Below are 60,948 nucleotides of genomic sequence, written 5' to 3' on the forward strand. Positions count from 1 at the left end.
GGGAAGTCAGGTGGAGGCCAGTCAGGTGGCGCTCCATCTAGGTTCTATGCCTTTCCGGTTAGACCAGATGTAGTGGCCTCAGATGCCGTGATCATAGGTATTATTTCTGTCTGTGGTAGGGATGCTTCAGTACTATTCAATCTGGGGTCTACTTATTCATATGTTTCATCTCTGTTTGCTCATTTCTTGTGTGTTCCTCGTGAGTCCTTGGGTACTCTTGTTTATGTGTCCACTCTAGTGGGCGATTTTGTTGTTGTGGATCTGGTCTATTGGTCCTGTATTGTCACTTTCTGTGGTTATGAGACTAGATCAGATCTTTTGTTGCTTGATATGACCGACTTTTAGGTCATCCTGGGCATGGATTGGTTGTCCCCATATCACACCATCCTTGATTGCCATGCCAAGACTGTTACCTTGGCGATACCAGAGCTTCCTAGATTGGAGTGGAAAGGTTCGTCTGTTAGTGCATCTAGCCGGGTTATTTCTTTTCTGAAGGCTCGACATATGGCCGAGAAGGGTTGTTTGGCTTATCTAGCTCATGTTTGGGATACTACTGCAGAGACTCCGGCGATTGATTTAGTGCCCGTGGTCCGGGAGTTTTCTGTTGTGTTTCCTTTCGATCTTCCAGGCACGCCACCAGATCGTGATATCAATTTCTGTATTGATTTGGCTCCAGTACCCAGCCTATCTCTATCCCAACGTAATGCATGGCTCCGAAAGAGTTGAAGGAGTTGAAAGAACAACTTGAGGAGTTGCTAGCAAAGGTGTTCGTCAAACCGAATGTGTTGTCTTAGGGTGCACCGGTGTTATTTGTGAAGATGAAAGATGGGACTATGCGGATGTGCATTGATTACCGCCAGTTGAACAAATTTACCATTAAGAACAAGTAACAGTTGCCGCGTATTAATGATTTATTTGACCAGTTGCACGGTGCCAGGGTGTTCTCTAAGATCAACTTGAGATCAGGGTACCATCAGTTTAAGATTCGGGATTCGGATGTTCTAAAGATGAATTTTCGGACTAGATATGGCCATTATGCATTTCTAGTAATGTCCTTTGGTTTGACCAATGCCCCGGCGGCATTTATAGATTTGATGAATCGGGTGTTCAGGCCATATATTGATTCGTTTGCCATTGTCTTCATTGATGACATTTTGATCTACTCACGTAGCATGGAGGAGCACGAGCAGCATTTGAGAGTAGTGCTTCAGACCTTGCGAGAACAGAAGTTATATGCTAAGCTCTCCACGTATGAGTTCTGGTTGGATTTGGTGGCATTCTTGGGGCATAATGTATTAGGCGAGAGTATTAAGGTAGATCCCAAGAAGATCGAGGCAGTTCAGAGTTGGTCTCATCCTAGCACGGCGACTGAGATTAGGAGCTTCTTGGGGTTAGCACATTATTATTGCTAGTTTGTGGAGGGCTTCTCATCTATTGCAGCACCTTTGACTAGATTGACCCAGAAGGGTGCTCCATTCCGATTGTCCGATGAGTGTGAGATGAGCTTTCAGAAGCTCAAGACTGCATTGACTTCAACATCGGTGTTAGTGTTTCCTTCCGGTTTCAGGATGTATATTGTGTATTGCGCCACTTCACGCATTGGTTTGGGTTGTGTATTGATGCAGGGGGGAGAGTTATTGTATATGCTTCACGACAGTTGAAGCCCCACGAGAAGAATTACCATGTTCATGATTTGGAGTTGGCCACGATTGTTCATGCTCTTAAGATCTAGAGGCGTTATCTTTATGGGGTGTCCTGTGAGGTTTACATCGATCATCGCAGCTTGCAGCATTTGTTCAAACAGAGGGATTTCAATTTAAGGCAGCGCATGTGGCTTGAGTTACTAAATGAATATGATTTTACCATCCTTTATCATCCAAGAAAGGCAAATGTGGTTTCGGATGCCTTGAGTAGAAAGGCGGAGAGTATGGGTAGTTTGGCATTCATTTTAGCAAAGGAGAAGCCATTAGCTTTGGACATTCAGTCCTTGGCTAACAGACTTGTGAGATTGGATATTTCAGAGCCCAGCCAAGTTCTTGCATGCGTCATCGCCCAGTCTTCACTATTTGAGCAGATCAAGGCTTGACAGTACGACAATCCGTATTTATTGGTTCTCAGAGAGACAGTACTATGGGGTGGTGCCAAGGAGGTTACTATCGGTGAGGATGGTGTTCTGCAACTCCAGGGTCATCTATGTGTCCCTAATGTTGATGGATTGAGGGAAATGATTCTAGAGGAGGCACACACTTCTCGGTATTCTATTCACCCAGGTGCTACGAAGATGTATCGCGACCTTAGGCAGCATTATTGGTGGCGGTAGATGAAGAAGGGCATAGTCGAGTATGTGGTGAGAAGTTTAAATTGCCAGCAGGTTATGTACGAGCATCAGAGGCCAGGTGACCTACTCCAGCAGATGGTTATACCTGAGTGAAAATGGGAGCGCATTACCATGGATGTCGTAGTTGGGTTTCTGTGAACCTTGGGGAAGTTTAATGCAGTTTGGGTCATTGTCGATAGGTTGTGTACACTTCATTCCGGTTGTTACCACGTATTCTTTAAAGAGATTGGCTCAGATTTACATTTAGAAGATTGTTTGGTTGCATGGTATGCCTGTTTCCATCATATCCGATAGAGGCCCCCAGTTTACTTTGCATTTCTGGAGGGTCGTATAGCGTGAGTTTGGGGACCCGGGTAGAGCTCACCACACCCTTTCATCCGCAGACCAACGGACAGTCGGAGCGGACGGTTCAGATCCTGGAGAACATGCTCAGAGCATGTGCGATTGACTTCGGAGGGTAGTGGGGATCGATTCTTGCCTTTGGCCGAGTTTTCTTAAACAACAGTTATAATTCCAGCATCGAGATGGCTCCATTTGAGGCTTTATATGGTCAGCGATGTTGCTCGCCCATCGGATTGTTTGAGCCCGATGAGGCTAAGTTATATGGCAATGATTTAGTGAACGATGCCTTGGAAAAGGTAAAGGTTATTTAGGAGCGACTTCACACAATACAGTTCAGACAGAAGAGTTACGCGGATCAAAAGGCTCTTGATTTATCATTTATGGTGGGCGAGAAGGTTCTCTTGAAAGTTTCACTGATGATGGGAATTATGAGGTTCGGGAAGAAGGGCAAGTTGAGCCCAAGGTTCATAGGTCCATTTGAGGTATTGAGACGAGTTGGGGAGGTTGCTTATGAGCTTGCTTTTCCTCCCAGTCTATCTGTAGTTCATCCTATTTTTCACGTGTCTATGCTCCGGAGGTATCATGTCGACAGGTCGCATGTGTTAGACTTCAGCACGATTCAGCTAGATGAGAGCCTGGGTTTTGAGGAGGAGCCAGTTGCCATTATTGACTGGCAGGTTCGCCAGTTGATATCCAAGAAGATTTATGTGGTAAAGGTTCGGTGGAGGGGTCAACCAGTTGAGGAGGTGACTTGGGAGATCGAGGAGGACATACAGAGCAGATATCCACATTTATTCGGCACTCCAGGTACAATTTTAGATCCGTTCGAGGACGAACGTTTATTTAAGAGGTGGAGAATGTAACGACCCGACCAGTCGTTTTGCTTTCTAGATCTTTTTTCCCCTAAATAAGATTCCCCGTATGTGCTTTTACTATTTTATGACTTGCGGGGATGGTTAGTTTGGGTTTGGAAGGGTTCGGGTTGAAATCGGAACACTTAGTTCCTTAATATTGGCTTAAAAAGGTTAAGTTTGACTTGAGTATATATTTTTAGTAAATGACCTCGGAACCAGGATTTGATGGTCCCAATAGGTTCGTATGATGATTTTGGACTTGGGCGTGCGTTCGTATCGGGTTTTGGGTGACCCGAGAGCGTTTCGGCGCTTAAAGTTGAAAGTTGGTTTATTGAAGGTTTTAAAGTTCTTTAAATTTGGTTTGGAGTAGGTTTTGGTGTTATCGAGGTCCGTTTGGGATTCCGAGCCCGTGGATAGCTCCGTATGGTGATTTAAGATTAGCACGCAAAATTTGGTGTCATTCCCAGTAATTTAAGTATGATTCGGCGCGTTCGGAGTAAGTTGGAAGAATTTGAAATTCATAAGTTGAATCTATTTGGTTTTGGGTTGTGATCTCTAGTTCTGATGTTGTTTTCCGCGTTACGAGAGTCCGAGCGAGACTGTTTTATATTTACAAACTTGTTGGTATGTTTGGTCAAGGCCTCGGGGGCCCTGTATAGGATTCGGAAGGTCGACGTGGCTTGTTTTCTCTTTGGATAGGAGCTACTGGTGCCTGTCATATGGTGCGTTCGCACCTGCGGTGGAATGGCCGTAGAAGCGGAAAGAGGAGGGGTCAGCGGGCTCTGTAGAAGCGAAGCATTTTCCGCAGAAGCGAATTTGCTTCTGTGGTGGAGGGGTCCACAGATGCTGAGGGGGCAACCTGGTCATGGTCGTAGATGCGCGAGGCGAGCCGCAGAAGTGGGCTCGCAAATGCGGGACTTGGCCACAGATGCGATGGGCAAGTGGTCGAGCGTGTTCCACAGAAGCGGAGGTCCTCTCGTAGGTGCGGAAATACCGTTGGGTAGAAGGGTTGCATTTCAGTCGAGATTTAGTCTCATTTCTTCATTTCTCTCACTTGTTGGTCGCATTTTGATCTCTTTGAAGAGGGATTTTCACCTACCTATTGAAGGTAGTAATTCCTACTCAATGTAAGTTAAATACATAGATTATGGGTAGATTTTAACATGTAAAATTCTTAAAATTTTGGAAAACCTAGGTTTTGATAAAAATAGAATTTAACCACAAAAAATGATTATGAAATGGGATGAAAATTATATATCCGGGCACGTGGGCTCGGGGTGAATTTTAGGAATCTTTCAATTTGGGTTGGGTAATTACCCTAATAGATAGATTATGAACTTTCGAACATGTATTGATTAATTTATATAACATTTGACTAGTTTCGGATTGTTTGGCACCAAGTTGAGGCTTTAGAGTAAATATGAAGCCGGAAAGTAAGCTTTGAGATGAGGTAAGTCTCTTGTCTAACCTTGTGAGAGGAAATTTACCCCATAGTTGATTTAAATTACTATATTTGTTTCTAATTGTAGGGGCTACGTACGCACGAGGTGACGAGAGTCCGTGCGTAGCTACTAATTATTCTTATGTCCGGATAGTTTAGGACTCAAATCATGAATTACTTGTAATGCGTGCACCCTATTTATTAATTAAAGTGCCTAAATTATATTGGACTTGATAGAGGAAATTGTAAAAGACCGACTTCCACTTACCCGAGTTTTTGCAGGTTACTCGACCGTTATTAAAAATTGTGTTTCTTTGTACATTAACCTTGTATTAGCTTTTAAATTGGTTGTTCATAAAGTATCCTCTATTCTTGTAGAGCGGGTCGAGCGCCTCGGCAGTAGAATAGATGAATCTATGGTTCATGCCGCTCGACCCTCAGCAGTGTACACATTATTCTAGATCGGGTCGTATGACCTCGGCATAATCGTGTGTGATAATACTCGGAGCTTAATTATATTTGATATTATTTTAAGGCCTGAGAGGTTAAAATTATATATGACAGAAACTAACTTGGGATTTACCATTTGTGAAAGAATTATTTATTTCCTGCTTGTTATTGAGATATTATTATTTACATAAACCATGCTCATTTAGAATTTTTTTTAACTTTATTGTTAGCACATAGTAAGTGTCGATGTCGACCCCTCGTTACTACTACTTCGAGGTTAGACTAGATACTTAATGGGTACATGTTGTTTATGTACTCACGCTACACTTCTGCACTAATCGTGCACGATATGAGGCAGGTGCATCTGGCGGTCATATCGGCGCATCCCCGTTACCCCGAGGCCTAGTGGTGATCCTCTTCCTGAGTCGTCCTACAGCATCTAGAGTCTCTCTTTTGCACTTATTTTTTGTCTATTTTTATTTCAAACAGTAGTTAGAGTTTTGTATAATCTACTAGTTGCTCATACACTTGTGACACCAGGTCTAGGCATACATACTAGTAGACTTTATTGTTATGGAGTACTTATATCACTATGATTTTCACTCAGTTGTCTTTGTTTAATTTATTAAATTTACTACTCCTTAATTTCTTAATAAATAGAATTTAATTACGTGGACACTTATTAAAAAGAGAAATAACATGGATTAGTTCATCGTTGGCTTGTCTAGCAGTGACATTGGGTGCTATCACGACCTATAGGGGAAATTGGGTCGTGACAAAAAGGATTCTAACCAATGAAGTGTTTATTCTACTACTAGTTCAGGACTTATGATGGATTCTTGTATTCTCGCGTAGCGGCATGATAGGTGCAGTGAGCGGCATGGGACTTTGAAAGTTGAGGATCAAGGTTGTGGTTCAGTGTTGACAAGAATGTCACGAGCTCGGATTAGGAGGGGAGAATTCAGATGTTCAGAGTAAGCTGGCATTTTCTTTAGTGTCACTTGAGAACGGCATTCTGTGTAAGAGGCTTTGTGTATTGATGTACGGATTCTTGACTTGCTTTACATAATTAGTACAGTTGGCGATATGGATGTGCGAACTTTTCTACCGGGGCGGAAGGTCGTGGGAGCATACCCCACGGGGATATTTGTATTAGTGTGACATGTTAGTCACTTGATTATTAAAGATTGAAACCAAGTATGGATATTTTTGGTACTATCGTTAATGTGAGAGTTTATGCCTAGAAGGCGCTCTATACCTTAGGTTATGAACTGTGGGAGTTTGGTCCGGAGTGGACGGCTGCTCGTGTGTGTCATGAATGGGGCCATTATGTATCCTTGGATGGTTATTGGCCCAGTATGGTATGATCAGAATTGATTTGAGGTTCGTTGGTGGGTATAATATGAGTGTGTGCTTTACGTCAGGTCGGATGTGTTCGTTCGTCATAACATTTCTTACGGAGGAGTCGTCGGGCATTGGATGTTATTCTTGTCGTCAGCTATTTAGTGTAATCTCTATTGGGACATATGGGTTGTGTGACGGCTTGATTATTCGCACATGTGTTGAGGTCCCGTGTAGCTTGTGGTGTTATATGAGCAGGATGGCTCTCGAGATGCAGGTCATTTATCGCACCTTAGTTGTGCTTGGGTTTCATAGCGTATGGGACTAGCTATCTCCCCAGGACTTGTATTATGCATCTGGCATGATTATGGTTGATATTCGGGCATTTCATAAGTACAAGCATTACAGATTGATGTGTGTTTTCTTCTTGATTGTTATGAGTGGATCGGGTGGCACGCCGCTATGGGTATATTGTTTGGATCGGGTGGCGTGCTGCCACGGACATGTTGTGTTGATCAGATTGTACGCCGCAACATTGTCATGTTTGTATCGGGTTGCACGTCGCAACAGTGTCATATTGGATCGGGTTGCACGCCGCAACAGTGAGATGTTGAGCCTAGTTCCTTACACTTATTTTGTGTGCCTTGTTTTTCATCCCTGAGGTAGGTTCATAGCATCTATCCGGCCGTTTTATTCGTTACGCGGGCGGGGTAGTTCTTTTCTAGAGTTTGTTCTTCTTTATGTGTCATATTTAAGTTGTAGCTTGTTGGTGCACCGATGGCATCATATGAAATCCTAGGCAGTGTGTGAGATGGCTTATTACCTGAGCAGCTTGTACTGGGTGAGACGAGGTTATTGGGCCTGGGATCAGTACGATCGAGTTATGTAGGGTATATTAAAGAGCAAATATCGTTATTCAATTCAGAAGGAGGTAATGGTTCTTTTCAGGAGGAGATACTCCATGATTTGTTGATTCGGCAAGTGGTTATTAGTTTCTACACATCTCATCCGTCGTGGCAGTATTGCCAGAGTTGGATCAGGGCTTATATGTGTTATGAGGTGTATTTCAGGCACCGGGTTCGTGGAATTATAGCTATTGTGGTCAGAGGATGTTATTATGGTCAAGCGAATTATGTGGTGCATGGTGTGATTTCATTGGAGGATCATGGTCATGCTGGGTACAGTGGCTGGTGATTGATGCAGTGTTCGTATGTTAGAATCGGGTCTCGTGGAAAATTTTGGATGTTGGAATTTGGTTCTAAAGCTTGTTAGCAAAGGTTATAGGGAGGATCTTTGGTCTGTCTCGAGCTAATGTGCTCAAGTGGGTTGTGGTGGCACGAGTAAGTACACGAGGTGTTAAACAGTGATTTTTGGACAACTCCGGAGCAGTCCTTAACACGTTCGAGGACAAACATATGTTTAAGTGGGGGAGAATGTAACGACCCGACCGGTCGTTTTAAGATCTATCACGTCATTCGGAAGATTGAGGCATCAAGTAGCTTCACTTCAGGTATTATAACTTGTACGTGCGGTCGAAATTGAATTTCAGAAAGTTCGGAGTTGACTTGTAAAGAAAATTCTAATTTCGGAAGCTTTAAGTTGGAAGAATTGACTAAGGTTTGAATTTTGAGTAAAGGACCTCGGAATCGGGATTTGAAGGTTTCAATAGGTTCGTATGGTGATTTTGGACTTAAGCGTATATTCGGGTTGAGTATCGGGTCGCCCGGGAGCATTACGGCGCTTATTGTGGAAAGTTGGCATTTTGAAGGTTTTAGAATTTCCTAAGTTTGGCTTGAAGTGGATTTTTATGTTATCGATATCCGTTTGGGGTTTCGAGCCCTAGAAGAGGTTCGTATCATGATTTGTGACTTGTACGAAAAATTTGAAGTCATTCCGGATTGATTTATTACGTTTCGACGCAAATTATAGAAGTTGGAAGATTTGAAAACTCATAATTCGATTCGAGATGTGATTCGTAATTTCAATGTGGTTTGACATGGTTTGAATCATCGACTAAGTTCATATCATATTTTAGGACGTATTGCTATATTTTGTTGAGGTCCAGCGGGCCTCGGGTAAATTTCGGATGGTTAACGGATCAGATTTTGGACTTAAGGAAGCTGGGAAATTCTGGTTGCTGGTGCAACCCCTTCTGTGGAAGTTTCATCGCAAAAGTGAGGCAGTGGATCGCAGAAGCGACTGGATGTGAACTGGGCAGAGGTCGCAGTTGTGAAGCAATTCCTGCACCTGCGTGATCGTAGATGCGACCACTAGAGTGCAGGAGCGGACAGAGGCAGCTGGGCATGGCTTCGCAGAAGCGATTGTTTTGTCGCAGAACCGACATCACAGATGCGAAATGCCTTTTACTGGTGCGATGGGCTGCTGGCCAGGGACTTTCATAGAAGCAAGTTTTGTCTCGCAAAAGCAAGACCGAAGACTAGGGGTGGGCGTTCGGTAGTTCGGTACGGTATTTAATAAATACGGTTCAGTATTTTGGTATTCAGTATATCAATGTGCATACCAAATACCGTACCAAAATAGTTCGATACGGTTCGGTATTTTCTTATTTTGTTCGGTACAGTTTCAGTACGGTTTCGGTATCATACCAAAGTCTTTCAAATGTCCCAAGATTATGCTATGCCTATTGCCTAATGTCTCTTTTGACTTCTGCTGAGAATTCAACCACTCAAAGGCAAACTTAGAAAATATAATCTCGATAATTACATAGAGTAAAAAACAATTCCTGGAGTGCAGTGACCTATATTTAACAATTGCAATATTGGATCCTGAAAAAAAAATGTGAACATTGCAAAAAGACAGCATGAGATTTATGCTCTGAGATGATATTGTTCTTTTGTCAGTAGCCTAAGAGAATCTGGCAAAGCTTTTAAAAGCAATGTAGTGTTAGAAAAATCTAGCGACTCGAGCTAAAACCCCCAAAACAATTTTTTTTTAAATGCTCAAAAACTGATTATTGTCAACAAAAGAAACTTCATAAAATATAACAAGTTGAAAATAACATAAAATCAGAAGAATGAAGAATGAAGAAGTTGTGAACCTATTGAAGACTTGAAGATTGAAGAATAAAGGTCAACAATGAGCAAACAAATAGTCGCCGAGGAGAGGAGTCGCCGTTGCCGAGGTCGTGAAGTCGTCGTCACCATCTCTGCTATTGTAGTCGTGAATTACAACAACAGTTAAGCAATGTTTTTGAGAGAAATTAGGGTTACAAAATAGAAAAGGGAAGGGGTAAGCAGAAGCTAAGTTTTGTCATCTGCTCTCTAAGTCTCTAAGGCCTAAGGGATTAGGGGTGTTGGGCTTAGGTTTATTCTTTATTGGGCTGGAAAATAGAAATAAAGGTGAGCTTGGACTTAATATATTTCGGTATTTCGGTATACTGAAATATCAAAAAATCAATACCGAGTACCGAACCAAAATACTAAAATACCAAAAAATCTATACCGAATATGCATATTAATTATCTTAAATACAGCTGAGACTAAAGATTTTAAAGTTGAAAACTTCCAAGTTAGATTTCTTATTTTGGGGAAAGAATTGAAGAATACTTAATAACTCTGAGAAATCCATGTCCTCTCGCGTTGCAAGTACTTCCGCGAGCGAGGTAAATTTCTTTATTCTCATGGGAGCGGGTCGTTCGCCTTGGCAATATAATAGATGCATCTATGGTTCATGTCGTTCGACCTTTGAGTATTTATTACACCATACTTGCTCTTATATTTGTTTACGCTTTATTTTATTAATTTTTTCACCTCTTATTTACTTAATAAATAAAAGTCAACTATTTCAAAATTATTAAAAAGAATAAACACATGGTTAGTTCACCATTGGCTTGCCTAGCAGTGACTTTGGGCGCCATCACGGCCTATAGGAGAAATTGGGTCGTGACAATATCGATTCGATCCAGGAGGTAAAGTATCCTGAATGGTTAGCCAACATAGCTGTAGTACCTAAAAAGAATAACAAATTTAGGATATGTGTAGACTAAGGCTGGCATGTGGGCCTGTCCAAACGGTCCCAGTCCCGGGCCGGTCCCAAATTAAACGGTCCCGAGCCAAATGGTCTTTTTGTAGGAACCGGCCCCGGGACCGGGCCCACGAACTCATGGTCCAGGTCTAAACGGTCCCGGCCCGCGGGCTAAGTGGGCTAAGTGGGCCCAACAGATTTTCTTTTTTAAAAAAAAATAAATAGAAATTAGAGACAAAAAGATGTTAAAAAACATATCTAAGGCAATGCCTTGTAAATTTAATTATAGAATGGTGGCCTAAATTTTTTAATTCAAATTTAAAGTCTAAAGACAAAAATATTGTAAAGAGATATTGAAAGCAATGTCTTGTAATTGTTTTATAGCATTAAAACAATATGGCAATATCTTTCTTAGTCTTCCTTCCCCCTATGGAATGAGCACAACAAGGTGCTAATACCACCATTGAGAAGAAAAAGAAAGTAATCAAGATGTGCCAAAATACAAGTTACATAATACATACTAATTTTTGTTCATACAAGTTACATGGTATCTCTTACAAACTTCATAAATCCATCAAGGTCTGGAGGAATTTCCGTTGGTGGCAGTAGAAAAGTAGCTTGGTCATTGCCACTTCCGGGCGAAGCAGCATCCTCCGCAAGTTCAGTTAGCATTTCTTCGTAAGCTTCGTCTTCCTCTGGTTGTGATTCAGCAAGTCCAAAATTTCTTCTTTCCGAATGGATCCAATCTCTGAAAAGTACTGATTTTTCCAAGCTCTCCCTCATAGACGCTCTTTAATCACCGAGTTGAAGTCTTGCTTGGCTGAAAGCGCTCTCTGATGCCACTGTTGAAGCTTGAATAATTAAAATGTCTCGGGCCATCCTTGAAAGAACCGGAAAGTATTTTTCTTTGTCCTTCCACTATTCCAAAAGATTAAAGGAGCCGTCGGGATTCATTTCCTCAATTCCCTGCGACAAATAAACTTTAAGCTCATTTAGTTGTTAAAAATCACTACTACTAGAACCTTGAGAACCCCTAAACCCCGCCCAAGCATTAAGTACTCTTACTCCCGCAGTTCCTTTAGATGATTGAGAATCAGAAGAAGAAGAAGAAGTTAGAACATTTGGTCTAGCATGATTTAATGCAACTTGATAAGCATTAAAAATAGTTTGAGAATTTATTCTAATTGAGGCTATTGCTTCGGGAAGTTGAGACAACTCCTCATCTTCAAGTACTAAACCATTATAAACAATTTCATACCAAAATTGAGGATCTCCTAATTTCATACAAGGATTTTACAAAGCAGCTACACCATAAATAGGGGGAATAAGGAAAAAATATTTTTTAAACTTTTTCTCATAGAATCAATAACAAGTTTATAAATTTCCCCACCCTCTGAAAAATGAGCAAATAAATTTGCAAGTTCTGCAATATAAACTAAACAATTAGAAATAGTAGGATAATATTGCCCAGAAAATTCATTTGTAGCAATATGAAATTTTTCTAAAAAATCTAAAAGCATTTTAACATTAGCTCAATCCCCATTCGTAAGGTGCTCATTATCATCACTTACATGTGTATTAAACATTGAGTTTATGGGGTTTCTATATTCATATGTAACAGCCAAACTTTCATACATGTAATTCCATCTAGTTGGACAAGGTTTAGGAACCTTTCTTTCTCTTAGGCCAAATTCATCGCTCTTTTAAAATATTCTCTAAGTCTACTTCTGCGGTTTGAATAAAAAAGCCAGTTAAGAGCCATTTTAACCTTTTCAATTTTAATATTTAAAATTCTCATACCATCACCCACAATTAAATGGTAAATATGACAAATACATCTAACATGAAAAATATCACTAGTAGCATTATCCATTGAAACTGACATTATTTTATCACTAATGCAAAAATATCTACAAATATTTGTAACTGTGCTAGCAATAAACTACCCTGTGTGACGTGAATTAATTATTCTATAAGCAATAATGTGTTTTTGCATTATCCAATCCTCATCAATCCAATGACTGGTAACAGTAAGGTAATCACAGTCGTTACCACTTCTACCAATATCAGTTGTAATAGCAACACGGTAATTTATATGAGTAAATAAATAGCGCAAACATATTCATGTTTATATTTATAAATATCGGTCTTTACAGTTGTGCGATGAAAACCTTTATAAGTAGGATTAAAATAATTTCTAATATAATTCACAAAGTTAGGGTCAGAAGGAAAACTATAGGGTAAGCACATAACAGTTACCATTTTTGCCAATTCTTCCCTATCTTTTTTGGATCATAATATAAAATACCACCGGTAACATAGTTAATTTCTGATTGAAATTGATTTGAATCGGTACTAGGGTCAGCCTGACTAGGAGTAGGCACACTTTTCCCCTCGGCCAAAGCTTTCAGACAAAGATATCTCACTCTATCTTGAGGGTGTTTCAATATGTGTCTAGCCAAAGTTCCTGTCCCCAACCCCTCCCCCTCGCCTGCGCGATCCAAAATATTTAAAATCTAACTCCGTGCCACAAGTTTTACACATAGCCTTATTTTCTGGAATTAGTTGAGTAAAAAAAGGTCAAACAGGAGATGTTTTCGTTCGTTTGGTAGGTTGTCTAGAAAAAGTAGGAGTAGTAACAGGAGTATCACATGGGGCATCATTTGGATTAGCAGGGTTATCACTAGTTGGGTTAACATCAGAAGCAGGACTAGTGGGTGTATCATCATCCGGTTGAGTTTCATCAAAATCTATTTCCTCGTCATCATTTTCATCAATAGTTGGATTAGAATAAAAAGCATTCATTAATTCATGGTCCAACTGTTCACCAGCTCTAATATTATGGCAAAATTGACTCTCAGTAAATTGTAATAAACTATTATCGCTATCAAGAATAACAGATGTAGGACGGATATGGGGTTTGGTTCGGGGAGCCTGTGGCAGTGGAGGAGGAACAGATTGAGCACAAGATTCGCCACTCTTGGATTTTTCCTTATTTTTACCAAATATATTTTTGAAAGGAAGCTATCTTAATTAATCAAGTAATAGAAAGTAAATAAAACAAACAAAACTATAATTTTAAAACTTAAGAGTTGGAACGAGTTTACCGAATTGACGAACAACTTGTTGAATATTGATTATCGTTGAAGACTTGAAGACTTCAATTCACCAACTTCATAATTTTTTTACAAATTGTAACAATAAAATAAGCAATAGTAGCAATTATAGAAGAAAATTAGAGAGAGATTGTGATAGATTGATGATTTTGTAAGAAAAATGAAAGAATAAGGGGGTATTTATAGTTGAAAGTAGGGAAAATGTTTGGGGTTAAAACAAAGTTGGGGGGTTAAATGGCTATTTTATAAATAGCCAATGGCTATTTTGTGACAGCCCCCAACGGCTAGATTTTAAATTACAGATTGTTTTTTATTTTTGTTTTGAAATTTGACCGTTTGGACCGTTTGGCCCACCAGGGACCGGTCCAGTCCCGGTCCCAAACGGTCCCAGTCCCAGCGGCCCCAATTGTAGAACCGGCCCAAAAGCCTAGACCAGGCCCACGAATACCGGTCCTGACCAAGTTGGCTCGTTTGGCACACGGTCCCGGTCCCGGACCGTCCCACTTGCCACCCTTAGTGTAGACTATAAGGATTTAAACAAGGCATGCCCTAAAGACTCAAGGCCGTTTCCACCCATTGATAAAATGATTGATGCTACGGCCGGGAACTATCTAATGAGCTTACTTGATTCTTACTCTGGGTATAATCAGATAAAGATGAACCTGCAGGATCAAGAAAATACTTCTTTCATAACAAACGTTGGCACATATTGCTATAATGTGATGTCTTTAGGGCTTAAAATGCTGGAGCCACTTATCAGAGGCTCGTTGATAAGATGTTTGAGAATCAGATAGGCAAATTGATGGAATTATATATTGATGGAATGTTACTTAAGTCTTTAAATGTAGAAGATCATCTTAAACATCTCCAAGAAACTTTCAACATTCTGAGGAAGTACAACATGAAACTCAACCCGGAGAAGTGTGCCTTTGGGGTTGGCTCCGGAAAATTCTTGGGGTTTCTAGTCTCGCAGAGAGGGATCGAGGTAAATCTTGATAAAATCAAAGCCATCCAGGACATCTTTAAAGGAATTACAAAGATTGGATGATAGGTTGGCGGATCTTAGCAGGCTCATCTCGAGGTCCTCGGAAAAATACCACACTTCTTTTCACTTCTAAAAATGAAGAACGACTTTGTGTGGACTCTGGAATGCCAACAGGCCTTGAAAGACCTAAAAAGGTACCTGTCTAGCCCTCTGTTACTACCAAAACCGGAGGAAGGAGAGAAGTTGTTAATTTATCTAGCGGTATCAAAAGTAGCGGTAAGTTTCGTTTTGGTCCGAGAAGAAAAAGGTACGTAATTTTCTATTTATTACGTTAGAAAAATATAATCAGGAGTGGAGACTTGTTATCTGCACCTCGAAAAGATGACTTAGCTCTGTAGTTGCCTCTCGAAAGATTAGGCCTTTTTTTCAGTGTCACCCAATAGCCGTTGTGATAACTTTTCGCTTAAGGAATGTCCTTCACAAGGCTGAGTTGTCAGGCCATTTGACTAAGTGGACAGTCGAAGTTAGCGAATTCGGCATTGAATATAAGCCGAGCACTGCAATTAAGTCACAAGTTTTGGCCGATTTCAGTCCGGGATTAATGCCTATGGCTGCCAAGGTACCATTGTTGGTATCGGGGACGACATCAGGAGTTTGAACCTTGTTTACGGATGGAGCCTCCAACGTAAAATGGTCCAGTCTCGGGGTAGTTTTGATCATGCCCTCGGGGGAGACCTAAGACATGCTATTAGTATTGTTCGTTAACTAACAATGAATTTGAGTATGAGGCTTTGTTTGCAGGACTTGAACTGGCTCGGGGACTGGGTTCCGAGGGCATCGAGATAAAGTTCGATTACTAGTTTGTGATTGTAACGACCCGACAGGTTGTTTTGAGAATTTAATCCTCGTTCGATGGCATAAGGCACTGAGCAGCTTCGTATTATGTGTATTGACTTGCGTGCATGGTTGAATTTAAGTACCAGATGATTCGGAGTGATTTGGGATGCTTAGTCCCTAAAACGGAAGTTTAAGCTGTAGGATTTTGACCGTAGTCGGAACTGTGTGAAGATGACTCCAGAATGGAGTTTTGTCCGTTCTGTTAGCTCCGTTGGGTATTTTGGACCTAGGGACGTGTCCAGATTGTGTTTTGGAGGTCTGTAGCTCATTTAGGGTTGAAATGGCGAAAGTCAAATTTTTAGAGATTTTGACCCATAGTAGACTTTTTGATATCAGGGTCAAAATCTGATTCTGGAATTTGGAGTAGGTTCGTAATGTTAAATATGACTTGTGTGCAAAATTTAGGGTCAATCGGACGCAGTTTGATAGGTTTCGGCGTCGGTTATAGAAATTTGAAGTTCCAAGTTCATTAAGTTTGAATTGGAGGGTGATTCGTATTTTTAGCATTGTTTGATGTTATTTGAGGGCTCGACTAAGTTTGTATGGTGTTCTAGGACTGGTTGGTATGTTTGGTTGAGGTCCCGGGGGCCTCGGGTGAGTTTCAGATGCTTAACAGATCCAAATGTGGACTTGTGTAATTGCTGAAGCTTTCAAGCTTTTGGTGTAATCGCACCTGCAGTGGGTGGCCGCAGGTGCGCACTCGCACGTGTGGAAGGGAGCTCACAGATGTGGCCCTGGTCTGGGTAACCAGTGGTCGCAGATGCAACAAAAGGGGCGCATAAGTGGAGCCGCTCCTGCGGCGAAGGGATCACAGAAGCGGAAGGCAAGCTGAGTGAGGATTCCGCAAAAGCAGACAAGAATCCGCAGGCGCGCACTCGCAAGTGCAGCCTTATGCTCTCAGAAGCAGACCAGAGGACTTAAGTCATTTCCGCACCTGCGATGGAATTTCCGCAGGTGCAACGTCGCAGGTGCAACTTGAAGCCCGCAGAAGCGGAAATCGCTGGGCAGAAAAGGGCTAAGTGTGAGGTTTATTTCATCCTCCAATGTTGGACCTAGAGAGCTCGGATTGAGGCAAAATTTCGAGGGATTTTCATAGGAAGCTTGTGGGTAATGATTCTTAACTCTTTTGTGGTTTTATCTCATTAATTTATAGTTGAATTAATCATTTAATTAAGGAATTTGGTTGGGAAATTGAGAAAATAAGTTGGAAAGTTCTTCAAATAAATTTTTGAGTTTTGATTTGGATTTTGATATCAGATTTGGATAATTTTGGTATGAGTGAACTCGTGGTTGATTGGGTGTTCGTATTTTATGACTTTTACCCGATTCCGAGACATGGGCCCGGGTCGACTTTTTGGGCCGAATTTTTTATTCTTTGCTAAAGTCATAGATTTATTATTTAAATTAGTTTCTCGTAATTTTATTTATGATATGTAATTGTGTTTGGCTAGATTTGGGCCATTTAGAGTCAGATAATCGAGGAAAAGGCATTCTTATTGATTGATTGAGCTTGGTTCGAGGTAAGTATCTTGCCTAACTTCATGTGGGGGAACTACCCCTTAGGATTTGAGTCTTCTATGCTAATTGTAGTCCGTGTACGCGAGGTGACGAGTACGTGCTTGGACTTATTTGTGAAAAGTTGGCCTTTTAGGGTTCTTAGGTCCTTGTATTCAGTAATTATGCAGTTGTTATGTTATGAATACGTCTCTTAAGTACTAGTTTCACCTCTACCAGCTTTAATTAGAATTAATTACTTCATGATCCACCCTTGATGCTTATTTGAGTCATCTGTGCCTTAACTGAAATTGTTATCTCTTCTATTGCCATGTTATCTTTCCCCAAACTGCTTATCTTTATTTGAAGTTATAATTATCTCTTTTTTAATTGTTCATCCTTAATTGAGGCTATGATTATCTTTCTGTTGCTTATCCCTAATTGGATTTGTTATATCTCTTTCTTAATTGCCAACCTTAAAAGAAGTTAGATATCCTATATTTTAGTTGACTTGTCCTTATTTGGAATTATTCCCCTTGTGTTAGCTCCCTCATTGTCGAACTGTACATCGTGGACCGTTGTTACATAATATTTCCTTTCTTGTTGAGCTATTCTTATTATGACTAGCATTCTTTATTGTGGCCACTCCTTGTGGATTAATTCCTCCATCCCTTTAAGTTCTGGAATTTCTGAGTTGATTTATTTGTTGTACCCTTGTATTAGTATTATTGTTGTTGTTGCACTTGTTGTTCTTGCATATTTACTTTTGGGACTACGAGGCGGTACCTCGGGAGATCCCATGTTGAGCATTTACTTTTGGTACTACGAGATGGTATCTCAGGAGTGTCCTTTGTTGACATATTGTTGTTATGGGGTTGCACGAGGTTTCTGCCGTGCTATTGTTACTATTGATATTTGCACATGCGACGTGACAAGGCGGGATATATATATATATATATATATATATATATATATATATATATATGTGTGTATATATATATGTGGGTTGTGCATGTGGAGAGACAAGGTGGGAACATTATTATGCACGTGTGGCGAGACAAGGAAGGCATTTACTTTACTATTACACACATGGCGAGACAAGGTAGTCTATGTCAGGGATTGATTTATGATGATTTGTGATGGCCTGGGGGCATTCTTGTTGTTGATATTTGTATAGTGGTACACTTATCTGTGTGAGCTTTATTTTGTAAAAGTTGTGAGAAAATATTCTATGTGCAGTTCGTTCTTTTCCTTATGCTCATTAGCAGGTATGAACTATGTTAGGACACTTGCACAAGCATACACGTAGTTAAGCACTCTTATCGGATAAGAGGTTTTCTTGATATTGTTGAGTATAGATGCACACCCTTGTTTACTTGCCTTCTTTGTGAGAATGGCTCTATTTGGCACATGAGTCGTCAGTGCGGTTATGAAGTGTAAGGAGGGCACAGGATGCCAAATGTTAGGGTTCAGTTATTGAGACCCGTGAATTGTGATTAGCCCGAGGTTCGATACCTCGTGGAGTTTGTTAACTAAAACCTGATGTGAAGGCGGTCGTTATTGCTGAGTTATTATTTGTGCTTGATGTATCTGTGATTTCGGATTTAGGTTGTGTTTACGTTCACCCTTCTGTGTAATTATTATGGTATTCCGCTAATACTTGTTGTTGTTCTTTCCTATTGCAATTAATGTATTGTTAGTCATATCGCGTAGTCTTTATGTAGATATTATACTCTGTTGTTTCTACACTTATACTTTGTTCAGGTCATTTAGTCCAGTAGGTGTCTTGACTATTCCTCGTCACTACTCCACTGAGGTTAGTCTTGATACTTGTTGTGTACCTCCCTGGTGTACTCATACTACACTTCTGTACATTTTTGTGTAGATCCAAGTATTTCGAAGTCAGTTGATCATTAGCTAGTTATGCGGATTGTTGTTGTGGAGACTCAAGGTAAACCTGTTGCTGCATTCGCAGGCTTCGGAGTCACCTTCTGATTTGTATTCATATTGTTACTTTATTTCAAACAGTTGTATTTAGAAGAATTGTAGCAAACTCTGTAGAGATTATGACTTGTACTATCAGGTTTTGGGAATTGTACATTTTATAGAGGAATCCATTTCAAAAGTTGTTAGATGTTATTTATTATTGTTATTATTCAGTAAATGTTAGGGTTACCTAGTCCCTAAGACTAGGTGCCATCACGGTACCCAACGGAGGGAAAATTGGGTCGTGATAGTGGTCGACCAAGTGTATGAGATTTTCGACACAAAGTTAGAGTGTGTGCAATAGTACTTGAACAAGGTTCAAGCATTACTTCCACGATTTAGAGAATGGTCAATCATCTATATTCCAAGGGAAGAAAATATGGAAGCACATGCATTGACTAATTTAGGGTCTCCCACGGAGATGAAAGGATCTGATTTTCGGTACTGTCGTCCAATTACTATATTCGGTGTTGGATGTTGACGACTACTATGAAGTAAATTCAACCAACTTAATTTAGGAGTGGAGAAACAAGTTCATTGAATATCTCAAACATGGTAAATCAATGAAGACCCAAAGGCGTCACGGGTACTGCTGACCAAAGCAGCTTGCTACAATCTCGTAGATGGACAGTTATACAGGATATCATTCCAAGGACCACTAGCTCGGTGTCTAGGGGCATCTGAGGTAGACTACATGATGAGATAAGTCCATGAAGGAGTCTGCAAAAATCGTTCTGGTGTAGACTCGTTTGTCCTAAAGTTGATCAGGGAAGATTATTATTGGCCCTGGATGGAACAAGATGCAAACATATTCATACAAAAGTGCGACAAATGTCAACGTCATGCACAGTTAGTGCATCAACAAGTAGAACTTTTGCATTCGATGGTGTCTCCTTGGCCATTCATGAAATGGGGGATGGACATAGTTTGTCCTTTACCTTTTAGTTTTAACTGATTATTTCACTAAATGGGTTGAAGCAGGTCCTTACTAAACGATCGGAGAACGCATAGTGGTTGACTTCATATGGGACCACATAATCTGTCGTTTGGCATTCCGAAGGAGATTGCTTGTGACAACAGGCCGCGGTTCATAGGTTCAAATGTTACAAAGTTCTTGGAAGTTTTAAATATCAAACAGATCACTTCTTCGTCGTACCACCCGATCGCTAACAGGCATGTGGAATAAACCAACCAGGTAATTATTCAAAACCTTAAAAATAAGTTAGAAGATGCTAAGGGCAAGTGGCCAGATGAGCTACCAGGGGTGCTGTGGGCATACCGAACCGCAGTAAAGTCAAGCACGGGAGAAACATCTTTTTCTCTCATATATGACTCGAAGGATCTTATACTGATGGAAGAAGGGGAGCAGACTTTGCGGTTTTCCTAAGCGAACAACGGATCAAATAATGAAGCATTACAGGTGAATCTAGACTTTCTTGAAGAACACCGGGACATGTCATACATGAGGATGGTGGCCCCAAATCATAAGATAGAAAGGTATTACAATCTCATGGTGAGTCTCTGTTAATTTAAAGTTTGAGATTTGCTTATGAGGAAAGTCACTCAAAGCACTCTGAAAGTTTATGTCGGGAAGTTGAGACCACCGTGGGAAGGGCCTTATCAGGTTTTAGCTATCACCTGTAAAGAATCATATGAATTGAAAAATCAAGATGGAGTCAAATTGTCTAGCAATTGGAATGTGACTTACCTCAAAAGGTATTACTGCTGAAGATTCCTGCCAATACCGAAAGTGTCTGCTGCACTCTTTTTTACGTCGACCAGTTTTTGTCCTGATCGAGTTTTTCTGGCAAGGTATACTACGATGGGAGGATCGTCGACAAAGGAAATACCTTTAAATATCAAGGCACTAAAGTTCTCGCACCAATAGGACCAAAAAATACGAGCTCACGTGGTAAACAACTTGTGGATGGTTAAATAATCTTTGGCTCGATGGCAAACCTCGCCTTCCACTATTCAAAAAGATTATTTAACCATTCACAAGTTGTCTCCACCGATGAAGCAGCAATATGAATACAATACTTCTGGTGTTTGAGTTCTCATATTTAGCATTCAAACACTCGGGGGAATGGATGATACGACATCAAGAGTGCCACGAACACCGGGGACTGTAAGAATCGGGATCAATATCTTATCTGGACCAGGGACTACATGATCAGCCCCGTAGAAATAACTTGTACAAGTCGCCCACATACATTGACAGATTTATTTACTTAATCAACCGAATGTTTATGTGAATGTAATCTTAAAGATAAAAGGGAATAAATCAAAGTCTTTTTTCATACTTGTTTTATTTCTTGTCCAAATGATAAGTTAATTTATTTTGTCATTTGAGAGTTAACAAAAACGTTAAATGCTTGTGCCGTAATGAACAGGAGACGTCCTCTTCAAGAGAACGTAAACATAAAGGCCCTCTCTTATGAAACTCTCAGAGTCACTACTTGGAATAATTATTATGGTGTCCCAAGTCACCGGTTTATTTTAAAATCCCAAATCGAGGAAATTACTCTATTTATGGTCCGCGAACACCAGAAAACCAGGTAAGGAATTCTGTTAACCCGAGTGAAGGTGTGAGGCACTCCTGAGTTTTGTAGTTTTAGCACGGTCACTCAACTATTAATAATTGGCCTAATTATCTGAATTATTACATGTTTAGAACCTATTGTGCATTTTTAACTTTCTAACCACTTTTAATAGAGTGTTAATTGCTTTTATGATTTATGGAATTTATTTAAATAAGTCGCGATGTCGCACACTTATCGTTTTTGTACCATTGTGAATCGCTCCATGTGAAAGCACCCGCGATCCACAACATGTTGACTTTTATTATTATTGGAAGTTATGGTCTAGTCACATGAAACTCACACTCGAATTAGGGATTACGTATCATGACTATGCCACGAGAACCATACCCATAGCCACGATGATTTATTAATTGAGCCTAAAGCGAACTACAATGTTCATAAATTATTTTAACTGCCTAAGGTTTGAAGTTACTTGTGGAGGTCTCAGTTATGAATGTATTGATATACAAGAAAATATGAACAACATCAAAATGAAAGTACAACTCTAGCATTTGCTTATCTTGAAGTTAACCGCTTGTCCAAATACCAGAAGGAAAAATCAGCACTCCTTCTGATTTGTATTCATATTGTTACTTTATTTCAAACAGTTGTATTTAGAAGAATTGTAGAAAATCTATAGAGCTTATGACTTATACTACCAGGTTTTGGGAATTGTACATTTTATAGAGGAATCCATTTCAAAAGTTGTTAGATGTTATTTATTATTGTTATTATTCAGTAAATGTTAGGGTTACCTAGTCCCTAAGACTAGGTTCCACAACGGTACCCAACGGAGGGAAAATTGGGTCGTGATAGTGGTCGACCAAGTGTATGAGATTTTCGACACAAAGTTAGAGCGTATGCAATAGTACTTGAACAAGGTTCAAGCATTACTTCCACGATTTAGAGAATGGTCAATCATCTATATTCCAAGGGAAGAAAATATGGAAGCACATGCATTGACTAATTTGGGGTCGCCCACACAGATGAAAGGATCTGATTTTCGGTACGGTCGTCCAATTACTATATTCGGTGTTGGATGTTGACGACTATTGTGAAGTAAATTCGACCAACTTAATTTATGGCTGGAGAAACGAGTTCATTGAATATCTCAAACATGGTAAATCAATGAAGACCCAAAGGCGTCACGGGTACTACTGACCAAAGCAGCTTGCTACAACCTCGTAGATGGACAGTTATACAGGATATCATTCCAAGGACCACTAGCTCGGTGTCTAGGGGCATCTGAGGTAGACTACATGATGAGATAAGTCCACGAAGGAGTCTGCAAAAATCATTCCGGTGCAGACTCTTTTGTTCTAAAGTTGATCAGGGAAGATTATTATTGGCCTCGGATGGAACAAGATGCAAAAATATTCATACAAAAGTGCGACAAATGTCAGCGTCATGCACAATTAGTGCATCAACCAGTAGATCTTTTGCATTCGATGGTGTCTCCATGGCCATTCATGAAATGGGGGATGGACATAGTTTGTCCTTTACCTTTTAGTTTTAACTGATTATTTCACTAAATGGGTTAAAGCAGGTCCTTACTAAACGATCGGAGAGCGCACATTAGTTGACTTCATATAGGACCACATAATCTGTCGTTTGGCATTCCGAAGGAGATTTCTTGTGAAAACGGGCCGTAGTTCATAGTTTCAAATGTTACAAAGTTCTTGGAAGGGTTAAGATCAAACAGATCAATTCTTCGTCGTACCACCCGATCTCTAACAGGCATGTGGAATAAACCAACAAGGTAATTATTCAAAACCTTAAAAAGAAGTTAGAAGATGCTAAGGGCAAGTGGCCAGATGGGCTACCAGGGGTGCTGTGGGCATACCGGACCATAGTAAAGTCAAGCATGGGAGAAACATCTTTTTCTCTCATATATGACTCGAAGGATCTAATACCGGTGGAAGAAGGGGAACAGACTTTGCGGTTTTCCTGAGCGAACAAAGGATCAAATAATGAAGCGTTGCTGGTGAATCTAGACTTTCTTGAAGAACACCAGGACCTGTCATACGTGAGGATGGTGGCCCAAAATCATAGGATAGAAAGGTATTACAATCACATGGTGAGTCTCTGTTATTTTAAAGTTTGAGATTTGCTTATGAGGAAAGTCACTCAAAGCACTCTGAAAGTTTATGTCGGGAAGTTGAGACCACCGTGGGAAGGGCCTTATCAGGTTTTAGCTATCACCTGTAAAGAATCATATGAAATGAAAAATCAAGATGGAGTCAAATTGTCTAGCAATTGGAATGTGACTTACCTCAAAAGGTATTACTGCTAAAGATTCCTGCCAATACTGAAAGTGTCTGCTGCACTCTTTTTTTCTTCGACCAGTTTTTGTCCTGATCGGGTTTTTCTGGCAAGGTATACTACGATGGGAGGATCGTCGACAAAGGCAAGACCTTTAAATATCAAGGCACTAAACTTCTCACACCAATGGGATCAACAAAGACGAGCTCACGTGGTAAACAACTTGTGGATGGTTAAATAATCTTTGGCTCGATGGCAAACCTCGCCTTCCACTATTCAAAAAGATTATTTAACCATTCATAAGTTGTCTCCACCGATGAAGCAGTAATATGAATACAATACTTATGGTGTTTGAGTTCTCATATTTAGCATTCAAACACTAGGGGGAATGCATGATACGACATCAAGAGTTCCACGAACAGCGGGGAGTGTAAGAATCGGGATCAATATCTTATCTGGACCAGGGACTACATGATCAGCCCCGTAGAAATAACTTGTACAAGTCGCCCACATACATTGACAGATTTATTTACTTAATCAAACGAATGTTTATGTGAATGTAATCTTAAATATAAAAGGGAATAAATCAAAGTCTTTTTTCATACTTGTTTTATTTCTTGTCCAAATGATAAGTTAATTTATTTTATCATTTGAGAGTTAATAAAAACGTTAAATGCGTGTGCCGTAATGAACAGGAGACGTCCTCTTCAAGAGAACGTAAACATAAAGGCCCTCTCTTATAAAACTCTCAGAGTCGCCACTTGGAATAATTATTATGGTGTCCCAAGTCACCGGTTTATTTTAAAATCCCAAATCGAGGAAATTGACTCTATTTATGGTCCTCGAACACCAGATGACCAGGTAAGGAATTCTGTTAACCCGGGAGAAGGTGTGAGGCACTCCCGAGTTTCGTGATTTTAGCACAGTCACTCAACTATTAATAATTGGCCTAATTATCTGAATTATTACATGTTTAGAATCTATTGTGCATTTTTAACTTTCTAACCGCTTTTAATAGAGTGTTAATTGCTTTTACGATTTATGGAATTTATTTAAATAAGTCGCGATGTCGCACACTTATCGTTTTTGTACCATTGCGAATCCCTCCACGTGAAACGCACCCGCGATCCACAACATGTTGACTTTTATTATTATTTGAAGTTATGGTCGAGTCACGTAAAACTCACACTCGAATTAGGGATTACGTATCATGACTATGCCACGGGAACCGTACCCATAGCCATGATGATTTATTAATGACGCCTAAAGCAAACAACAATGTTCATAAATTATTTTAACTGCCTAAGGTTTGAAGTTACATATGGAGGTCTCAGTTATGAATGTATTGATATACAAGAAAATATGAACAACATCAAAATGAGTGTACAACTCCAGCATTTGCTTATCTTGAAGTTAATCGTTTGTCCAACTAGTAGACGGAAAAACCAGCACTCAATTTCAATATCCACTGCTCAAAGATGAGTATGCAGTAATTTTCTGATGTTCTTTCTTTATTTTGAAGAATGATTATGCTAAATCTTAATTAGCCTGTTAACTACTTGTCCAAATACCATATGGAATCTTGGACATGGATTACTACAAATAAAGCTCAACTAAGAGATGCTCACAAGCATTATTAATGGACTTTTGATTCTATATTTTGTACTCAAACTATTAATGGGCCCAAATCTAAGAAAGCCCAAGTTCGAAATCCATACTAAATGAATTCAATTATAGCCTACCAAATTTAATCAAAATTCGAATAAACGCAGACTCAACCAATCACGGAGGATGGATTATATGACTTTTTAAACGTTACCAGAGAATCAATCAAATTTTGAAATTATGACAGATTCATTGCAGTAAAAATAAGAAATCATAATTCCAAACTAATTTAGTCTTCAAACACACGAGATCTATTAGCGTAAAGCAACAAACAACTTGAGCTTCATTCATGATTTCAAGTCAAAGCAACAACGACGTATGAATATACCTATGAGCAGAGAACAACTGAACAATAGATGAATCAACCGAAAAGGTGCCAAATAAAGGCTACATAGAAGTGATGAAACCCAGCAGACTTGAATAGCTAAAATCAACAATGAAACAGCAACATTGGATCTCAGTTATCCCTCCAAAATCCCAGCAGATACAATGCAAGAGAATAGAATCCAAATCAGTTTTCAATTCCCTTTTTTTTTATTTTTTCGATCTGACTTTTGCTTTCTGAATTTCAAAATTTGTTCTTCACTATCTTGTGTGTGTTTGTAAAAATTACTGATGGTAAATCGCATGTGTATGTCAATGAAATCAGAGAGGAACGAGAAGGAAATGAGTGTGTGAGGGATCTGAGAGCTTATTGGGCAGCTAGGGATTTTTTTAAGGGAGAAATTCGTTCTCCTCTCTAGGAGATTTTAGGAAGATAGGTTATTTTAATAAGTGAAGAGAGGGATGATGGGCCAGGCGGGTCGGATAAATGGGAATGGTTGGGCGAAATTGGAGCAAGATTTGGGCCGCTGATCACTGGCCCATTTTGGAAATAAAGTAAATAGCCTCTTTCTTTCCTAGTCTAAATATTTTCTAAATTGACCAATATAATTCTAATTAAATCTAACTATGCAAAATTAACCTAATTATCTATTTTCTAACAATTAACTAATTATTTAAATAATAATGCATGTAAAGTGCCTAATGTATTTTTGGTATTTTAATATTTTACCAATGCAATTAATTATGCAATTAAAATCTAAAAATATAAAGATTAAAATATTTTTTTATTTTTTAAGATTTAAAATGCTACTAAAATGCACCAAACACAAATACGCACAAAACAAATTAAGTAAAATATAGAAAAATTCCTAAAATTCTATAAAATAATTAAAAAGTTATTTTTTGAGATTTATTTAGGAGTAATTTCATATATTAGGCAAAAATTACGTGCTCACAGGAGGTTGTTCCCCTGCCGGCTCGAGGCCCTCATCTTCTTCGGTTCCCGAATAATCATACTAGTATTCGAGCAGTGAGCCAAGCAGGAAGATTCTCACGAGCAGTTAACTCCAGTTCCCGAACTTGAGCAATACAATCGTCAATATTGTTAATGCCCACTTTGGCCTCCTCCAAAGTCTTCCTCTTCATATGGTATATAGCATAGGTCTTCTCGAAGACGAGGGAATCTTCTTGATCCTCGGGTTTTGCGTGGAGCTTATCAATTTTAGCCGGGAGTTCTTCTCTTTTCATCCTTTATTACGCTGATTCGGGAATCAAGCTCAACGCTGGTGGTTGAGTGAAGCCGATTTTGCTCTTTGACCCTCTTGAGCCTTTCTTCCATTTTGACCCTCTTCTCCTCGGTAGCATTGGCCTCCTTGGTTTTGGCACGCAAACCAGACTCCAAGTTACTAACTTGTTCCATGAAGGTTGATTCACGTTCAGCAGCAGTCACAACATTATGAAGCTCGGCCCACTTAGACTTTTCTTCCCTTAAATTTTCATGAAGTAGGGTGACTACTTAGCTGTGAGCCATCCTGTCTAGCTCCGACTACCGTAGTCAGGACTCCAGCTTATCCATTCGAATAACTTCATCCTCCAACACCAAGAGGCGCTCATCGATTTGATTCCTCTCGACCAACAGTTGGTCTCATTCCGAAGCAAGTTCTTGCTTGTTTACTACATCCTCTGCAGGAGCTCGGAGGCAAGAAAGTTGGTTTGAAAAGGATAAAACCAAGTTTATTACTTCAAAATGTAAATTAGGAAAAGATGGAAAAGAGTGAGGCTTTTACCTATGACGAGCAGTACATGCTGTAATTTATGAGGCACTCCCCCAAAAGGGAGTCCATCTTCTCCCAATCTTTCATTGAAGCCAGCGACTTCAAGTAACTGGCAAGCTCCTTTGGCTTTGAGAGAATATGGCACTCCTTCGAAATCAAAATAGTGGCGATTCGCCTTTGACTAGGATCCTGGGAAGGTGCCGAATAATTATTTCCCAAGGTCCCATGATCAGGAGACCATGGAGGGGCGGCATTCCTCGCTTGTTCAGCTAATGCCAGAGGAGATGCAGTTGGTTCTGCTGGCGAAGGAACAACTGGTGTTGGTGGGTATGGAGTTGTCGGTGTAGAAGGAGAAGAAGCAGTTGTGGTTGTTTCTTGCTCGGTGGTTGAGGGCAGAAGAAGCTCAGGGTCTGAACTCCTTGGACCAGAGATAGCAACATGGATCGGGAAGTGATAATCAACATTCTCAACCAGGTCCATTTCACCCGAGAGTGCCTGAACTTCCTCTGCTGGTGGGTTTTGAAGCTCCCCCGACTGAGCATCCGGTTGAGCCGATGAAGATCCTTTTCTCCTTTGAAGGGAAGCCTCTTCATTACTAGCTTCCCCTTCGTCATCGAGGACCACTGTGGTTGGCTCAGTTGGTGTTTTCTTTACTCTTTTCTCTTAAGTCTCAGCCAAGGAGGAATGCCTCATCTTCGATTTCTTGTTCTTGTATTGGGGACTCCGAGAGGATGCACCCTCATCAGAGGCTCGGGTAGATCCACGGGCTCTGCTTCGGTCGAGGGCATTCTACAATACCCTCCCGACCTCCTCGGGGTCATCTAGGGCGTCGAGGCAGACGACGAAACCCCTCAGAACCCCTACGCAAGCAAAAAGATGATTAAGTAAATTGCTCTTAAACTACTAAGATTAAAAAAAGAGAGGAATTTTACTCACCGTGGTTCTTATCTCTCCACCCATACTTGAGAGTCATTTCTTTCCACCGACGGGATTCCGAAGATGTAATATATAGAATTTTCTGAATCTATCGGTCCAAACCGTGAACCCATGGTGGCTCCCAGCAGGCAACTGAAATGAAAGAAGTAAAAAAAATTAGCAAAACGAGAAATTATCTTTTTATGAAGAAAGGAAACGAATATCCGAAGACTTACGGAAGAGATTCCACGACTCAGGAAAAGCTAGAGTTGTGGTAGGGATGATATCCCTGGTAGCAATAACAACGAACCGCTCCATCCATCCGCGGTCGTTGTGATCATCTATGCTAGTGAGAAGGGCGTGATGGCCACGCTTGCTGAAGTTTAACAATCCCCCACGAAAAATCTTGGGGGAGTAGATATTCATAATATGTGCGAGAGTTAGGATTTTTTCGATTTCGGTGCACAACTGGCAAAGACAGGACACCGTACGCCATATCGATAAGCCAACTTGTGCCAAGTAGACCTGGTACTGGTGGCAAAACTCCAGAATTATTGGGTCAAGTCCTTCACTTGGTCCCAAGGAGAAGGGACCCAAAGTAAAGAGATTATATATAGATGTACATAAACCCCTCTCTGGAATAAGTAACTCTCTCTACCACATCGGGGGCGAAAATTTCGATATTGGAACAGTTGCAATCCTCCTTTACAGTGGGGATACTAGAAGGAAGATTAGAGGAGGGGTACCTACGAACTGGACAAAACCTGTGGCTTTGAGAATTCACGGACGAGGTTTGTTCTTGGAGATCAGATGCGGTGCTGAGACAAAGTGGTATAATGGTATTAATAGTTAGAGGTTTAGACTCAGCATCAACTTCTTTGTCTTTATTTTTCTTCGAACCTCCACCGAAGAGAAAACCGGTATTTCCTAAGTTAGCAACGTAAGAAGACATGATGGTAAAAGATGAATGAAGAAAGTTCTTGCCAAGGAAGTTGGATGTTTTAAGAAAAACTCAGAAAAGGAGCAAAGATCGTGAAAGTAGTGAAAGTGGAGAATTGAAAATGATGAGTAGCAAAGAAGTTATAGACAGCAAAAAATCGTGGTCATGATTACCTCGAAAACAGACGAAAATACTTACTGAATCACGGGGCAACACATGTTCGGAGTATTAAATGCGAAGAGACGCGTGTCCCTTCAAATGTCAGAGATCGTTCAGGAACTTTTTTGTCAAGAAAGGAATACTCATCTACTCTCCGGTAATATTGAGTTGCATCACCGGAAATTAGGGGGACTATTTGTATGGGATGAAATTGGTTGATAACAAGTGGCTAAATAGAGGTGACACATAGAGCCGAGAACAGACAAAAGTTGAGTCGGCGGATAATCGGCACCGGTTACGAAGTGCGCAACCGATACATGATGGACCCAGAAGGAAGCACAACCGATGGTAAAGATTCAAAGTCTTGACATCGCATAGTATTTAACGAGCAGCCGTTACAGAGAATATCTGTATTTAAAGCCAGCCATTATGCACCCATCAATGACATTTTTATTCTCGTTCAAGAGGAGCTTGATTTTAAGATCTTGTCTCCCAAACGATAACTATAAATATCAGGATTAACAACTCTTTTAAGAACATGAAACATTCTGCACACAAAAGCTATAGCATATTGTTTTACGCTCAATCTAAAGAACTTTATCATTGCTTCTGCTTTTGCCCGGAAAGACCGAGCTCAGAATACTACGAGACATGTCCATCTCCCAAAAAAAAAAAAAGACAAAGACCGACCAAGAAATGTCAAATATCAAAAGTTACTGACTGATGATAGTAGGAGACCATGGCTTGAGTAGCAAATTAATTAGATAAACTTGAACTTTAGAATACTACGAGCTAATCTGCATATATTCTATTCATCTCACCCGCCAAAGAATTGAGAGAAGCCTAGCACCTAATTAAGTGTGTGGTCATATGATCATCAGATTAAAAACGCAATCAGTCACGCTATGATGCACCGTAGTTGTGTTCTATATACATAGCTTGCTTTGGCAGTGCGAACGAGCATTCTCCGCATTCTCTCTTATCAATCTACTCTTCCCACTAACCATTAATGAATCAACGAAACAACTTTGTTGAATATTATGGATTCGAGTTCAAAAGTTAACCACAATTTATTTGATATATTGGTTTTCGAACTTTATTATTTATACTTATTAAGTGAATTTTCTAAATACATATACAAAATTTGACCATTGAGTTTGGATGAATCCATAAATTCTTAACTACATCACTTGGTTCATTTAGTTTGATTCTTTTCTTTCTTTGAGTAATACCATCATGTGTTAATATAAAGGGTAAACAAATGAAATAGACCATGAAATCAAAGGTTTAAATTGCAATAAAGAAAAAATGCGTGTGTTAGTCTTCTATATAAGTTTTGATGAAGGGAGTTACGGGTTATAGATAGCACAAACTTACAACTTATTTGACTTATTTCTCGTCGTTTTATATGTACAATCATTTTACATTATATTTATATTATATTGGAGTATTATATTATGCCATCGAGATTAATAAAAATTAATATTGTGTCTGAAGTAACAACATAACACCACAATCCAATTAGGGGACATAATTATTCGATGCCTACACTGATTCGTGGATTAGGGGTGTACATAAGTCGGGTTGATTCGAATTTTTCAATTACCAAACCAAACCAATAGTGTTGGGTTTTTAAATATATACACCAAATCAAACCAACAAAGTCGGGTTTTTCAAAGTTTTTCTCAGTTTTTTCGGATTTTCGAATTTTTTTCCGGTAAAGTCTTCATAGCACAAAATATTCAACTTGTGCTCCAAATATTTCTTTAGTCCTAGTAAGATATAACTATATAATGAATTTTCTAATAAAATAACCTAATAATATGAGATAAGTCACCACAGAGTCGGTTGACCCAGTTGGTTTGGAGGGCGGTCATTCATACAGATGATATGAGATTTATCCCCCCTCAATGACTTCTGGGTCGAGCCAGTCGCATAAGCCTTGCCTAGTGCGGTTTACACCCCTTATGTGATTTGCAGGCTATTACACAGTGAGAGATTTACCTAGTGCGCATAGAGTGCTCACCCGAAGGGCAGAGGCTGTAGCAACTGCGAGTTTTCCTGGGGTTCCAAAAATATATTTGAGATAAGTCATAGCATTATACTAAAATATTCAATAACAAAGATAATAAAATTGCATAAATCAAATATTACTAATTAATAAACCTATAATAAAAATTAATATAATTTAAAAAATACTATATATAGGTCATGCTAAAATAAGTATAGCTAATAAATACTATTAAGTACATAACGCACTAAAGAAAAAAATAAACTAAGTTATGCATTTTCATTATAAACCAATGTAAAATTTAAAAAATAGATATCCAACACTATCGTCATTCATAGTGTTGAATTGAATTTCTTTTGTTAGCATTAGTATTTATTTGAACTTTGTTTGAGTTACTACATTTATTGGCTATAAAATTGATTTACCATTCAAGAATGTTAAAGTGAAATAATACGGGTAAAAGATAAAACTGTGAAAAAGTTTAAGAAATATTTATAAATTACATTACAATAAATATTTATATGTATAAAATATTTTTTAAAATTGTATAAATGTACTATCGGGTTGGTTTGATTTCGGTTTGACTTTTTTTAGTTAAAAATACCAAACCAAATCACAATGGAGATGATAGGGGTCCAAGAATTACTAAAGAAAATCAAGAAACATGCGGAAGCTAAAAAAAAATAAAGAAACAAAAAAACGACGGAAAATTAAAGATAGATTGAATTCAAGAACTCTTTCTTGAATTTAAGAAAGAGTTTCTTGAATTCAAGAAGTCTATTCTTGAAATTGAATCCTAACAATAATAATTAGGTAACAAAAAACTAATCGCCTTTGGTAGAGAATTAAAAATAAGAGATAGATTATGAAACCCGACCCTTTGGAATAACAAGAACAACAATAAGCCTAAACTTATCGCCTTTCTTGAATACCTAGAAGTAATGTAAGATTTTGAAAAGAGTTTAATCTTATCACCTTTAAGTTGAGTCTTGAAAGTTGAAAAATAAATTCAAAAATAACCACACACAAGAGTACAAGAAAAATCTAATAATTTTTATTTATAATAGTCTATCAATAAAAAAAGAAAAAAGAGAGAAGCCCAAAGGCTTTTGAGGCATTATTGACGCGTATCGGTGCCTATATTGGTGAAAATTCAACATCGTCCCTTATAATACAAAATCCAAAAGCATCGAACCTCCGATTTCAAGAATTCTTTCTTGGCTTCTGTCTTTTCTGGAATTCAATACAATCATCCAATCTATCGTTTTTTCTCTCCCTTTTTCTGTCTCCATAATTTAGAGGTGTGTTTTCTTTTCTCCATCCTTGATTACTTCTTTAATCTTGTGACCTCAAGTGGGTATTGTCTGAATTGGTCGATAACCATATGTATCTGCGTTAACATTCTTTTCTTTGACTTGAGAATTAATTAATCTGAAATTATAATTACCCAATTCTTGGTTTCTTGTTTGCCTTATAATTGTGTCCATTGAGCTTCTTCAGCTGATCATTTATGTTTGCTTTTCTACTGAGGTTCTATTAATGAATTAATTCCCATTAAAGAGAATTAGGAGAGGAACAAAAAAGTTTTCTAATCCCTGGAAATGTTTGAAGTTTTAGAAATTGTATCTGCTCTTTGCAATTCCGCTATAGTGTCTATTGTTTTAAGCTCTCAAACAATTTGGTGCTATGAAGTGGCTTGATTACCCTCCCCCCCACCCAACCCCACCCACCCCCACTCCCCACTCCCCACCCAACAACCAAAGAAAAAGAAGTAAACTTTTTCTCTGAGTTTAATAATTGCATACAAAGATATCAAATTTAACTACTGTATTGGGCATTCTTGAGTCTTGGAATTAAATGGGTCCAAATGGAGTTGAATGAATATTGAGGATTCATATAGACGATAAGAGTGAATTAAGGTATACATCTTCAACAACTGTAAGTTTGGAAGTATTGTGTGTCTTCTTATATCTTAGTTCTGATAGTTTAATATTGTCTTCACTATTACAGGAATCTAACATAATACTTATTTTTTCTTAATGCCTTGATCAGAAAGGGCATTCACTCATTCGGGGGGTTTCCTGAAGAGAGCGGGTGCCCAATTCCATTTGCTCGCTGAAGGTCTTTCCTCACTTTTCGTTTGTTACTCCAAGTTCCAATTGCCACAAGTTTTACTTCCACAATCAGGATATCGTGACAATTGGGATTGTCAATGACACTTGAAAAGGTTTTTGTGGTACCAACGTAGGTTGAAAACGGTACCATGGGTGCAGTTTGTTGCTGCTTACGAGACGATTGTGAAGATTTTGCCAATCCAAACAGCTCAATGTATAGGAACTGTATATGCCTTGGAACTCTTGTTCAGAACTTCTTGCATGTGGTATGCTTTTCGACAACATTGTTGTATATTTACCATATAATTCCTTCTTTTCAAACGCACTACTGCTGCTTACACAGTCATATTCAATGGATAGTACCTCTCTTGTCATTTTCCTTTGAATCTTTAACTAATGAGATGATGAAACAACTTTACTATTTCTATAAGGCTCACCATCCAAAGCATTTCACACATGGAACATAAGGAACTAAATATTATGAAATCTTTTGAGAGTATCCGGCAGCTGAACTTATCTGCATAATCTGTTTAGGTATATTTATCACAAAACATTATCTTTGGGTATAGTCTTGTATTTAGATCATCATAGCTTCATATCAAGACCTTTTCATTCACTGAATGGGTGCTGATGATAATTGCTCTCGTTTATTTGCCATAGAATTTTCATAATCTTCATTTTCTTATCCTTCAGTATACATCACTTTTCCATAGAGGAGAACAACATGTCATTCCTTCATCTGATCAAGGGGCTGCATCTTTGAGTTCTACAACATCTCTTGATGACTCACTGTCTGACGTTTACCGTTCTCCTCCGAGACCACTGCCTTATGATGCTGATCCAAGATATTTCCGCTTGCAACAAGACGGACAAGTCTCGAGAAGGGAGAAAGGCGCAAGCCACTCACATGAGGAGACTGAACCACTGCAAAGAAGCTTTGACGATTCCGAATCGTTAAGTGATGTAAATAAATGGAGTCAGCCTACATTTGAAGAGGGATCAAAAGAATACAACAAATCTTCTGTGGAATTCTCAACAGCTAAAATGACTTCCGGAGATGCTCATATTTATTATTATTCAGAAGATGAAGATGTCTGTCCGACATGTCTTGAAGGTAAATTTTTTGGATCTTTCTGCTCTACCTCATCGGATGTAACAAAAGTCGTCTATGCATGCCCTCTACAAAGAGTCTTGTAAAAAGTCTTTTTCTATTTCCCCTTATCCCATCTTTGGTGGCATAACCTAGATATTATTTTGTCTAGTGGACAACAGAAATTTAAAATACCCTAGTCACTGTTATAGTTTTTACCTCCAAAATCAATGGTTTGATAATATTTGTTACAGGACTATGTGGTGAAGAATGAACATGACTAACTGTTGAACAACAGTGTTTAATGAAATTGTTTTGGGGCAGTATATCGTTCACGTACTTTTTGGCATACATTGAATGGTTTCTGGGCATTGTTTAGCATAGTTCAGAGGATTTTTTGAATATTTACTTTCATGTGTCTCTTTCAGAATACACCGAGGAAAACCCAAAAATAATGACAAAATGCTCTCACCATTTCCACCTGAGTTGTATATATGAGTGGATGGAAAGAAGTGACAGCTGTCCAGTTTGTGGCAAGGTAATTGTGATTTCGTTTACTTTATATGTGCCGTCTCTTTCTTTTTATGATGCTTGATTTGGTGTACTGGTTGAGCTTATCCTATATATTCTGCTATGCTACAAACAATTCTCAGGCTTTCTGAGGGAAATGTCTGCATGTTTTTATTTTTCTATATTGACCTCTCTGTCTTAGTGACAATCAATTAATTCCAAGATATAGCCGTTATAACTAACTACATAGACTCAAATCCCTTCTTGAAGCTGCACCGATCCTCCCTACACTTCCGCTGTATAAAATGTGGATCCGTAATAAGGAAACAGTTCCAGGAATTTTCGTGGTGTAAAGACTCAAATATATTCGTACAGGTTAAAAAGAAACAGCTAATTTTTTTTTCTTTTTCTTTCCTTGTTGAAAAATTGATAACTAGGAAAGGGAAAATAAACGGAGGGGTGTGAGAAACTCTATGTCTCCCTCGTTTTTATCAGTTTATGATTCTTTTTCATAATTACCCAGTTCTTATTCCCAGCCACTCTCTTTTGTGTGTCAAAGATTTTCTTCTTGGTGCATTAATAGGCACAAAAAGCGTGAGCTGACATTCTTCAGATTTCTTTCTTGATTCTACTGGAAAAACTAATGATCCATGAGATAACTCATTACCAATACTTGCACAGGATATAGTTAGCATTAATCCTGTCATCATTAGCTTGTTTTGACAAGGAGGACTAGCTCATTGCTTATTTATTTGGCTACCTTTTTCTCTATTTGCTAATTTATACCCAACTGAGTAAACTTAGCTCTCCCTGCAAAATACTGCTTTATATGCAATACCGAGGTTTTTTGTATCATAAAGATAGAAGATATTGGGAAATCTCTAGGAAAGGTTTATTTTAAGGAAAGCAGAGGTGAGGGTGAAATGAGCCGAACTGCAGTCAAGTGGAGAAGGTTAAGTATAAAATACCAAATGTGGAGCGAGAGCTTGAACGTAAAGTGAGCAGAAAGCGTGTCAAAGATTTTATAACTTATAGCATTCGTAGGCTGTCAGAAGCAAGTCAATTAACATTAGATGAATAATAGAATAAATTCTGAGAGGCGTGAGAATCTATTACAAATTGGGGTGATAGAATGATGCAACCTACACATTCCTTACATTTCATGTTCATGTTTGTTTCAAATCTTCTCCTATTTTTAAGAGACTTCGTATATAGCTCTGCCACTAGATTGGGTAACATCCCATGGAGTCTCTTTAAGTGCTGGCAATTATGGTGCCAAATTCTAGTGGCTTGCTATGCAGTTAAACATTTGGAAGCCCACGACTTGTGGCTATTTTAGGGAAATCTTTAAGTTTGGGTAATTGGTCTCTTAAGAAAGTTTACCAGATGGTGAAGAACCATGCCAATCCCAATACCCAGAGCGAGAAGAAAATAATGATTAACAATACCAGTATCTTAAGGTTTTAGTCAACATGGTTTAGTAAACATTTGGAGATGTTACAAAATTAGAGAGACTATTGATGAGGAGATGTCACATGCAACTTTTCTTTTGGATATTGTTTGATTACAAGCATAGTGAGAAAGCCCTAATAAGTACTTTCTTTGAGATGAACATGTTGAGCCTGAAGATGACAAGGTAGTTGAGAAGCTCCCAAGTGTTATGCAATTTCATTAAGGGTCAATGGTGTCTCAGATATTATTGGTGAAGACGTGAAGTTGACTAATAAAATTTTATGGTAGATTCAGGTATTCAATCAAAGTAATGATGAAACATGGCAACTAGTCTGGTAGTTTACCTGGCCTATTGGTGCAAACACTTGGGCATATGCTTGAGCTAAGCGAATTAGTCAATGGCTTGGGTTGGGCCCAAAAACTTGTATGCTCAAAATAAGGAATTAGAGATTGTTGGGACGTTAAGGCATTTTAAGTCAAACTTCACCAGGCTGCTGTCCAAGGACCCTGACCTGGTGTTGGCTTTAGCCAAGTGGTCCACCCTGCATAGTGTCCTTTGATTCTGTAGGGCTGTTATTGACAATGCATATGGCAGTGTGCCTAAGGAAACTTTGTGATGGGATATAGAGTGAAAGTGATTGGAAGTTTCGAACTGTGGTAATGTTAATAGATGTGTTTAAAAGGCTATGATGAGATTCGTGAAAAGGGTTGGTAAATCTAGTTGATTTCCATCTCTTAGCTTATATCAGGGTTTAGCCTGATGGATAAGTGGTACTGAATTTATTTGACACCTCTAATATAGAGAAAGGATAAAAGGAATCTTGTTAATAAATTTGAAGGGGACCATGTAAAGGGCCCAAAATTTGTTTTCTTGTTCATGCAATATAATAGGTATGCCTTGGGACTCTTTCAGTTCTGTTAACCCCCCAAAAAAAGAATTTGAAAAATCAACGGGTCTTCTATAGACCAAATACTTCAATTGATTCTAACGTTTCTATTATACCGCCAATATGACAAGAGTATAGGTATAACTATGGCTGTCCAACGGGACGGGATGGGACGGGACGGGACAGAATTAACGGGATGGGACGGGACGGGACGGGACGACATTTAGCCGGGACGGTGGCGGAACGGGACGAAACGGGACGGGACAAACGGGACGAAACGGTAGTCCCATCCCGTCCCGCTAACAAACGGGACGGGATGGGACGGGACGGACGGTAGGCCCATCCCGTCCCGCTAACAAACGGGACGGGACGGGATGGGACGGGACGGGTTCGCGGGCCTTAAGTGTCGTTTTAAAAAAAAATTATTTAAGCATTGAGTTTGGAAACCGTTATTCTTTTGACAATTACTAAGTTTTTAAAGTTTGCAACAACTAGTTTTTTGAGTTATTTAATAAACTTAAAAATTAAACGAAAATTAGGAAACTTAGTAGAGAATTATAAAATATTAAAACAAAGACTTGTAATGAAATATTCTAGTAATTATAAATTTATAATAGAGTTATAATTTATTTAATATAATTTCAAGCCACTAAGTAACTAAGTAAGAGTGTAAGACAATTCATAAAAATAATTCAACGCTTAGAGCCTTTTATTTTATTAATAGAACTTTCAAATCTCACATACAAATATAATTCTTTTGAAGAGCACCTAATCTACGGCTCTACGCTGCCACCTTCTAGGAAGGGTTCTATTTGAACTAGGCCTCTTAGTAGCCAATTTCAAATTATCATACTAATATTTGTAAGCTCCTATATAACTTCGTTGTAAGTTGTAACTTATCTATAATTTCTCTCGGACATTGTTCTTGAATTGGCAATGTTGATTGATGTTCCATGAGTTCCATGTCGTCATAGCTCCCGGTGCTAAGTATCTCATTGTATTCTTCTTCTTCTCTAATTTCACCACTTGGTATTTTCATAGATTTATATTTATCAAACATTGATCTAACATAAGAATATATGTTAGCTTGACAGTCTTCGAGAGATGGTTGTTCATTTTGTTGAAATGTTAAATTCTCATAAATTTTACGAACAAGTCCATTTGCACCTCTTAATTTTAAAGATGGGTTAAGTATAGTAGAAATTAAATAAACTTGGGGAATAGGAAAAAAATACTTTTTAAATTTTGCAATCATTTCATTAATGGTCTGTGCATAAGTTGGATTAATTTTGCAATAATTTCATTAAGCTAGTTGTTGTAGTTGTGTTAGCACTTAGCAGAAGCATTATCTAAGGTGATAGTTAAAACTTTATCAATGAGTCCACAAAAATAAACAATTTATAGAACAGTAGTTGCAATATATGCTCCATTGTATCTTGAATCAACAAATTTATAACCAATAATACGTTTTTGTATGTTTTAGTGATGATCAACCAAATGACATGTAACAGTTAAATAATCACAACCATTAGGACTATGACCTATATCATATGTGATAGGCACTTTACAATCTAAGTGAAACAATACACAACGAATATACTGAAGATATTCGGTTTGAAATTTAAAAATATCATTTCTAACAGTGGTCTTAGGAAAACCTTCAAAAGCAAGATTATAAGTTTTTTGTATATAATGCACGGGACGGGACGGGACAGGATGGGACGAGATGGGACGGGACAGGCGGGACAGGCGAGACGGGACGGGACGAGACGGGACGAAATGGGACGGGACAAACGGGACGAAATGGCCATCCCGTCCCATCCCGTGTCCCGTTTAACATGGGCCCATCCCGTTTAGAATTAAGCGGGACGGGACGGGACGGGACGGGATGGGACGCGGGACGGGACCGGGATGGGACGGGACGTCCCGTCCCGTTGGACAGCCTTAGGTATAACTCATTCCTTGCTATTGCTTACTCTGGCTGCTTCTCCTCCAAGTTCCTCCTTTTTTTTCTTGAGCCCTGTTCTGCAAGAGCTTTGCGCCTTTCCCTGCTATTGGTTATCCCCGACTCACAAATGTCAGAAGGTTCCCTTTTGCCGAGGTGCACCAAATATGCATATCAGAACTCAATAATTCATATTATAGCCTTGGCAGTAGAAGTTAGGTTTATCAATTTCATTCTCGTAGTCTGGTATTTGATCAAAGCTGTTACTTGTGAGCTAAATGCTAATAGTAGGCTGTGTAGCAATTGGACTGAAGCACAGGAATCATGGATCTGTTTAGTTCTGCACCGTTTGGGTGACAATTTTACAAAGCAAATCCCTTTGTTAACTAGTCAATTATGATGAGCTTGGATGAAAGAAAAAGAATAAAAGAATAGATAGAAAAGGAAAAGGGAGTCAGTTTTGAAATTCAGGAGATCATATTGATTCAGGTCCATTTAGTGTGTCGTGCAGTTATTATTTTCTCGAGAAAGGATAAATTTAAAAAACAAGTCATATAGTTATTATTTTGCGATGCAATTAGTGGTTTCGGTGGAAATAACATGCCCATGCCCTTTTTTAGGTTTCATGTTTGCTTTACTTTCCAGAAAACATGTAAGATATAGATGAGGTTTATATCAGAAGAATTAGATTTCCAATATGCTGCCTTTTCTAGTAGACCACATAGAACACTAGCTCAAGTTCTAAGATCCTTCAGTTTTAAAGTTGTGTATAGATAGATGTTTCGAAGTGTCAATTTCAATCAAATAGATAATATGTGTACACAAACATTGTTTCACTAGGCATTTTGCTAATTTACAAGTTGGCCTTCTTTATGATTTCTAGGTGATGGCATTTGATGAGACTACCTGATCTTTGCTCAAGAAGTTACAGTCGAGGGTGAAACCAGCAGTAATAGGGGATTATAAAACCGAAACAGATGAATTTGAAGTCTGTGAATACCAGTAAATACGAAATAACTGATAAACATATCCCTGATTAATGCTTGAGTTTCGATATTGTTATGGTTTTCAATTTAACTTTGTACTCCCAGTTGGGTGGATTTTCCAGATAAAGTTGTCACTGATGTAACAACATAGTTCAGAGCTTCTTATCTTGGTATAATATTGCCAAGGTTGTGGTGATTGTTCTTCCTTTGTATAGACCACATTTTCTTTTGGAAACTAAAATCCTAGCAAAGTATGTTAGAGATATACTATCAGGGAATAACATGAGGGCAAAAGAAAAAAAAGAAAAGGGAATAAATGGAGTCTACTAGCTTTTATACTCAGGCTGAAACGATTTTAGCAAATAGTATATCACTTTCCCCTGGTAAATAGTATATATTGACTTCGTTCTTTTGCTTCAGGCTTATCGTAATATAGAAGTCCAAAGGTATGCCTCATCCATATATCTCATTCACAAACATTGTAGTTAAACCTGATTTTGTTCCCTTTAAAGAAGAAAAATGAGTTTTTGTAATGAAAGAGTAAACATCACACCTGTTATACTATATTTTATGCAGCTAGGTTCACCAATATTTACTAGGAAGGAAGAAAACTCAGGGGCGGAGCTAGAGTATCCCGAACGGGTTTGGCCGAAACCAGTAGTTTTGGTTTGAACCCTGTATTTGCCTTAAAAGATTTAGTGAATAAATATAAATTATTTATTTAGAACCCAATAGTTTAAAACTAGAATTTCGAACCCATAAACTTGAAATTCTGTCTCTGCTTCTGAAAAAACTGATGTGACGGCCCTTATGGATGATAAAAAACCCAACTCCTATGTGCTCCACACTAAGAAACTACATCCATATTGTTGATTACAAAGAAGGAAATATCAACTATGCATAACAACGGCCACCTAGTCTTAAGCAAATCCTACATCGTAATAAGAGAAGAAAGTCACGGTCATATAAGAGCGAGTTCATGATTCAAATGTTAAGCCGCCTTTTGCATTAAAGCTTAAAGGGACAAAATTACAAGACCGAAAAGCCTTGAGGTGACCCAGAGAAGTTGGACCAAAACAGACAATACTTTAGTAGTTGAGATTGAATGTGAGACTATGTTTGAGCTAGGAAACAATAGACTATCACATTTGTAAGCTAATTGCAGGTACCTCATGAAATAGCTTGAACAGTTCAAGCATTCATCTCTCATATAGGAAGAGGAATGAAGTCACAGATATTGTTATAAAATGAAAAGGAACAAGTGTTGTATTTTGACTCCCCCACTTATGTTACTAAGTATCATCTACAAGACGAAAAAGGAACGAATTGAAGACTACTAGATAAGTCCCTATATGAAATTAATATTTTCTTTTGAAGCTGAAAGAGATAAAACATACAGGTAGATCTTACAAGTACAATAGAGCCGTACAATTGTGATTTTATGTTCATAAATACTCCTGTAGAGGGAGGGGTTTTCACCCTTTATTCCGGAGATGATGAAGCATCCATGGAGGTATCAATGAATTAGAACCATGGCGAGTTTGCCCTTCGTCCGTGCTCGTAAATCCAGTTGATTGAAAAGGACCTCTGAGATTCAGAAATTTCGAACATAATTTATTAGTTAAGTAATCAATATACTAAATAAAAGTCTTGAGTTAAAACCAACTCCTACTAGATATGCGCGCGCGCACACACAAAAAAAACGAGTTCTAGTAGATGAGTTTTAACTTCAAATTCAAAACTACCTTTTTTATTTCTCAAAACGAAGGAAAAAATGTATATTCAGCGGAGCAGATCCAACATTTAAGTAGTGTCTTGTTTTTTTTTCCAAATGAAGTAATAATAAAGGTTTATCGCAGAACCAGCATAGGAGAGACAACAGAATCTTCAAAAAATTATATAAGATAATATTGTGTATTATAGACTTAACGTGGTCCAATCTTTTTTTGGATCCTTGCATATTGGGAGTTTAATACACCAAATCACTGCTACGCGAAATAATACTGCCATTGTTGTGTGTTTTTGTGAAAGAGAAAGATGGAAGTACCCAATTGTAAGGTTAGGGACATGAGGGGGAGATTGTGATGGAATTTGAGGTAGAATGAAAGGCGTCGAGCTTTGGCCTGGATTCGGTTTCCCCCACTGCGCATCCTCAGTTTGCTGCTTTTCATTTCCTTTCAGCTGTTTACAGTTGACAGTTTCTTGAGAGAAAAAAAAAAACAAGGATACATTTCTAAATTGAAATCCAATATTGAGATGTAAAGAAACAGCTTGTAGCGTACCTTCTTCGACATTAAGTGGTTTTGCTCTTGCAACTCTTTTTCCTGCGATCAAGTGCCAAAAAACAATCAGAATGCACATGCTATCTAACTAACATAAGCACTATAATTAAACTGACTTGTCTTTGTGATATTTTCTACTATATTTGTTTTTATCGTATATTTTGAATGATATTAGTAGAGTTAATTTCATGTATGATTCTTTAACTAAGTATTGCTCAGAAAATACAAAAGAGAGAAAGGTCAAATGTGCGGCACAGAAAATACAAATGAGAGAAAGTTAAAAAGAACCCCATAATGTTTTATGTAAAATAAAAGACAGTACTAAAAAAGAACATTTAGATGAACAAAAAAGAAGAAAACACGCACTATTCAGCACCGTAAAATTTCACCTTTCGGTCATTTGTAATTTTCGAATAGTTCAGTCACTTTAATGGAGACATATGTAGTTTTGTGATTTTAGTGTTCTAATAGACAAAATCTCATTCCTTCAATTTGATACAGAATAGTTTTATAGCTTTATTGTTATAGTTGAATAAGCACAACTGAAATCAGCTTCCTAGTTGCTATTACCAGGAGACAGTTTTAGTTTACCTTTTTCTGCAGTTGGGAAATGGACTCATGCATCAGTTGATTCTGCGAATTCAAGTGACAGACATGTTGAGATAGACAATATTCTAAATGATGGCAATTCACAAACTAAGAAAGAATTATAATCTGAAAAAGAAAGAGAGGTTAATTAATTAATGTGAATGATATTGACCTTCCTCGTTCGTATTCGCTTCAAAGCTGTATCAAGCTGTTGCTCTAAACCATGAAACTCCCGCAGACCGAAGGAATCCAGATCCTCTCCCATATAATGCCTACATCCAGATAATATAATTTCATTTATGAATGCAACAACGCTACTCATAACCGAGTGATTCTTGATTGAGTTTAATTAACGTCAAGAATTAACTATAAGCTGTTGCATTATCGATCAGGTACTTTAAAAGATATAATTAACTATAAGTAATTGTACATAATAATTGAAACTAATAACATGAAAAATATAACATAGGCACTCTACTATAAATTAACGAGTTAAATTACAATGATATGGTTGTAAAAAATCAAGAAGGATTTCCCTTCTGCTTGAGAATTGAGATGAAGTGAAGTAGCTAGGCTACCTTATATTTCTTTGCAGAAGCTCTATCCTTGACATGAGCTTTGGGTACTCCAGAGTCCAGTTTTCCTGCAAGAATCCGTGAAATCAAGATCATGAGGCAAAAGGAAAAGCAAATTCACAAATAAATTGTAGTCAATCTATTTCTTCTCAACAGACATCATCAATTTTTATAATTTCAAAAGCCTTTTTCTTCTTGGCTGCTCAATTTACTGCTTTAATTTATTTCTTGGCTGCTCTTAATTTAATTATGTAAGTAAATCCACTTGAACAATGGTTGTTAAAAAAAATCCTATTGTATATTAGTCAAAATCTAATACATGTAGTAAGGGACATTAATTCTTACCTTCATAGTTAGCTTCAGTAGTGTGCTACCCTTAGTTTCATTTTTCAGTGTTTATTCTTTGTCTATACTCTATAGCATAGTCGATAAAATATCCCTTAATCATAATTAGTTGATATTGGTTCTATTAAATCCCTGTAACTATTCACGGGATTCGTCTTTATTAGACTGTTGCAAGTTAGCTATTATCCAGCAGATCTGAAAGTTAATAGATAAAACCTATATGGATATCAATAAAACAGGAGATCTCAAAAACTTTTAAAAACCTATATAAAAATATACCTTTGCCATAGACAAATAAGGATAGCATCATAAGAATGAAGCTTAATACTCGTAACAATTTAGAACTACTACAAGGTTAATTAACATTATTACTTCACATAAAAAACACCAAATTCCTTCACTTAGCTTATAATCCAAATGAATGCATCAAAGAGGAAAATGACTATCCACATCGATTAGCATATCTTCTTTCTCTTTCTTTATCACTTATATATTATCCTATTGAAATAGAAGAATTTTCTTCGACCAACCCTTATGGGAACACAAAGGATGAAAAAAAGAGTAAATACTTATGGGAAATGAAGGATTTGTGAAATACCTTAGGTTCAGAGTCATTTGCATTCAACTTCCTCTCAGCATATGAATAACTTTCGTATCTTTCGAGGATACTTTCCATGCTACAAAATTAATTAACAGAAAATTTAAATTTTAAAAAAAATTACACAAGAAGAGAAAAGGATTAATAAATGAAAAGAGTAGGAATATATTAACCTGGATTCGGTGGAGTACTCATAGAGCTTGCCTTTGGCAGAGAAAACAATCAAAGCAACATCAGCATCACACAAGACAGAGATCTCGTGAGTCTTCTTCAACAAACCCGACCTTCTCTTTGAGAAAGTGACCTGCCTACTAATCTTGTTCTCGATCCGCTTCATCTCAACCCTACCCCTCCCCATCAGAGGCTTGACTTCACCCAACCTATTCATATAGATATATATATCAATGGAGGAGTCATGAAATCTAAAAAGGAAATTCAAAAAAGACAAATTACCTAAAATTATAATCTGAAATTTTTTGAACAACCTTTGTTAAGAGAATTCAAGATGTTACACAAATATATATATATATTTCTACTCAGTATAATTTTCTAAAGAAGAGAATTCAATCGAACCCCTTCTTCCTCCATAAGGATAGATATGTGGAGAAAAAAACGTCTAGAGAAACACAATATAATGTTATCTTAAAACTCACAGCTAGCCTTAAAAATTTGATGAATCTGCGTATATGTTATATTGGAGTACTGCAACCAAAAAGTCAAGAAGAAACCCTAATTATAAATTAAAGCAGCTAATTCTTCGAGGAAAAAAGGTGCAATAAGGAAATCAAGGTTCAGTATATGTAATAGGTTATTCATGGTGGCAACCGGAAAGCTAAGTAATAATCACCGGAGTCAAGCAGTTAGAGAAGAAGATTAAAGTAATATAATAAGAAGTAAGTATATGGGAGAATATATATAGGTGACTAAACTTATATTACGCATCTTGGTATATATAATAGATGACGGCACCCTTTACTTCCAAAGCTGTGAGTTCGAGTCACCCCAGGAGGCAAGACGGAGATTTTTTGGAGGTTCTATCGGAAACAGCCTCTTGGGGTGACTCGCCTCTAGGGGTGAGTTCGAGTCACCCCAAGAGGCAAGACGGAGATTTTTTGGAGGTTCTATCGGAAACAGCCTCTAGGGGTAAGGTCTGCATAAAAATTACCCACCTTTTCAGATCCCACTAATAATAAGATTATAGTGGATAATGAGTTGTTGTTGCTCTGGTATATATATAATAGAGAGTACATATACGGAGAAGACGCACCAAGAAGAGGAAGGAATCTTTAAGAGATTTGAGAGTCCGTACGTGGGCTGTGTTATTATTGACTCGTGAAAGGAAGGAACAGTCTGCATTAGAAAAGAGTGAGTATTCGTTACGTTGTAGGGATGTGTTGTCGAGTAACTATTGTAGAGGACACTGTGAAGTGACTGTTTAGTTGTTACTGTATCATTAAGAACCATGATTTTTTTGACAAACGTAGTACAAAACGAACGTAAAAACATCATGGGGCACTGTTACAACTTAAAACTACAGCAACCTAGTACTACTACTATTTTGTAATCTTCGACAGACGGCGCATGAATCTTCCTCATTTAGTCCGAGGGGCAAATAACTGCTTTAACTCTAATATTCATCCATTAGGATCAAATATTAAGTATATTATGGGATAAAGTTACTATTTGGAGAGTCAAAGTAAATTTTTATTTAATCGTAATTTTTTGTATATGCTTTTTAAATATTTTAATTGTTAATTATTGCTATTTATAGTAATTTTTATCTTACTTCTAATTAAATTTATAAATTTTATATTTTAAATTTTGAGATTTTATGTTTAAATTCACATAAAAAAATTTAAATGATCTATACTCCGACTCATCTTGCATAGAGTGGGATAGACGGAGTAATAATCAATTGTTTTGTGATTATGGCTATCCCCCTAGCTCTTTTCCTAGTTTGCTAATCATTTTTTCTTCTTTTATTTTCTAGACCGTGTCGTAATTATCAAAAGAAATCTCAGAACGTTGTGCTAGATTTTAAAAAAAAGAAGGTTAGATTTAAAAAAAGAATTAATCTTAGTCTTGAATTAATTAAGCTAAACTATCAGAATAATAAGCGTCTATATGTTGGTAAATAATAAATTGAGTTCTCCAAGATGAGAGTGCTCAACTGCTCATAATATATTCCAATTACTAATATCTTTAGGAAAAGAAACGAATGGTTCCTTCTACTTTCTTAAGAGTGCTATATAGGCAGAATGTTAGAGGGATAGGTATCTCGAGGAGCCAATTTATGTGGCTAAAGCATAGAACTTTTTAATTAAATTGTCAAAAACAAATCCATGGATGCCCGTGAATTTTATTTTATTTTTTTAATTTTCCAATCAGTATCATACTCGCTTCTGGGCCGAATTAGTGGAATGATGGACTCACGATTGAGAACATTAATCTCAAAAAGACGAATATTGTGGTGTTCTAATAGCGGCAAATCAACCAAGAATTTGATGAGTTTATAGAATGAAATTCTATTGTTTTGCAATAGCTTGGTTTTTTTCTCGCTTTAGCTTTGAGATGATTTTAGCCCCGGAACCGGCTCAATAAGCACCTTTAGGTGATGCTTTCTCAATCAACTATCAAAATTCGCATTAGAAATCTTACTTTCCGTGATACAACGCTCCCTACCAAAAATAAAAATTAATATCGTGACGAGACTGTTGAGTTATTAGGGCTTAATCAGTTCGTCCAAGCTGCCCTTTGCTGATCAACCCAAATAATTTCCAAGGGAATTTACATTATGTTTTTAATGTAATTTTGTAGTTTAACCTCTCATACTAAATTACTTACTATATATTATTTTTATAAGATGACCCATTAATATTTATAGTATAGATTTACTTACCATTATCATACATGATGACTAACGTAAATTGTTTTACGCGGCCGTGCATAAAACATGTATTCTTTTCAAGATATATATGTTATCTTATCATAGTGGTCCAGCATCCTTTTATAAGAGCTGACAAATAAAAGTTGTTCCATACAAGTGGTCCTTGTTGAGTACGAGAAACAAGTTGTCTCCCAGTAAAGATACTTCACGCACTATAAAAACCAAAAGTTTTAGAATCAACGGGGACCATGGCATCCAAGAGGAAATCAGGCATGTTAGACTAAAATAAAGATATATAGTACAGTAACAAATGGTTTCAAAATCCTTATACCAGACTTTAAGTTGGGGACCATGTAACGCACACCAATTAATGTTAAGTTACAAAACAAAATCTAAGAAATAAATAAGATGTATAGATGGGAGAAAACAGAGAATAACTATTTAAAATCAGTTTTGTTTTATTCTTAATACTTGGTAATAGACATTACTCCGTAAATTCTGTAAAACACTCAAATTTAAGATCCCATTTTATCTTGATTGTAATCAGTTTGGGAACAATATTAAGCCATTGGCAGACAGTGGTGCTAATATTTTCTCTTACAATTTATGTATTACGGTTGGAGCTCTGCTTAACCAAAAAAAGAAAAGAAAAAAAGAAAAGAAAAGAGAAAAAAACAAGTAGTTGTAGACACCCTTTCCAAAATTGTGTTCATAATCGTACAGATGTATTGAAGCTAAGAGAAACACAAAAGCCTACTTCTCAATTAATTGCTTATACTACTAACTTTGCAAATTTTGTTTTATTTGTCAATTGAATACTACATTCGTTCACTTTTACTTGACACGTTTTAATTTTTCACGCCTCTTAAAAAATAATAAATGAAGTGCATAATTTACTATGATACATATATTAATTGATGCATATTTTATTGGATTTGAAAAAATAATTTGAAATGAATAATAAATACTGTGGGTATAACAGGGAAACAAAATTATCTTCTCTTGATATGCGTAAAGTGACAAGTAAAAATAAAAATTTATTTGACTTCCTTTGGTTTCTTCTTTCCCTAAATGTACGAGTATAAAATTCTTTTTATTTTCTGCACTTTCTTTCAGTTTTAAGCATTCCAACAGTTTATTTTCGAATCATTCCTTCACGGGAAAATGTATAAAAAGCTCAATACTCATGAAAGCTAGATAGAATTGAATGTCTGTACAAGATTAAAGTTTGAATTTACTTAACATTAAAGTATATAAGTGAAATTTGGACGGGTTGGGGACTGTAGCTTCAAAGAAGAGGAGTAATTAATTATGTACGGTTGGAGAAGAACAGAATGGAGATTATACTTTCGGGAATAAAGATTACTATAAATAAACAAAAGGGTAAAAGATGAGAGGCTCAATCGGGCAAAACATGAATGTACTCGTGTCTATTCTAATTTTAGTAATTTTCTTTCATTCTGGCCTTTACTGGCATCGCCCTGATACAGCAACAACAATCAAGTATAATCTCACTAGTGAGGTTTGGGGAGGGTAGTGCGTACGCAGACCTTACCTATACCCTGGGGTAGAAAGACTGTTTTCGATAGACCCCCCGACTCTCTCCCTCCAAGAACTACCCACCTTGCTCTTGGGGTGACTCGAACTCACAACCTCTTGGTTGGAAGTGGAGGGTGCTCACCACTAGAACAACCCACTCTTGGCAACAACCCACTCTTGGCATAGCCCCGTGAGAAAGAGAGAAATAGATTGCTCAATTAATAGCATCTCTAATGTACTCCCATTCAATTGTTTTCAAAATATGGAGTCGCTTTGTTAAGTAGTCTTTACCTGAATGTGAGACTTTATGGTGCAAATACATATTTTATCGCGTTCTAATACGAATATCAAACACATGGTAGAAAATAAAAATAAAAAAAATCAAAAATGGTTTCTGTTCTTTTTTATAATATATGAGCATCATTGTTGTGGCCAACTTCTTCAGATTCTTCTTTTCATGAAAGTCAGTATTAATTCCTTAGTGATCTTTCTTTCTAGTTTGAGCCTTTTTGTTGCCCGCTGTACAAGAATAGAATGCTACTATGCTATCTATAACCAAGTATGGAAACTTCTTTAGATTCTCTCAATTAGTCGTTGTCATATTCATTATGGTAGCTCATATGCCTCATTCATTTTTTATTTTATTCTTTTGAGAATAATACAAGCAAAGAAACCCTAAGGAAAAGGAACAACACATATATACCTATCTATATTAGGACCCACATTAGGAATTATTATATATTGAAAAGGGAAGAACATCCGAGTTAATCATGAAACTCTTGTACATATACTCAGGGGCGGTGAAGCTATGTGAACAAGAATAATCAACTCAACACCATTCACCGAAAATTTATATTGTATATAAGGTAAAATATTACTTGTTATTGATCAAAAAATAAACTTTGAACACCCTTGCATAGTTCACTGACAAAGAATGTTCAAAATATTGAATTTTCAGATTTCACCACCGCATATACTGAGTGATTGGGATGTATGTCAAATGGATGACCGCATCGCAGTAATCCGATAAAAGAATGTAAAATATGATTTAAGTCATATAGTCGGATAGTATAATTTGTTTATAATATCGGTTTAATTTAATAAATTATGATATGTTTATTACTCTATTCTCACTCTAACAACTCTTAAATGTAAAAATACTCCAATAAATACTACATTCAATAAGAAATTATTAGGCAACAAAGCATACAATAATTATAATTTATTTAGGAAACAAGTAATGACAAGTAGCAATTGATTGTAAAAATCGGGGAGAAAATAGGAAATTTAATATTTAATATGCTAAATGTTAAGTAGCTATTAAGACACATAAGTCAAATAAGCATGTAGCAATTATAGCATGAATTCAAGACATAATATTGGACAAGAAATACGAGAGAAAATGATTAACATAATAATTAATTTATGATTTAAAATAATTTATGATTTACAGATAAATATGCAAACAATCAATTTGACGACGTATAGGCGCTCGTCACCTCGCCTATACGTCGTTATACATGAATTCACATAACAAATAATTCAAAATTTTATTCCCTCAAGTCAAGGTTAACCACGACACTTACCTTGTTTTACAATTTCAAGTGATCACTCCACCACAGCTTTTCCTTTCGAATTAGTCTCCGAACCAATCAAACCTATCAAATTATTGGCCAACAATTCAGTTGGAGCTTTAGAAATTATTCATAATTCGAAAGAGACTTAATTTAAGTCATTTTTGGAAAAAGTCAACCAAAAGTTAACATGGGGCCCACTTTTTAGAACCCGATCAAAAATCACGGAATCTGGAAACCCGTTCCGATACGAGTTCAACCATACTAAAATTATCGATTTCCGACGTCGGATTGTCTTTCAAATCCTAAATTTTTATTTTTGAATTTTTTTACAAAAAACTCCAATTTCTTCCATCTAAATCCGAAATAAACGATGAATATAAATATGGATTTACGATATATAATCACTTTCGGATATAGAACACTTACCCAAGTCAAAGTCGTGAAAAACCCCGTTGGAATCGCCCAAATCTGAGACTCAAAACTCAAAATATGAGCAAAAATGGCTAACACCCGATTTTATGTATTCTGTCCAGTATTTTCGCATTTGCGGACACAAGTTCCGCATTTTCGGACTCACATTTACGAGACAAGGCTCGCATTTGCGGAACAGGGCAGCCAAGCAGAGGGCCGCATCTGCGAACCTTCATGTTGCAGAAGTGACTGCGCATAAGCGAGAAAGATCGCATCTACGATCATGGCACCGAAGAAGCGGGAATCAAACCTGCATCCCAAGCTTCACAGAAGCTAAGCTTCTCCCCTGGCCTCAAAGTCACAGAAGCGACACTACCTCCGCAGAAGCGATCACACTCCTGCGGCCAAAATTGCGCAGGTGCGACACACCAAAACCAGACATGTGTTCTTGATAAAAAATGGTTTGAAACTCGTCCGAAACTTACCCGAGCCTCTCGAGACCTCGTCCGAATATTCCAACAAGTCTCGTCACATAATACGGACTTATCGGGGTCTCAAATCACGTCAAATAACATCAAAATTACAATTCACACCTCGATTCAGACTTATAAATTTTAAACTTTTCACTTTACAAAACGCGCGCCGAAACGTGTTAAATGAATCCGGAATGGTTTTAAGTTTGGCGCACAAGTCATAAATGATATAATGGAGCTATTCCAACTCTTGGAATCTCAATCCAAGTTCGAAATCGATAAAGTCAAATTCACGGTCACACTTTAGAAGTCTTTAGCGTTTAGATTCTAATTTATGTTAAATGGCGATAATTCGAGCTAGGGACCTACGAATTCGATTTCGGACATACGCCCAAGTCCCAAATCACGATATGGACCTACTGTAACTGTCAAAATACTGATCCTGATCTATTTTCTTAAAACGTTGACCGAAGTCATCTCAAATGAGTTTTGAAGCTCAACTTCACATTTTAATCAATTTTTCACATAAATAATTTTAAAAAAAAATTACGGACTGCGCACGCAAGTCGAGAAATGCTGAAAGGTGTTATTAGAGGTCTTAGAACACATAAATGAATGTTTAAAATTAAAGATAACATATTGGGTCATCATATTCTCCACCTCTAAAACAAACGTTTTTCCTCAAACGGAATTAGAAAATTACCCGAGCTGTTGAAAAGTTGTGGATATCTACTCCGCATGTTTGACTCGGACTCCTAGGTAGATGCCTCAATCGATTGACCTCTCTATTTCACCCGAACTGAAGGATAACTCTTAGACCTCAACTGTCAGACCTGCCGGGCTAGAATAGCTACCGGCTCCTCTTCATAAGTCAAATCTTTGTCCAATTGGACTGAGCTGAAATCTAATACATGGGATGAATCACCATGGTATTTTCGGAGCATGGATACATGGAACACCGGATGAACTGCTGATAAACGAGGTGGTAGTGCAAGCCTGTAGGCTACTCCACCCACCCTTTTAAGAATCTCAAAGGGTCCGATATACCTAGGGCTCAACTTGCCCTTCTTTCCGAATCTCATTACACCTTTCATAGGTGAAACCGGGAGCAATACTCTTTCTTCTTCAATGAATACAATGTCACGAACTTTACGGTCGACATAACTCTTTTTCCTATACTAAGATGTGCAAAATCGATCCTGAATAACATTGACCTTATCCAAGGCATCCTGTACCAGATCGGTACCCATCAACCGAGCCTCTCCCGGTTCAAACCAGCCAACTGGCGAACGACATCGCATCCCGTATAATGCTTCATACGGATCCATCTGAATGCTTGACTGGTAGCTGTTATTATAGGCAAACTCTGCTAGTGGCAAGAACTGATCCCAAGGACCTCCAAAGTCTATAACACAAGCTCGAAGCATATCCTCCAATATCACAATAGTACACTCTGACTGTCCATCTATATGTGGATGAAATGTTGTACTCAACTCAACCCGCGTGCCTAACTCATGTTGTACAGCCCTCCAGAAGTTCGAGGTGAACTGTGTACCCCGATCAAAAATGATAAACACGGGCACACCATGAAGGCGGACAATCTCGCGGATGTAAATCTCCGCTAACCGCTCTGAAGAATAGGTAACCGCTACTGGAATGAAATGTGCTGACTTGGTCAACCTGTCCACAATGTCCCATACTGCATCGAACTTTCTCTAAGTCCATGAGAGCCCAACAACAAAATCTATAGTGATACACTCCCACTTCCACTCAGGAATTTCTAACTTCTGAAGCAAACCACTAGGTCTCTGATGCTCGCACTTGACTTGATGACAATTTAGACACCGAGCTACATATGCAACTATATCCTTTTTCATTCTCCTCCACTAATAATGTTGCCGCAAATCTTGATACATTTTGGTAGCACCCGGATGAATAGAATACCGGGAAATGTGGGCCTTTTCAAGAATTAATTCACGAATCCCATCCACATTAGGCACACAAATACGACCTTGAATCCGCAGAACTCCATCTTTCCCCACAGCAACCTACTTGGCACCACCATGCCGCACCGTGTCCTTAAGGACAAGCAAATGTGGATCATCATATTACCGCTCTCTGATGCGCTCTTATAAAGAAGACCGAGCAGTTGTTCAAGCTAGAACCCGACTAGGCTCTGAAACATCTAACCTCACGAATGGATTGGCCAAAGTATGAACATCTGCATCTAATGGTCTCTCACCAACCGGAATATACGCAAGGCTGCCCATACTCAGAGCCTTTCTACTTAAAGCATCGGCCACCACATTGGCCTTTCCGGGGTGATATAAAATGGTGATATCATAGTCTTTCAATAACTCCAACCATATTCTATGCCCCAAATTGAGGTATTTTTGTTTGAATAGGTACTGTAGACTACAATGATCAGTGAATACCTCACATGAGATACCGTAAAGGTTATGCCTCCAAATCTTCAGCACATGAACAATGGCTGCCAATTCTAAGTCATGAACATGGTAATTCTTTTCATGAATCTTTAGCTGTCGCGACACATATACAATCACTGTACCATCTTGCATTAATACTGCACCAAGACCAATGCGAGATGCATCACAATATACCGTATAAGATCCTGAACATGTGGGTAATACCAATACTGGCACCGTGGTCAAAGAAGTATTGAGCTTCTGAAATCTCAACTCACACTCGTCTGACCATCTGAATGGGGCACCCTTCTAGGTCAATTTGGTCAATGAGGATGTTATGAAAAACACCTTGGCACCTTGAAGTTGATCAAATAAGTCATCAATTCTTGGCAACAGATATTTGTTCTTGATAGTAGCCTTATTCAACTGGTAATAATCTATACACATCCGTATTGAACCATCTTTCTTCTTTACAAATAATACTAGTGTGCCCCAGGGTGAGATGCTAGGTAGAATGAATCCTTGGTCAAGCAAGTCTTGTAACATCTCCTTCAATTCCTTTAGCTCTGGCGGGGCCATACGGTATGGTGGAATAGAAATGGGCTGGGTGCCCGGAGCCAAATCAATACAGAAGTCAATATCTCTGTCGGGTGGTATCCCTGCAAATTTGCAGAAAATACATCCGGAAACTCACGGACAACTGGGACTGAATCCATAGAAGGAACATCCGCACTGGGATCGCAAATATAAGCCAAATAAGCTAGACACCCCTTCCGGGCCATACGCCGAGCTTTCACATAAGAGATAACCTTGCTGATAGAATGGCCAGGAGTCCCTTTCCACTCTATTCAAGGTAACCCCGGCCTGGCTAAGGTTAGCATCTTGGCGTGACAATCCAATATAGCATGATAAGGTGATAGCCAATCCATTCCCAAGATAACATCAAAATCTACCATATCAAGAAGTAGAATATCCATGCTAGTCTCAAGACTCCCAATAGTAACCATACACGAACGATAGACATGATCTACAATGATAGAATCCCCCACCGGCGTGGACACGTGCATAGAATCGATCAAAGAATCACGAGGTACAACCAAATATGAAGTAAAGTAGGAGGACACATATGAATAAGTAGATCTTGGATCAAATTTAACGGAGGGATCTCTATGACAAACTGGAATAATACCTATGATCATGACATCAGATGACTCGGCCTTAGGCCTAACTGGAAAAGCATAAAATTGGGGCTAGGTCCCACCACTCAGAGCTATATCTCTGGGATAGCCCCTAACTATATGGACTCCACCTCTAACAACCTGATCTCCACCTCTAGCTATCCGACCCCTACCCTTAGCTGGTTGGGTGGGCGGTGGAGCAACTGGTGTCGGTATGATGGCACGAGAATCCTGTTGAGATCTATTGCTCGACAACCTAGGGCAATACCTCATGATGTGAGCAATGTTCCCACACTCATAACACCCATCCCGCTATCATGGCTGCTGAAGCTAACCCAAACGGGCTGGATAACCATTGTAGTGACTCTGGAGTGGTGGTGCACTGATAGGAGTTGTATGTGCACTAAATGTCGGCTACCTAGATTAAGGCATAATAGGACCATGACTCCCTAAAGTACCGTGAGATGCCTAAAGTGCTGAATAAAATGGCCTGGGAGGATGACCCTTACTATAAGTACCCCAAATGAGGCGCCTCTGAAATTATCGGAATGACAGGGCCTCTTATCTGACATTGGCCCTCTCTCCTGAGCATGAACTAACTCGATCCGCCTAGCAATATTCACAGCTGTCTGGAAAGAAATATCACTCCCTGTTTCCTTAGCCATATGAAGCCTGATAGTATAAGTGAGTCCATCAATGGATCTCCTCACTCTTTTTTTTTCCAGTAGGAAGCAAGACGATGGCATGACGTGCTAAGTCTACAAATCAAGTCTCATACTGGGTAACAGTCATACTACCCTGCTAGAGAAGCTCAAACTGCATGCGGTATTCCTCTCTCAGTGTAATAGGAACAAACTTCTCCAGAAATAGTTGTGAGAACTATTCCCAGGTAAGTACAAGCGAATCAGCTGGTCTAGTTAATACATAATCTCTCCACCACCTCTTGGCAGAACCAGTTATCTGAAACACAGCAAAATCGACCTCGTTGCTTTCAACTATTCCCATAGTAGCAACTCATGGCAGCGGTCAAGATAATCATGTGGGTCCTCAGTAGGTGTACCACTGATGTGAACTAGAAAGAGCTTAGTAAACTTGTCCAATCTCTATATGGCCTCAGAAGACATGGCGGGCCTATCACTAGCCTGTGCCACAACAACTGGCTGAACTACCCCAACTGGCGGGACTGCTGGAGCCTGATACTGGGGAGCTTTCTGCTCCAGAGCGGGAGTTTGTGCTCCTCTCCCAGCCCGTGAGATGGCTGGTGCCACTGGAAATGTACCATTCTGGGCCACACCCTCCATTAGGCTCACCAAATGGACTAAAGCATCCTGAAGTACTGGAGTAGCTATGAATCCTTCTGTGACCTGAACTGGTCCAACATGAACAGTCTGAGCTGGAACCTCCTCTTCGAAACCCACCTGAGGCTCCACAACAGGTGTTGCTGCTCGAGCTCGAGCTCGAGGCTAGGCTCTGCCTCTGCCTTGGCCTCTGGTGCGACCTCGTCCTCGGCCTCTACCCCTGGTCATAATTTCCACCGGGGGCTCTACCACCTGTCCGGTGGTAGATGTAGTACGTGTTCTCGCTATCTGTGAGAGAACAAGAATAGAACGGTTCAATCATCGATGATAGAATAAAAATCGCATGACATAATAAGAAAGAAGTGATATTATTCCTAAACTTCATAGTCTCTGGAAGATAAGAATAGACGTATCTGTACCGATCCTTCAGACTCTACTACGCTTTCTCGTGACTCATGAGATCTAGGTAACCTAGTGCTCTGGTACTAACTTGTCACGGCCTGAAATTCCCACCTTCGGGACCATGATGGTGCCTAACACTTAACTTGCTAGGCAAGCCAACGTTATAATAAATTTAACCATTTTTAACAATTCATTTAAATTAAATAGTAAAGAAACCAAACAATTGAAAAAATGTCTGAATTAAAGTAAACAAACCAAATGATAACGATGTCTAAATACCATTCCAGAATTAGAGTCACAAGTGCACGAGCTTCTAGAATGATACAAACAAGGTTTTGAATAAAAATAAAGCTAAGTACACAACTAAGATAAAGTAGAAGGGTACTTCAGAGCTACGAATGTTGTGCAGCTATACCTCAAGTGTAACGGCCCGACTTGTCGTTTTGGGAATTAATGTTCCATTCAGCGACTTAAGGTCCCAAGAAACTTCGTAATATTTGGCATGACCTGCGTGTGTGGTCGAGTTTTGTTTTCGGAAGATTCGGAATTTAATTGAAAGAACAATTCTTATTTTTGAAGCTAAAGAAAAGAGTTGACCGAAGTTTGACTTTTGAGAAAACGACTCTGAAATGGAGTTTTGATAATGTCAATAGCTTCGTATGGTAATTTTGTACTTAGGCGTATGTCCGAATTTGGATTTGGAAGTCCGTAAGACAATTCGTATAATTTGCGCCGAAAAGTTGGAAAATGAAGTTCTTGAAATATTCATAAACTCGACCGTAAGTCGATTGGTTGATAACGAGGTTGAATTTAAATTTTGGAAGTTCTAACAGTTCCATTATGTTATTTATGACTCTTGTGAAAAATTTGAAGTTATTCGGGATTGATTTGATACTTTTTGGCGCAAATTATAGCGGTTGGAAGATTTGAAAATTCATAATTCGATTCGATGCGCGATTCGCAATTCCGGCATTGTTTGATATGGTTTTAAGCATTGACTAAGTTTGTATTGTATTTTGGGACATGTTGGAATAATTGGTTAAGGTTCCGAGGGTCTCGGGTGGATTATGGATGGTTAACGGATCAATTTAGACTTGAAGAAAGTTGCTGGAAAAATGGGCAGCAGCTGGTGGAATCGCTTGTGCGATGCCTTAGTCGCAGAAGCGACATCGCAGAAGCGTGAAGCTCACCGCAAAAGAGACTGGGAGTGTACTAGGTAGAGTTTTCAGGTGCAAAGCAATTCCCGCATCTGCGTGATCGTAGAAGCGGGCAGAGAAGGCAGAAGCGAAAGGCATCGCAGATGCGCACTGGACATCGTAGAAGCGATATGCGTAGATGCGACATTTTGTCCGCAGGTGCGAGATTGGGCTGGGCAGTGAGGATCGCAAATGAGAGTTTTGTCTCGCAAAAGCGAGACCGCAGATACGGCATATTCGTCCGCAGAAGCGAAAATGGACAAAAACATAAGGGGTCAAAAATCATTCATTTATTCATTTTCGATTGGGATTTTTGGAGCTCGGTTCTTGGGCGATTTTGAGGAATTCTTCATGACTTCAACTGGGGTAAGTATTCTACATCCGAAAGTGATTATATTTTATAAATCTATGGCTATATTCATCATTTAATTCGATTTTTAATGGAGAAAATTGGGATTTTTGTAAAACTTTTCAAAAATGAAAATTAAAGATTTGGAAGATGATTTTTTATTGAAACTCGATAAAATTAGTATGGTTTGACTCGTATCGGAATGGGTATCGAATTTTATTAAAATTTTATTGGGTTCCGAGAAGCGGCCCCCGTGTTGATTTTGGTTGACATTTTAATATAAAATTTTAAGTCGATGTTTTATTATCTAGAATTGTTTTCGATAAATTTTAATGAAGTTATACAATTAGTTTGGATTGATTTGAGTTGTCTGGAGGTCAATTCAAGCAATAAGGCTATTTTGGAATATCAGCGTAACTTCAAAGAGGTAAGTATCTTGCTTAACCTTGAGTGGGGGAATTACCCCTTAGACATTGAGTTGTATGTGCCATTTGTGTAATGTGAAAGCCGTGTACGCGAGGTGACGAGTATGTACTCGAGCTTATATGTGCAAATTTCATTGGTTTAAAGTCGTATGCATTTTTAAGTATTAAATTAGAATCGCTGGCATTTATTAAATCCTTATTTGTCATGCCTCGATCTTTGGTTGTCGAATTTGTTTTATATGATAATTTGGTGTGTTTGCTACCTTGAATTGTTATGTGAATTTTGTGTGCTTGTTGAGATGGCATCTCCTGAAAATAATTACATTATGGGTTTTCCATCTGCAAATAATTTATTAAATAAGTTTAAATTGAGACATTAATATATTTATCAAAAATTTGGATTTAAGAAGCAGTTGTTATTGTTGAGTTATGTTTCCATAGTTTCGGTTGCATATTTACTTTGGGACTATGAGGTGTTTACTTGGGAGATCCCCCCTGTCTTGCATATTTACTTTGGGATTACGAGGCGGCACCTCGGAAGATCCCCCTGTCTTGCATATTTATTTTGGGACTACGAGGCGTTTACTCGGGAGATCCCCCTTTTTTGCATATTTATTTTGGGACTACAAGGCAGTACCTCGGGAGATCCCCCTGTTGAGGATTTGCATTTGGGTTTACGATGTGGTACCTCGGGAGCACCTTGTTGTTTATCTCTATTTGATGTGTTGTTACTTATCTGTAAAGTACCCATCATTCAATCCACAGTCATTTCATTAAATTATTATGTCTTTTGTCTTGTGAATTGCCCGTACGGTTGGGATACAAATATGGGCACGAGGTGTCGTAAGATATGAAAGTAGGCTGAGACCCGAGATTTTTAGGATTATGAAGTGAGGTGTCAACCAATGATTTCACTTGAAAGAATTATATTCGAAAGGTTTTATTTAAAGAAATTTTATTCGAAAGGATTTTTATTTGAAATAATTTTATTCGAAAGGATTTTTATTTGAAAGAATTATATTTGAAATGAAAGGCTTTTATTAGAAAGAATTATATTCGAAAGGAAAGATTTTTTATTTGAAAGAATTTTATTCGAAAGGTTTTATTTAAGAGAATTACATACGAAAGATATTTATTTGAAAGAGTCATATTGGGAGATATTTATTTGAAAGATTTAAATTCGTAAGATATTTATTTGGGGAAAGTATATTCGGGATATATTTAATTGATAGGATTACATTCTAAAGATTGTTATTTGGAAAACTTATAGAGAAAAAATATATATTTTGAAGGGCTTGCTTAACTGGTTGTACTTGTCTTTATTATACGTGTGCGCAATGTTTATGGTATTCTTGCTGCCTTACTATTTATGTCACTAGTTGACTATTGTTGCTATCACTGCTATCTGTTTTCTATTATTTTCGTATGCTAAATTGCACATGTTATTTAACTAGTGAGCGTCTTGACTGTACCTCGTCACTACTCCACCGAGGTTAGTCTTGATACTTACTGGGTACCGACTGTGGTGTACTCATACTACACTTCTGCACATTA

The 60,948-nt window shown here is 38.2% G+C and overlaps 2 protein-coding genes across 8 annotated transcripts; one reads left to right on the forward strand and one right to left on the reverse strand.

Annotated features, from left to right (window-relative positions):
* The first annotated feature begins 32,977 nt into the window (after window positions 1-32,977).
* LOC107811664 (E3 ubiquitin-protein ligase At3g02290-like) lies at window positions 32,978-41,039 on the forward strand. Of its 2 annotated transcripts, XR_012701230.1 has the most exons (6): window positions 33,000-33,162; window positions 33,914-33,982; window positions 34,110-34,241; window positions 34,669-35,089; window positions 35,494-38,052; window positions 39,863-41,039. XR_012701230.1 is itself a non-coding variant. In XM_016636633.2 (5 exons), exons 2-5 carry the CDS (start codon window positions 34,125-34,127, stop codon window positions 40,767-40,769), a joined length of 675 nt encoding a protein of 224 aa, XP_016492119.2. In that variant the 5' UTR covers window positions 32,978-33,162; window positions 33,914-34,124; the 3' UTR covers window positions 40,770-41,039. The 2 variants fall into 2 exon arrangements, 1 of the variants encoding a protein (XP_016492119.2); XM_016636633.2 differs by having other exon boundaries at window positions 32,978-33,162; window positions 33,914-34,241; window positions 35,494-35,603; window positions 40,743-41,039.
* Window positions 41,040-42,023: 984 nt separating this feature from the next.
* Window positions 42,024-46,593, reverse strand: LOC107811661 (agamous-like MADS-box protein FUL-L). Of its 6 annotated transcripts, none has more exons than XM_016636627.2 (10): window positions 46,081-46,147; window positions 45,887-45,935; window positions 45,407-45,613; window positions 45,234-45,312; window positions 44,294-44,358; window positions 43,888-43,987; window positions 43,719-43,760; window positions 43,128-43,169; window positions 42,893-43,026; window positions 42,024-42,432 (listed from the first exon to the last, which is right to left on the reverse strand). In XM_016636627.2, exons 3-10 carry the CDS (start codon window positions 45,589-45,591, stop codon window positions 42,321-42,323), a joined length of 759 nt encoding a protein of 252 aa, XP_016492113.1. In that variant the 5' UTR covers window positions 45,592-45,613; window positions 45,887-45,935; window positions 46,081-46,147; the 3' UTR covers window positions 42,024-42,320. The 6 variants fall into 6 exon arrangements, with proteins under 6 accessions (XP_016492113.1, XP_016492114.1, XP_016492117.2 ...); XM_016636628.2 differs by lacking the exon at window positions 46,081-46,147 and adding an exon at window positions 46,059-46,076; XM_016636631.2 differs by lacking the exons at window positions 45,887-45,935; window positions 46,081-46,147 and adding an exon at window positions 46,501-46,593.
* Window positions 46,594-60,948: the final 14,355 nt, after the last annotated feature.

This window comes from Nicotiana tabacum, chromosome 17 (assembly GCF_000715075.1).
Source record: "Nicotiana tabacum cultivar K326 chromosome 17, ASM71507v2, whole genome shotgun sequence".
NCBI lineage: Eukaryota > Viridiplantae > Streptophyta > Magnoliopsida > Solanales > Solanaceae > Nicotiana > Nicotiana tabacum.

Coding starts and splice junctions, on each gene's coding strand:
- LOC107811664 (XM_016636633.2), top strand. CDS start 34,125: ATGGGTGCAGTTTGTTGCTGCTTACGAGACGATTGTGAAGATTTTGCC. Junction 34,242..34,668: donor TTCAGAACTTCTTGCATGTG/GTATGCTTTTCG, acceptor CTTATCCTTCAG/TATACATCACTTTTCCATAG. Junction 35,604..40,742: donor GCTGTCCAGTTTGTGGCAAG/GTAATTGTGATT, acceptor TATGATTTCTAG/GTGATGGCATTTGATGAGAC.
- LOC107811661 (XM_016636631.2), bottom strand. CDS start 46,589: ATGCAGACTGTTCCTTCCTTTCACGAGTCAATAATAACACAGCCCACG. Junction 45,313..45,406: donor GAGTACTCCACCGAATCCAG/GTTAATATATTC, acceptor TTAATTTTGTAG/CATGGAAAGTATCCTCGAAA. Junction 43,027..43,127: donor ACCACTTAATGTCGAAGAAG/GTACGCTACAAG, acceptor AACTGTAAACAG/CTGAAAGGAAATGAAAAGCA.